This window comes from Macadamia integrifolia, chromosome 5 (assembly GCF_013358625.1).
Source record: "Macadamia integrifolia cultivar HAES 741 chromosome 5, SCU_Mint_v3, whole genome shotgun sequence".
In the NCBI taxonomy this organism is placed as follows: domain Eukaryota; kingdom Viridiplantae; phylum Streptophyta; class Magnoliopsida; order Proteales; family Proteaceae; genus Macadamia; species Macadamia integrifolia.
The window spans coordinates 24,556,032-24,623,251 of record NC_056561.1 but is presented as its reverse complement, the minus strand read 5'-3'; the positions used below and the strand labels follow the sequence as shown (position 1 = coordinate 24,623,251).

General features: G+C 37.0%; 3 protein-coding genes and 1 long non-coding RNA gene across 7 annotated transcripts; 2 read left to right on the top strand and 2 right to left on the bottom strand.

Annotated features, from left to right (window-relative positions):
• The first annotated feature begins 12,157 nt into the window (after window positions 1–12,157).
• LOC122078013 (probable WRKY transcription factor 3) lies at window positions 12,158–19,527 on the top strand. The gene is made up of 4 exons (XM_042643890.1): window positions 12,158–12,763; window positions 13,779–14,494; window positions 14,586–14,744; window positions 18,864–19,527. The coding sequence occupies exons 1-4, from the start codon at window positions 12,341–12,343 to the stop codon at window positions 19,123–19,125; spliced, it is 1,560 nt and encodes a 519-aa protein (XP_042499824.1). The 5' UTR covers window positions 12,158–12,340; the 3' UTR covers window positions 19,126–19,527.
• Window positions 19,528–35,112: 15,585 nt separating this feature from the next.
• Window positions 35,113–45,351, top strand: LOC122080228 (protein IMPAIRED IN BABA-INDUCED STERILITY 1-like). 2 transcript variants are annotated; one of them, XM_042647167.1, is made up of 9 exons: window positions 35,113–36,147; window positions 37,213–37,497; window positions 37,917–38,234; window positions 40,579–40,806; window positions 41,103–41,200; window positions 42,873–42,978; window positions 43,081–43,731; window positions 43,841–43,964; window positions 44,922–45,351. In XM_042647167.1, the coding sequence occupies exons 1-9, from the start codon at window positions 35,791–35,793 to the stop codon at window positions 44,939–44,941; spliced, it is 2,187 nt and encodes a 728-aa protein (XP_042503101.1). In that variant the 5' UTR covers window positions 35,113–35,790; the 3' UTR covers window positions 44,942–45,351. The 2 variants fall into 2 exon arrangements, with proteins under 2 accessions (XP_042503101.1, XP_042503100.1); XM_042647166.1 differs by having other exon boundaries at window positions 35,115–36,147; window positions 43,832–43,964.
• Window positions 45,352–49,552: 4,201 nt separating this feature from the next.
• On the bottom strand, window positions 49,553–51,766 carry LOC122079085. Of its 2 annotated transcripts, none has more exons than XR_006140267.1 (2): window positions 51,002–51,766; window positions 49,553–49,810 (listed from the first exon to the last, which is right to left on the bottom strand). It is a non-coding gene; the product is annotated as an uncharacterized LOC122079085 (long non-coding RNA). The 2 variants fall into 2 exon arrangements; XR_006140266.1 differs by having other exon boundaries at window positions 49,553–49,791.
• Window positions 51,767–52,371: 605 nt separating this feature from the next.
• On the bottom strand, window positions 52,372–60,018 carry LOC122078348. Of its 2 annotated transcripts, none has more exons than XM_042644302.1 (11): window positions 59,675–60,018; window positions 58,985–59,134; window positions 57,617–57,961; window positions 57,012–57,095; window positions 55,142–55,639; window positions 54,761–54,896; window positions 54,490–54,652; window positions 54,217–54,345; window positions 53,729–53,923; window positions 53,203–53,325; window positions 52,372–52,783 (listed from the first exon to the last, which is right to left on the bottom strand). In XM_042644302.1, the coding sequence occupies exons 3-11, from the start codon at window positions 57,894–57,896 to the stop codon at window positions 52,673–52,675; spliced, it is 1,719 nt and encodes a 572-aa protein (XP_042500236.1). In that variant the 5' UTR covers window positions 57,897–57,961; window positions 58,985–59,134; window positions 59,675–60,018; the 3' UTR covers window positions 52,372–52,672. The 2 variants fall into 2 exon arrangements, with proteins under 2 accessions (XP_042500236.1, XP_042500237.1); XM_042644303.1 differs by having other exon boundaries at window positions 58,985–59,046.
• Window positions 60,019–67,220: the final 7,202 nt, after the last annotated feature.

The following is a 67,220-nucleotide window of genomic DNA, read 5'->3' as shown; positions in this document are numbered from 1 at the left end:
GGTGGGTCCCACAGTCGAGTTTCCTGAAGAGGACTGGTGGACCCTTGAGGAGTTAGAGCACGGCACTGACTGCTCGTGCGAGAGCTGTGCTGCGGGACAGCAGTTCTGAGGCCAAGCTGAGCTCCAGTTTTGAGGCCGTGCTGAGCTCCACTTCTGAGGCCGAGCTGAGCTCTTCTATGTGATGCCGAGCTGGGCTCAACCCTTGATGCCGAGCTGAGCTTTAGCCTTGAAACCGAGCCGAGCCGTGTACTTTGATTGTTTTGGTGGATTTCCTTATGTACTTGATATTTGAATTTTATTCTTTTTGTGTAAATATCATGCCTTCGGGCCCAAATGTATATAATTATTGTATCACCATCCGAGTATCAAGTATTATGGGGTTATTACAGGTAAAACTTAGTCTTCCGCTGATCTGATGAGTATATATTAGTTGTGTGTATGCTGTGGTGGAATACAGTATCTGATGATCCTGGCAAGTTTGGGTTAACCGGTGTTAACTCGGTCACTGGCCCGATCAGTGTGAACGGGGTGTGACACTATATGTGACACAGTGTCTCATGTGTCAGAGGGTCAAGGCGGGGCGGCATCGACCATATGGCACTATTTAGCCATTCCCAATACCAGAGTGGAAGCGGGACATGATTACCATGGACTTTGTCACTGGGCTACCTCGTACACCTAAGGGGATGGATGCAATCTGGGTGATAGTTGACAAGCTTACTAAGACTACTCATTTCATTCCAATTAAGACTACCTACTCCATGGACAAGTTAGCACAACTTTACATGGAAGATATAGTTCATTTGCATGGGGTGCCAGTGAGTATTGTATCAGACAGAGACCCAAGGTTTAAATCCAAATCTAGAAGAGTCTCCAGCATACCATGGGAACATAGGTGAACCTAAGCGCTGCTTAATTTCCACCCACAGACCGACGGGCAATCGGAACGAACTATACAAATACTAGAAGATATACTCAGGGCTTGTGTAATGGAAATGAGTGGCAGTTGGGAGGAAAACATATCTCTTATGGAGTTCGCCTATAATAATAGTTATCAAGCCACCATTGGAGTAACTCCATATGGGCCATTGTATGGAAGGAGGTGCAGAACTCCCTTATCTTGGGATGATGTGGGAGAAAGCCAAATGCTTGGGCCAAAAATGATACATATGACATGTGATAAGGTTGATGTCATTTGGGAGAAGATTTAGGCGGCTCAATCACGTCAAAAGAATTATGCGGACAACCGTAAAAAAGACATTGAATTCTAAGCGGGGGAAAATGTATTTCTTAAAATCTCTCCTACAAGGGTTTACACAGGTTCCACAAGAAAGGCAAGTTGTGTCCAAGATATATTGGCCTGTTTGAGATATGAAGATGGGTTGACTCAGTAGCATATATGTTGGCCCTTCCGCCTTCACTTAGCAATATTCACAATGTATTCCACGTTTCAATGTTGAAACAATATGTCCATGATCTATCGCATGTACTAGTTATGGAACTAGAATATTTGGAGGTTGATATGACTTATGAAGAACAACCTACTGAAATCCTAAATCGAATGATAAAAACCCTCTGTAATCACTCCATTGTTCTTGTAAAGGTACGATGGGCTAATCACTCACTTGAGGAGGTATCCTGGGAGAAAGAAGATGAAATCCAGGCTAAATACCCTCATCTTTTCAGACTACCAGGTAACTTTAGTTTCAAAGATAAAATTTCTAAAAGGGGGGGTAAATGTAGAGCATTGCTCCCTAAACCTGGTTTACTAACCAGTTGGTTTGGTTTGGTCGTACAGGGTTTGAACCGACAAATGTGGATGCAAGTACCCTATGGTGTATGATAGCAAGGGTGACGTCAAATGTGGGGTGAGGATAAGATTGAACCGGTGCCCGATGTGGTTCGTACGCCTAAGCCGTGCCCTTGCAAGTATCATAATGCCATGTACGAGTAGGGAAGGTATGTTATTGTATTGGATAATGAGAACTTGGTCCACGATGAGTGACAGAAGTGAGATACGCGTTAAGAACCCATTTTCCACCAAAATACAGCAAGGTTGGCCTTATGGCCAATTGGTGGGTAGTCACTGGTGGGTGTGACCCCTTAGTGTGACCCACCTGTATGAAAATGTGGGCCCCAGCAAGCCTAACTTGGGTGAGCATGCGTATTTTGGGTTTTCTGTCGTAATGAAGTCTTATGTGCCCGATAATGTCGACTATTTCGCCCAGTATCATGATTTAATGTATTTTGGACCATAGAAGGACAAAACCAAACGGACCTTAGTAGAATTTATAACCCAGGGTATAAATAACATTTACTCCTCCCTCTCTCCCATTTATGATTTTAGTAAGAGTTTGGTGGAGAGGAGTAAAGAAGAGGGAGAAAGGAGGGAAGAGAAGAGAAGGAAGAGGGAAGAAGTGTTCCCCTTATTTCTGAGGCCGTATCTTGCCTTTTCTTCGCTAGAATAGTGATCAACATCTTGAGATCTACGTATTGAGGTAAGAAACGTCATAAACCCTTGGAATATGATGAAACCCTCTTGTGTGTGGTCAAATCAAAGAGTTAATATAAACCTTATGTGATTCTTTGAAGGTTTAAAGGAAGGAAAACCCAGATTTGAAAGCATTTTAGTGACATTTTGAGTTGGGGAAAGAGGATCCTAAGTATTTTAAGGTTTGATGAGCACATTTATGTTTGAAATCTAGGATAGTAAAACATGCATTTTACATATTTAGAATGGAGCTACCTTGGGTTTTACTCTCTTTTTGCAGGTTTTATATTTTCAAGGCTTTAAGGATTATCGAGCGCTATATCTTCAATTTTACACGTAAAGAGGTCCTATTTCTTTTCATGGTTATGAAGAAGATGAAATTCTGAGTAAGATGGACGTGTTCAATTAAAAGTACACATTCGTTTGGTCACTTGTACAAATGATTATTCTTTTCAGGCCAGAAAAAGAATAATGGATCAGAACTGAACCGATATGCAGAACCAGCCCGTTTGCAATTGTCCCAGAGGTACAAGGAATACTCCAAATGCCAACAAGGATCGATGGACCACATCCTTAAGTGATTAAAGATTTGTTTTTGGTAACAACAACTACCTAACGTAGTTGGTGAGCTATGGTGTACAAAATTCCCTTGCTCACCAAGAGGTCTCAAGTTCGAATCTCATGGTTGTTTTTTTTTAGAGAATTTTGTTGAAGATTTTCTGCTTTTCACTCACTTAAAGCACTAAGGGCATGGAGGGAATTTCCACATCAAATTAGAAGCAAGCAAAATCGTGGAAGGGTTCCTGCCCAAGAAGAGAAGAAAGAAAAAGGAAAGAAAAAAAAAAGAGGAGAAATAAAGATTGTCCAAATCTTCTCTCTCCTCCACATCATCACCCACCAAAAGACTGTCCAAATCACATAAAGCAAGAAGAAAATCGTCCCTTGGAGGGAGAAAAAGAAGAAAAATAAATTAGAAAAAAAAAAAGGAAAGAAAATAAGCAAACAAATTATAGGAAATTTCTTAAAGTTTATTTCTCTCTTCTCTCTCCTCCACCTTAGCACTTTTGGTCTCAAAAGATCTCACAATCAATTGTGGGTTTCTCCCTTTTAGGAAAGAAAAATTTGATACCCTACCTCCCCATTCCCTATAAATACAACTCATGTAAGAGGAGGAGAAACAATTCATTCTTCTTCTAGTTTTTTTTAGTTGCTCTCTCTTTAGTTTTAGTTCTTCTTTATCTTTTCTTCAATCACTTTTGTAATAGTTTTTTTTTTATTTCAATTAATGCAAGCACTCTTTTATTTTTATTTAGCCCTTTTATGTTTATGATTTATGCAATTGAGTTGTAATTTTTTAAGTTATAGTTTTAGACTTAGATCTAGGTGACAAGATCACGAGCCGTGGAGTAATTTTTTTTTCAAGTTCAAGCATTGATTCAAGTAAGTAGGCTCCTTTAGTAGTCTTCTCTCGCCCCTCTCATTCCCTCTTCTGACTACCCTTTCTTTCTTAATTTAGGATTTTTATTTTCAATCGTTACATTATTGCTATCCCTTTCCCCCAAGTTTCATGGCTAGTGTATGTGTTGGTTTTGCCCCTCCTAACCATAGAACCATCAATTTATTGCTTTTGTTTTAATTGTCTCCCTTTCCCTAAAGCCAAGTAGAGTAACCCTTGTAAGAGTGACTCTCTGGTCAAGTAGGGAAGCTCATATTATGATGCATCCCTCGGGCTAAGTAAAGAAACCTACTTGTGAGTCTCTCTCTAGCTTTATCCCCTTTCTTTTACTTTATTTTTATTTCAGTATTTTTTTCTTTTATTTATTTTATTTATTTATTTTTTAATTGTGTGGGTTGTTTATTTTCAGTTATTTATTTATTTAATTTTAATTGCGTGGCTTGCGTCTTTAAATTCTTAGATGACGAATGGTTAGGACGTTATTTTAGATACATACGTTTAGGACGGTAATTAGAATTAGATCACAACTATTAATCGGTTCACTTTCGCATTATTAAAAGAGATAAAAAAATAAAGTGGCTGCTCTTCCTGTGTTCGACCGGTAGCTACACTGATCCGTACGCTTGCGGTTACATTTTAAATCGCAAACAGGGTTTCTTGAGCTAAGGTATGATTTTGTTCCCAAAACCTTGACGTGAACTGAGATCTATGATATGTTCAGGTGGATGAAGCCTTAAATGTGTGGGAAATCTGTTGGGAACAACCCCTTTGGATTCTCAAGAGGTGGGATGAAGAAGAGAAGGACAGCGGAACCCGCTACACACTGGTGGGTAGCACCGGCGGGTACACCCATAGGATTGTCGGCTGACCCTCTCCGACAACCCTATGGGTGTATCGCGGGATAGAGAATGCATCTCGTACCCGGGGCATACGCACACTGTAGTTGTGAGTAGCATGTAACCTATGACTTTGTAATGTTGCATAGGTGGATAAACCTAAAATGAATCTCATGCATGTAGTATCATTTGAGCAATTGCTTATGTGAGTCTTTCTTTCCATTTACGGAGCTAGTGAGCTCATCCCTCGTGTACACACATTTTTAGATGATTTTATAGATTTCTCGATAGAGGAACAAATGCCAAGGTCCACTGACTAACCTCCAGTGGGGGATTGGTGGGTCCCAGAAGGATTTGATCACGGAATCGGATGCCCGTGCGAGAGTTGTGTTACAAGACAACAGTAGTTAATACCGAACAGAGTTCTCCTTTTTTATTCTTTTGGCATATTTTTCTTTTTGTGCTCTCAATAATTAAATTATTATTTCTTCTGTAAATATCATGCCTACGGGCCCACATGTAAATATACTATGTATAAAAATTTGCGTATCAAGAGTAAGTGAAGAAATTTACAGATATATATATATATATATGACAAGACTTCCACTGAATTACATTATTATATTTTTGTGTTATATGTGGCTTGCTGTGTTATGGTTACTGTATCAGATGATCCTGGTGATTTTGGATTAGCTAGAGGGAACCCGGTCACCGATCCAGTTCTATGTGAACGAGGCGCGACAGAGGTGATGGGGCTATGATGGAGATTGAATTTGGGGTGGGGCTGGGCGGGGGTAGGGGAGGCTTTGGAGGTGCTTTCTCATGACGGTGGCTAATTGCGGGGTGGACATGCTGATGGAAGAAGGGGAGGTAGAGGGTAAAAATGTCAAAAAACAAAATGGTTGAGTGAGGAACACTGTATTGGATAGTTTTGTAAACCCAAACTCAATATTATATAATTATAGAGTTAAAGAACGCTTCCTCCTATAGTGTACCCTATGGCCACACACGTGGAGTGGAGATGGGGCATGGATGTCTTTTCACAGCCTGATTCTACTTCCGCATGTGTGTGGGCATAGGGCACATTAGACGGTAGCGTTCTTTTTCCCATAATTTTATTAAACAAAATAGTAAATAGATCATTTGATAAAAGGGAAACTCACTTTTGTGTATTTTATAATTTTCTCGTAATTATACGAGGAGTTCCCATGATCAGACCATAAAATCAGAGATTCTATGGTCCTATATATGTACCACTTACATTGAGACAAAGTTAATTATGATCCAAAGGATTAAAGATGAGGACAAACCCATGAAGGCTTGGAGTCAATTTGATTCTTGAAGGAACATGTACGCATACTTAAATGGGCCTGTCCCCATACAAAAAATAAAATAAAAATTGTAATTTTGTAATGAAATCAGCTGGAATGACATGCAGGCCTGTGAGTGAGCACAACCCTTTACATATATACTTGGAAAAGTGCCATTGTTGACGATAGGGTTCAAAAATCACAATAGACTAAGGGTCCATCTAATAACGTTTCAAGAAACACGTTTCTACCGTTTTTGTGTCCAAAAATGGCAGAAACGGAACAAAAAGCGTTTGATAAAACTGTTTCGTTTCATTTGTTTTCAGAAATAGAAATATAAATTTCTACTTATTTATGGTTCAAGAAACGACCCAGATGAAACAAACAGAACTTATTTCGCCGTTTCTAGAAACGACTCGTGGCCATTCTTTCGTTGGTTACTATCAACGTTCAAAAACATGACTAATCCAAATACCTTCAATTTTATTTTTTTTCTAAAAATGAAAATTTATGCTTCTATTATTTCTTGAAACAGAAACGACAAAAAATCATCAAATGGACTCTAAAACAAATGAATTGTACGAAAACGTGGGAGAATTCTTGACCTCTGAAGGCCTAAGATGTAATAAAAATGTTAAAACAATACTTGGATAGGATTCTGTCTTCTCTGTCAACTGATTTGTCACCTTTCTATGGTCCCTTGAAGCATACGCCACTTAAGGTCAAGTCTCTCTCTCTCTCTCTTTCATAAAAAAAAGTCTCTCTCTCATTCCTTTCGAAAAGTGGGCTAGGTGCTTTGCACGAACTAGAGATAAGTAATCACCAACCAAAGCACTGTTTCTATAATATTTAAAAACCCAAAAGACACGCAGAAGAAATATTTACCATTCAGAGAATCAGGATAGGATAAATAATATATTTTTTTTCTAAATAGAATAAAAAAGAGGTTAGGTATATCACTTATTTTCCTAAAACTAGCAATTCAACCAATGAAATGATGAGGATGACGGAGACATAGAAACTTATCCAAGAGTAAAAGAAAAGAAATAGACATATATGTAAGTATACCGACAACATACCTGGCCCTTTTCCATATAATAAATAATAAAATTTTCAATAATGTTATCACGTTAGTTAATGAGTGGGTGAGGATGAAAACCAAGGTTGGGTCAGCAGAAGCATCCACAGATCTAAACAACTAATCAAAGGAGGAGGCCGCCGCCAAGGAGGGGTGGCGCTCGGTGTATTTATAATGTATGAGTTGTCATTGTGGGGTCGTCTTTTGGTTGTCTCTGCCTGCGTTCACCGTTCACCGTTCACCGGTCACCGTTCACTGTCAATGATAATGATGAGTACAATTAATAAAGCTTACAAAGATGGGAGACATTCATGCATATATTTATGATATTTTTCTTGAAGACTCCCCCCTATTCCTCAAGTGATGATCTTCAAATTAAATCCATCTCATATTTGGGAACCCGTACGTAGCATGAATTCATGATCATCATTTGCTTCTTGTAGTCTCATTTGGAGGTGCCATTCTTATGGGGTAAAGTTTCTGCATGCAATCCTACTTAAAAAAAAGGGAACCTATCACTCTCTCACATGATTTTTTTATTTTTTATTTTTTCCTTCTACCATGACTGTACCACAAAAAAAAAAACTATATGCGACCCATCAAAACCATACCATTCACTGTGCCACCAATACTGTGGCATGGAAGATATCACCCCCGCCCAAAAAAAAAAATTATTCTTAATACTCAGGATGATTAGTGGATTTTCCTGCATCGGATTGATATCAGCCAAGATCATTTCGGATTCTTGATTAATATGATGTCAATTTGCTGGTATCACCCAAGGTTAAAAGGTAATAAAAATTGATTTATTTTTAAGAAAAGGGGTACAGACATCCAATCCAACTCAATCCAAGGCGATCTAGTATAGTATTGGATCAATATTGGTTAAAACCAATTCCAATCCGAGAACCGAGATTACCAACCTTCCTCCCCCCACCCCAATTGAAGTTATGAGTAACCATTCCCAGTATCCTAATCGGACCGTACTTTTTTTTTATTCAAATCGAAAGATAGGGAAAAGGACTCTATCCAGGAATATGGCACCCCAGACTTAGGAGGGGCAAAATGAGCAGCCCACCCCAATGAAAGATAGAAATCCCACCCTGTTGATGCTTCCTTGTGGTGGTGTAGGGCCCCCATGCTTCTGGACAGGAAACTCCCCCCAAAATATATGACGTAAATAATAACTTCATAGTCCAATCACATCTTAGAAAAATAACTTTCTATTCTCCATCCACGGTGTTTTACATGTTCCAAATGTTTATGATTCAGAAATGGCTGTGAAGCAAACCATTATATGAATGGCTTACAACATGTCTGGTGAAAGGTTGACAGTTTAAGATTTTTTTTTTTTCAACAAATATAGAAGAAAGGATAGGACCGATATATTTGGCTGCAAGGGAAATTTAGAGGAAGGTGAAGTGAAATTTAAAAAATTAAAAAAGAAACTTTGTAATCATCATCCTAAGTGATTGTTTATATAAATTACTTAATTTTTTTTTACCATATTTAGTAATAATACATCTTATATGTAGTTTTTATTTTACATTTCATAATATATATATATATATATATATAACACAAAGAATTTTACATGCAAAAGTAAAATGAAATTTAGTAATTAAATAAAAAAATGAAATAATTTTAAATTAATTATATGATCACATGAGATAAATAACTACAAAATTTACTTTTTAAATTTGAAAATTTTACTTCTATATTCCCTTGACTTCCCCTTACAACCAAAAGGAGACATAATGATTTATAATCAACAATAATTAATAATGCTAGTATGAGAAGGATGGAGACATACGCGGGTATTCAAGTATGGTTGGCTTTGGAATTTTATTCACATATTTGGTGGTTCATTTTCAAATGATTAAATCCTTTTTATATGGATGGTGGCACTTCCACTATCACGTCCAATGCCAAATGCCAATCATTGAGTTCTTGCTTTTGAGACTCAGAGAAAATTTGAGGATTTGATTTAGTCAGGAGAAACAATTTTCATCTGATGTTTCCGTTGTTACATCAATTTCTTTCTTTCTTTCTTTCCACTTTTGGATTAGTTCATTAATAAATCTTTGAGAATTTCATTTTATGATCTTATTGCTATCGTCTTGGTTTTTTTTCTGCAGTAAGGCACGAATCACAACCCTTACTTCTTGATAATTCATTTTTATAATTATTCAACAACATAAACTACTTCTAATGCTTCTCCCAAAAGAATAAGGGGAAATGAATCCTGTCCAGGGTTCTCTTGCCCTTATTTTATATAGCATGCCTTCTTCCAACTAGGAATTTACGAATGGTGTCATCGACAAAACTTTTAATAGCATAATGAATAAATCTAGGTATAGAAAATATACAGTGTGGAATATATTCAGATATAATTTGGTGCATGAAATTGAAAAATTCATTGATTTCCGAAAACTAAATTTCTTGATATGTATTTCTAAGGTAATTCCTTGATGATCCCTTGCCCTATAATTACCCAAACTCCCCCTATCAAGAATTTCTTTTTGATTTTTTGGAAGTCCAAACTTCTGCTTTGCTTTCTCCTCTGATACTTTAGAATTTCTACACCCTTTCACTGACCCTCCATCGTGATCTCCAACAGCCCCATTCCACATGCATCTCCTCCCTTCTACTTCACCTTTTGCATTTGTCTCCTTGACGCCCGTTGTATATCCCCCATCTCCCTTGCCCTTTGCATTTGTCTCCCTACTCCACACCCATTGCATCCCCACTCCCACTCCATGGCTTATCCTCTAGAAACTAGTGGAACCATATTCAAGAAGCTCTTCTAGTAGATCCCATTCTTCTCTCTCTCTCTCTCTCTCTCTCTCTCTCTTTTGTGCTTCTTAAACCTCTTATTTATAGAGAGAAGAATCAAATTTGAGCTTTATGTTTGATAGCATAAAATTAAGTCAGTAAACAAATGGTCGACATGTGGCACGAGATAGTATACTGACTAACGTAGATGGAAATCAAAGAATCCCATGCGGAAAGGAATATCCATAGATCACGAAATCCAAAGGAGATCTCACCTTTCCCCTATTAGCATACTCATACTTAGACTCAAATCTCCTTAAGTAAGGAAACTGACACAACCCCTCAAAGGGAGGAGAATCTACACGCCTAAAGATAGAAATCCACTAGGGTATGATCTCTTAACCGACCCCAACCGTCCAAACAGGGAAACAATCTCTTAGCAGGACTCTACTCCATCATGTTCTATAATAGAGAGGGGGGAGTCAAGGTAAAGGACAATAACACACAGAGTCATGCACACTATTACTTTCTCCCTACCTCATGACTACCGTCGCACGAATTTCTGACTTGGGCATCAGAGAGTTTCCCGAAGTCTGCTCTAGGTCTCTCTTACCTCTTATTTAACTGTGTAGAGCAAACATCCCATCATCAATTGTTTTCCAGTCGCAACAATATCCCTAGTTAAAAATCATGTTTCTCTCTCTCTCTCTCTTCTCTTAAATCTCTCATTTATAGAGAGACATCAAATTTGAGTTTTATGTCCTTAGTTAAAAATCACTTAGGGGGATTGCCTAATAACTTTTCTGAGAAAAAAACAGAAGAAGAAATTCCCTAATGAATCTTTTATAACCATAAAATCATACGTGAAAGTTTTTGTTGGTGACCTTTCAATTTTTCAAGGGTAATGCAGATGTAGAGGGAGAGTGGATGGGGATGTAAAGGGCGGGGGAAGGGAGAGATATGCAGAGGGTAGGGGAGAGGTAGAGATAGAGATAAAGAGGCGCAAGGGTGAAACGAGGGCGATGGGAAGAGGAGAGAGAGATGTAAGGGTGAAGCGGGAGGCGGCAGTGAGAAGGCTTGAGGGGGAATAGGTTCCCTATGACGCCACTGTACTATTTCCTAGCATAGGGTTTTTTTGCGTATTTTTCTTTCCTACCTTGACCATATAGACTCCATATGGATTTTAACATTCTTTTCATTGCCATTGACGTGGCATGGGAAATTCCCACCACACTTGCATGTATAGAAATCTTTCCCTTCAATAGTTTTAAAACATCACTTGACAAATCTTCCGAGGTTGATTTTTTCGGAATAGAAAATAAGTTTGAATAAGGGAAAATGCTGGGTATATCGCCAGATTTGTCTCTCTCCTCTTTTCCTTGGAAAAAAAAGTTCTCTACGCCTCTTTTATCCCAATCTTCTTATTGATTGAACTAGAAAAATCGAGGACATACCTAACCTCCTCCCTTTAAATAATTATAAGATAAACATTGGGGAAGTGACAAGAATTTTCCCTACAAAATATGAAGTAGGATTTCGTTATAATTGAACCCTTTTACTTGCATGTGATATCCATCCAATTGTCTTGTTCCTGCCTCCTATCTCTTACTGGTGAATTCTCTAAGGCAATGATATCTGGTGGGACTCCACCCTTAAATCTATTATGAGAATGTGTGATAGACCTTGATTGTCCTCCCTCTCCCCAATCTCCATTCAAGGGCCCCACACCATTGGGGGGGTTTCTATTCTGGAATGATCTCCAAAGTGGGTGCAAAGTTAACGTGGTTCCACCTTCTCCCCTAGTAGGTTCTAATACACCAGTTAGATTCATCTGGATTCTGGACAATCCAAACATTTCCCAAATCAGCAAATGTTTTCCCTAAAGAGCACTTCACTTGTCACAATAGAATCATTAAACTGTATTAATTAATTAAAGTAACAGTTGTAATTAATCTACACCATTTTTCCCCTACCCTAGCGGCTCACGGAATCATTTCCCCAAGTCGCGTATCGGAGGGGTAAGGGAGTTAACGGAAGACTTCTGGATTCTAATCGTGTCCGCATTTCATTTTAGTTTTAATTTGGAGAGGAATTTAGTTACGATTTGTCATTTTAAATTATCTTTTATACCGAAATTAAAAATTAAAAATAAAAAGCCAAAAAGCCAAAAAGCCAAAAACCTTTTATTATTATTATTGGTTTGGTACTTTACGCGCCTTTGGAGTCGTGGACTTCTCTGTTTTTGGATTTGCCACTTATTTCCAGATCTGCTGAATCAAAACGAAGGTGAAAAGATCATCGAGAGGGAAAACCAGGAAGATTTTTCTTGAAAAAAGCTCTTCTGAATCCATCAATGGCGGCTTAAGAGTAAGGACAAGCAGACAATCATCAGAAATGGCTCAAAAGGAAGGGGGAGTTTCAAGAACAACTGCTCCTCCACGTCCTACGTTATCTCTGCCGCCACGTTCTTCTTTCGAGAATATCTTCATCGGAGGAGCTGGTGCTAGTCCTGGTCCTATGACGCTTGTTTCTAATTTCTTCTCTGATAATGATCCTGAGTCGGATGTCCGGTCGTTTTCTCAGCTTCTCGCTGGGGCTATGGGTTCGCCGGTGGCGGTTACGGGGTTCAGACCAAGCTTGTTGACGGAGAATTCTTCCAAGGGAAGGGATACGGGTGATGGAGTTGAAAGAGATTCTCGTCTTAAGCAGAGTAATCCGTTAAGTTTGGTGGTTGCTCCGTCCAATTTTTTTACAGTTCCACCTGGTTTAAGCCCTGCTACCTTGCTTGATTCACCTGGGTTCTTCTCTCCTGGTCAGGTAATGAATAAGTACAAAGTTTTAAGTTCAACCCATTACTTATCTCTGTTTCTATTGTTCTTCGTTTGACTCAGTTACCCTTCCCGTTGCATAGAGAGAGATCTCTGTTTCTATTGTTCTGTGTTGGACTCAGTTAGCCTTCCTGTGGCATAGAGATTTCATCTTTTTTGCTTCGATGTTTGGATTTAGAAGTCATATTTTTTCCTTCTTTTGATGTTCAGAGTCTGCGATTTCATTTCGAAAGTCAGATTTTTATTTCCTTGATGTTTGGACTTTGTGGGCAGGAGGATGCTAAGGTTGGTTTGGAAGTGAAGTGCTGGGTTCCGATGACATTTTCATTGCATAATGGGGAATTTCTTTCTATGAACTGTTATGGCCTTGAGTACTGCCTTTCTGAATCAAATTCTATGCGTTATTTCAGAGACTGTGTTGTTTGGGATTGGGCTTTAATTAAATGGAACTATAGCTCTCATGTGACATTTTAGATGGAATATTCATTGATGCTTGACAATTCATGCGGGCCTGAATTTTCCGTGGAAACTATTTATGTTAGAACTGAGGATTTTCTCATGGTAAGCCCAATCCATGTGTGTTGGGGGTTTTGTTATTTCTCGAATTTGAACTTGATAGTAGATGGTATTAGCATTTTGTAAGCGACTATTTCTTGAAACTACGATGTAATTCATACTATGCACTGTTGGTGTTATGTTTGTATAATTGGAATTTTTTTTGGTTATATCTTGTTCATGTAGTATAAAATAATATATATATATATATATATATATGTTTGAGGCTCCAATGTGATTCATTTGATCTTCATTTCTTAAGCTGTTGATGGTTTGAAAATCCTATGCTTTATCAATTGTTGTTACTCAAATATCTCCAAAATTTATCCTCATGGTCATCGTCACCATTCTATAATACCTCTTTTATTATACCACATTAATATCTAGAAAGCAATGCTTGCAAGTGGTATCAGGCGTTCATTTTTTATTTTTTGGTGAATGTTCTGTAGGGGCCCTTTGGAATCTCCCACCAACAGGCCCTGGCGCACGTAACAGCGCAGGCTGCTCAGTCCCAATCTCAGATGCACCGCCAAGTTGAATATGCATCATCTCTATCAGCAGCTCCTACAGCTTCAATGGCACAACATCCATCCTTTCCTTCTGATGCAACTACACATGAACATGCACCCGTATCTTCAGATTCCAAAAGCAACGTAATGGAATCATCAGACTTGTCTCATTCTGATCAGAGATCCCAACCTCTTACTGTTGATAAGCCTGCTGATGATGGCTACAATTGGCGGAAATATGGGCAGAAGCAGGTGAAGGGCAGTGAATATCCTCGGAGCTACTATAAATGTACTTTCCCCAATTGTCCAGTCAAGAAAAAGGTTGAGCGTTCACTTGATGGCCAAGTAACTGAGATTATCTACAAGGGTCAGCACAACCATCAGCGACCTCAATCGAACAAGCGAGGGAAAGAAAGTGGAAATCAAAATGGAAACTTACACTTTCAGGGGAATCCTGAAGTTGGTTCTCAGTTTCAATCTGGGGGCTTAAGCAGATCAAGTGAGACTTTACCTGCTTCTTCAGTCTTTAGGAGAGATCAGGAATCTAGCCAAGTCACACAAGAACAATTATCTGAATCAAGTGATGGGGAAGAAATGGGTGATGCTGAAACAAGAGCACATGAAGGGGATGAGGTTGAACCTGATCCTAAGAGACGGTAATTTTGCTTCTGAAGACATTCACCTTTCATGCTTAACGATTCTTTAGTTTTATTGCATTTCTAACAAAACCGTGCTCTTACTGGTTAGGCACACAGAGGTACAAATTTCAGAGCCACCTTCTTCACAGAGGACAGTTTCAGAACCCAGGATTATTGTGCAGACAACCAGTGAAGTAGATCTTTTGGATGATGGCTATCGGTGGCGGAAGTATGGACAGAAAGTGGTCAAAGGGAATCCTCACCCAAGGTTGTATTTTGTTTCTTTCTGGATAACTATGGAAAGTAGGAATTTGTTTCTGCTATATTACATACTTTTTGTTGGCATAGTCTGTTTCTTGTTTAGGTTTTGTTTATCAGTGGAAATACCTTTCAAATGGATTGAAGAATTTCTTTCCTTAAATCCTTTCCTCATGCTTGATGTTAGAAAGTGTGAAGTGCTAAAATAAATATCTTGTTCCCAGCAACTTAAGAAACCACTGTAGATTGTGGTAAAGATTAATCTTTTCAAATTGGTCTGTTGCAGTAAGCAATTATTACAGTTGTACCATTTGACGAGAAAGGAAGGAGAAGGAATGTTTGTGGAGAAAATATAATTTTCCCACCTTATAAATATGTTCTAATATTGTTTGTTTTACAAAATTTTGATGAAATGGATTTTAAAAGTTTTCTTTTAGAGTCATGGCTTTTTGACTGATTCTTTTATTTTCTTACCATTTGAGCAAGAGTTTGATGGAGAATGTCATAAAGATAGCTAGACCTACAATTTAAACAGTGAAATCTATATAAGCCATTTAATCAATAGCTTTTGAAAAAAATATAAACAATAAAGCCCTATATGGCACAAAAATTCAAGCAAATCTTAAGATCTTCCTCTCTCTCTCTCTCTCTCTCTCTCTGGTGCTGATCCTTCTTTCATTTGGGGCCCCTTTCTTATAGTTTACTTAATTTTATTTAATGCAGTAGAATGACATAGGAAAATAAAAAATAAAAAAATAAAAAAAAAATAAAAAAATAAAAAAATAAACTATCTAGATCTTATCTTTCCCAAATCCTATCTATAAGATCAGGTGGAAGGGAATACTTTTTTTTTCATTTCTTCTTTTTTTCTTGTCAAATGGACAGGGTTAATCATGACTTAAGACATAGAAACCCAAAAAGGAAGAAAATGTGAATGTAAATTAAATTATAGGGAAATATTAATTTGGCCAAGATGAGAAACAGTTGAATGGGCAGAATTTGGTACCTTATGGGTGCTACATCTATTGAAGTTATAAATGTCAAATAACTGAGTGAACATGAGTGCACAGGAAGAGCTATTATCACATAATTCTGTGGAGAGAGCATTTATCTCACAGATTTTTGGAATTATGTTTGAAAATGATTTACTTTTCTTTATCAGATCTCTAGGCTAGAAACTTAGGGTTTTGGATTGAACAGCCTGAAAGGATGTTTCAGTTATTATGAGCAATATACTGATGGATTAGAGCTCCCACTTTAAAATAATTGCTGCTGGGCACCTAATGTTAGGTTCATACACAGAGGATAGGAGTATGAGTAGTTAGTTATCTAAGTTGGCTAAGGAGAATTTAGCACTTACTGATTTTCTCTTGCTGGGCTATATTGTTTTCTCTTTCGCTAAATTTTGGTAGAATTTAGCTGAGGGACTGCTCTTCTCTTTGTGTCGGAGTGGTAAGGACATAGTTGGTTCCTTTGGTTGAGTGTTGGACCTGTTACACTTCTTTTCTCAGGGTTCTTTTCATAATCCAAGCTGAATGTGATAGCTCTCTTGATACATATGTTGGAGAATGCCTGTGCTTCTCAGGTTTAAAACATCTCTAACTCTGCTAGTGCTTTTGCACTGCTGGTCTTAAGCCAAGACAAATGAGGTGGACATGTTAATCAGCATTCAGAGAAAGGTGGCTTCTGTACTTGATTTGTGTAGGAAACCCCAAGTTGTTGGGATAAGGCTATAGTGAGTTAGAGATGAGTTGGGTTGCTAGGTACTTGATGTCCTTGCTATTCCAGTGGCTTCTGTACTAATCATTGGAGCTTGTTATTTAGTATGTTTGTAAAGCTTCCATGTATCTTCTAATTTCAGCTCCTAAGTATGTCATATTGGTGGTGGTCACTAAATCATGCAAAATCTTATTGAATCTCAAATCAAATGAAATGTTTTTGTTCGGTTTCATATTTTAGTCAAGGCATTTGAATTAATTTTGAGAATCGCATTTGAATTAATGTTGGATTCTCAATTTTAGCTATTTTCTTACTTTGAGTTGTTTCAGAAACATAGATTCTCTCTGGAGATTATTCTGTTTACGTTTTTAGGCTGATTTTTTTTTGGGGCCAAAACTTGATTATTTTATATAATGATTTTGTGAATCTGAGTTGATTTTTATTACTCACAGAGAAATCTAGTCTGTGATAAGATTTCAGTTTTCTGTGACTGCACTGTTGTTCGATCAAGGAGATCCTTGGTTGCTTGCATTTCCTGATATTCTATTATCTTTAAAGAGTCATAACTGGTCAATTGTTGTTTTCTTGTTGAAATTATTATTGTTTTCTTTCCTCGTACTTCATTTGAACTGGTATTCTTCACGACCTAAACACTCTAATGAACCAAGTAGAATTTAAATGTCCAAATCTGACATTTTTCCTGTCTCACCTATAACTACCTCGTTGAGTCTATTAATATTTTTTATTTGTCACAGATAGATGTCCATTTTTGCATGTTGCCATTGCAAAATCCCTGGTGTCAAGTTAAAAAAATAAATAAATAAACAAATAAAGAGGTAAGCTTCTATACATAAGTCAAAAAACACCTTGAAGAATTGTCAGATGAACTCATGTTACCCAATTGAGAAACATAGAACTATTGCATATTTTCACTGTTACCAATTCTCATGCGATGAAATAAATCCTAGTACCTCAAACATGTTGCACCAACTAGCCATGATAACGCTTCACAGATTAGTTGATTCATCTCAAGCACATGTGGCACCAACATTCATTCATCAAATTTTTGCCCTCTTTTCTATTCCTCATTTAACCTACCTAGCCCCTCAATGTTTATTGATATTCCTGAGAAAGAGTAAACAAGTTTCTCTTCTTTTGTTTATTGATAGCCAGTTAACCCCATTGTCTAACTCCACGACAATATGGTAATCAGATAAATTGGATTTTGTCATCCACATCCTAATTTGTGTTGTCATACATGAAAGTCAAAAGCAATTGCTGGCTATGAAAATCAATCATGCCCTGGTTATGTTTCTCTAGTCTTTTGCTTATGCTTCCACATTTGTGCCAAAATGAGTAGTATTCCTTCCACATATCCTTTATGTCCTTTTGGCAATGTGAGGACTGGTTTTGGTCTCCCTTTGTAAAATGTTACTTCTGTTTTGACATGGAAATAGGAAAAATCTCTTCATGTCAATATAAAAAGGAAAAAGTTATCATTTCTTCATTTTTCATTTTAAAAACACTTGACTTCTTGTAAAATAAAGCTAGATGTTAAACTTTATGGATGCTTCTGCCCTATCAGGTCCTTCAATATTTTCTGGCTCTAATCTGTCTCTGCACCTTAAGTCTCTGACATAAATTCGCCCTTTGTTTGCTTCTTCCTTGTTTAGTGATTTATATATAATTATAATCAAATTCAATATTTTATGTTTCAAATTTGTTAACTGATTTAGTTAAGGAGTAGATTTCTTCGGGAATTTGCTTGTTTTGATGACCCTATAAATGTAGTTAAAGATATTTCAAAATTAGTCCCTAGTTTGTATTATTTAACAACTGCAAGCTTGGTGCACTTGCTTTGAAAGATTTCTCTGTAATATTACCTCCTTATGTGAATACATCTCTTGCAAATGCCCCTCTAAGAAAAAAAAAAAAAATTTTTTTTTTTTTTGGGGAGGGGGAGGGGGATGCTTGAGGTAATGCATGTTCTTATTGAAGTGTTTTTTATCATTTTTGTTGATCTTGAGGTGGCTGGTGTTGAGTTTAAAATCACGAATACAAGGCATTGGCTGGGGTTTGTGATTATAAATGTTAAGATTTTCAACTTAGCCTATTTTGTATTAATTTAACAACGCAAGCTTGGTGCACTTGTTTGAAACTTATAGTAATATTATTATGTAGAATAATATCTTGCAATGTTCTCAAAAAAAAAATGCGCAGGGGGTGGGGGGGGGACGCATGCTTTCTTGATTGAAGTATGTGCTAATGCGTGTTCTCTTTATTGAAGTATGTTTTTTATTCATTTTTGTTGATCTTGAGGTGTTGTGTTGAGTTTAAAATCACGAGATGTGATTATAATGATATTTGGCAATGCATATTCCTAATACATCTATTTGATTGTTCGTTTCAGGAGTTATTATAAATGTACAAATGCAGGATGTAATGTGCGCAAGCATGTGGAGAGGGCTTCAACAGACCCTAAAGCTGTCATAACTACGTATGAAGGGAAACATAATCACAATGTGCCAGCAGCTAAAAACAGCAGTCACAACACTGCCAACAATAACTTCCCACAGTTAAGACCACCAACTGCTGTGACTGAGAAACATTCCTTGCTTAGAACGGATATTGGAAACAATGAACAACAACCTGTAGCACTTCAACGGTTATAAGAATAACAAATGACAGTTTTTTGGTCCTTCTGACAAGAACGAAGGTTTAGCACACAGTGGTCAGAAAAAATTACGTACTGTTTAGTAGGTGCACGGTGGTTGCAAGTTTCCTCTGTTGGGATTTCATGTAACAAATTTCAGGTTAGAGGTTCTCGTGGTTTCTAAACCAACCAAGGAGAGAAGCAAACAATGTGAAAGGGAAGCAATCAGTTGAAGTCTGGGTGGGAAAAACCTAGATTGAGTGCTGAATATTGCAAAGCATGTAAACTAGTTGTAATCATGTTAATTATATCAGAATGAGTGATGATTTGATGACACGTTGTAGGTATTTTCCTTTTGCAATTCTGTTCTTTTGTACATTCTTTTGTACATGGGAATTCAGAAGTGATTTTTTATATTGCCTCACATTTGGAAAATGGCTATTTCAGTTGTAGTCATCTTTCTGGGTTGTCTGGACTCTTTACTACTTTCCTTATCCTTACTGCCATAACTGTAGTTGCTTAGGCAATCTTGAATCTTATGATGTAAAGGCAATTTATCGTTTTAGTTTAGTAACAGATCTACTACCTTTTCTTAAGGCTATTTTTTTTTTAACTTTGATATATTGTGAAGCTTTATTGACTAAACTTGCTTGGCTTCTCTTAACAAATCTTTCTTCCATTTTGGCTGTACCAATTACTTTCCTTCTTGTACTCTTTTGGATGATTGAATTCTACGTAAGAGGGGTTCTTGGACATGGAACATTGTCGGTTCTTTTGATCCTGAAAATTTTTGTTTGTATTCACATAAAGAATGGTTTAATCCATGTGTCTTTGGGGTGCCATCTTTTACTGTTCCACTTCTTGTGTTGTTGCTAATGAATACTTTATGGCTGCTGATTTATTGTGTGGCTGTCATTGGAATATTAATCTTATGGAGAGGATTTTCTAAAAGGCAATGTGGCTTCTGCATTAGACGACCAATGGGAGCTTAAATGGAAGCATTAACAGTTGCAGAATTTCCACCTTCCATGTGCGGTAGGGTGATCATTTGACCCTCCTATGTGTCTTGGCTTAGAGACCACATTGTGTTTTCGGGTTCTTGGTTCTGATTCCCTTATCTTATTAACGTCTTCTTTCCTAACTACATTGCCTTTTTTTTTTCGGGTAGAATTCCCAACTACATTGCTTCAGCTATTGTAAATGATGAGAATAATTTTTTTTGTCCCTTTACTAAATCTGATATTAACTACAAGAGTCATCTCCTTAAAACTTGAAACTTGTTTGAACACCAATGGGATGATGGTGATCTCTACTAGTGAAATAAATGGTGGATGTTTTTTTTTTTTTTTTTTTTTTTTGGATGCTATCTCAATCTAGCTTACCCACAAAAACACATATGGCAAAGTAGCTATTTGAGAATTTATTATGTTGTTTTTGTAAGCCCTAGTGTGAATCTGACCTTTTTTTTTTTTTTTTTTTTTTTTTTTTAAATGTCCTTTTCTAAAAGAATTTGGACTGCTAGGGTATTGGGTGCTTGCTCTTTTCATGGTTCTATTTTCATCTTCTTCTCTCAATTCCTCTTCTGGTATGAAATGTAATTCATTTGTGCCTCTTTTCATTCCTCTCTACTACATTTGGGATTCATAGGAATCAATTTACCTCTATGGTGCATAAGAAATGGGCCTAGTTCTTTTCTTGAATCTCTACATATTTATGGTAAATTAAAAATGAGTCGAGCTAGATTTTCTTCACCAGTGGCAAAGATGGAATATTTTTAATATGGAAGAAGAGTAATTTCGATCATTTACAGTCAAGGTCTTAGTTTGCAGTATCAAGTTTGGTATCAGTCAGCGTCAATCGGAATTGGCTAAAATTTTGAAAAAGACCACCCTTTTAGCCAATACAAATTGGTATCAATCAAGCCTGATATGGATCAATCAATACTTATCCTTAAACCCGTGTACACTGTATAGCAAGAGGTAGGAGTTAATTATGACACAAGAGTTCAGTCATAGGATTAGAGCTCACTTGTGACGTGGCTTTTAAGGAATTCTTCCTTCTCTAGGTGAGGAAAACTTGATTCATAGAAAATAAAGATTTTATCAATTATTAGACTGTCTTAACTCTATGTGATCACTTTAGAATTGCCATAACTCTTTTTTTTTTTGGTTATTACATTTCAAGGAACTGTCTAAGGGGACTTTACTCATGCATACTAGAGGCTGCAACCAGTACGTTATGGACTGGATCCACAACGTCAAAACTTTGACAAACCTATTAGGTGCTACTTTTGGTTACAGCCCGCCCCCACCCGCCCCCCCCCCCCCCCCCCCAAAAAAAAAAAAGGTAAGGAGTGGGTAAACTACACCTTTGGCACCTAAAGCTTAAAAAATGATACGAGTTGCCTCAAATTTTAAAAGTGGCATTTAGGATACCTTGCGAGTTGATTTTGTTCATAAATCAGATATATTTTCAAATTTACCCCTTTCCTTATCCTCTATCTCCACCTCCTCAACACCTTCTGCCTCTACTCCAATTTTCAGCCACTACCGTCATCCCCATTTCCTTTGCAACTCTCACCCCCTCTCACCACTCTCTGCAACCCTTCCACCCCCTCCCCACCCAATCCTGCAACCCCATTTGGCCCAACCCAACCCGACCCAACCCAACCCAACCCACTATCAAATCCACAAGAAATTGCTTCCTTGAATGACAAAGGCGATCAACTCACCGCTCACCCTAAATGAAGAAAAATGTCAAACTAAATTCCCAACAATTAGAGGAATGAAACTCAACAAGTAATGGTTGAATAATCTTAAGAGCGAAACTCGGCAATTGAGACTAAAGAATCAAACGTAACAGAGCTTAAGAACATAACACTCATTTGACGACTGGTAGTAGGTCTGACTACATGGCATCCTATGGTCAAATAGACTAGTAAACTAGTTCTAATTATTGTTCTTTTTTTTTATAAGAAAAAAAAATTGAGCAATTAGATGGGTTAGGGGTGATTCAGATGGATAACTACGTGGGCTTCAGATGGGTTTAGTTAGGCTAGGTTTGCTAAATTATATATATATATATATATACACTCAGGGTGTCCGGATCTTTACCTCGACTAGTCTCTGGGGTCACTATGATACAACTTACATTGGACCGGGTCAGTCCAAGACAGAAATTCTCGTACGATGGCCTTGAGAAGTTAAGTGCAGCGGTGAAGGTTTGAAATTATAAAGTTTCAGACAGTATACCTAAATGAAACCCTTTCATTTATCCATTTCTTTGGTTTGGATTTTTTTTTGGGTTGAGTGGGGGAGGGGGAGTACTCGGTTCGGTTTGGTTTGGTTTAGATGGATCAGGCTGAGAATCGAGATGTAGATAGAATTATAAACCATTAGTGAATGTTAGCTATGAGAATGAAACTCTCATGAGGTAAGTGTTGGTAATGCTACACATAATTTTGATGACAAACATACCACATCCTTATTGTGATGGTCTAAGTGGTTACTCAACAATCTTGTAAACATTGTTGGAAGAACAAATCCTTCAATGAAAATTAAAATATTACATTTTCACATCTTAAGCCTGAATTCACTATTCCTTGGTATGTTGGTTCAATATAATTACATCTTAATAAGATAAAGTGTAACAATGTTTGATCATATGATTTCTAAATATTATCATATCTTATTGAAAACAATAGGTCGAGGCACACAATAGAAAAAAATGAGATATTGGAGTAAACTAATAAAATTCTCAATTAGTTACGATGCAGTGTACAAGCCGAAACATATATTCATCAAAGTCAGAAGGTATCTCATTTTCAGTGATTTATGCATAATTGTAATCAAATTCAATATTTGATATTTCAAATTTATTGATCGATTCAATTAACCATAGTAATTTTCTTCATGTTCTTTCATTTTTGTTGTTCTTGAGGTGTTGTGTTGAGTTTAAAATCACAACATATACAAATAATGATATTTAACAACACACATTCCTGATACATGTGGTTGTTCTCTCTAGGAGTTATTATAAATTTACAGATGAAGGATGTAATGTGGAGAATCATGTAGAGAGGGCTTCAACAGATCCTACAACTATCAAACGACCTATTAAGGGAAAGAAAATCATGACGTGCCAACAGCTAAAATATTAGTCACAATACATTTGTTAGTAACTTGCCACAATTAAGATCACAAACTGTTATAATTGAGAAACATCCCTTGTATTAAATGAACATTGGAAACAACGAACTATACAACCTATAGCAACTTTTATGCTTAAAAGAATATCAAAGTTTGTTTGTTCCTTGTGACAAGAATGAAGATATAGAACATAGTGGTGAGGGAAATTCACTTGCTATCAAGCAATTGCAAGGTGGTTCCAAGTTTTTTTTATGGGATTCTGTGTAGCAAGTTTAAAGTTCGAGAATTTGGTGGACTCTGAACTAGATTGAGTTCTGATTATTGCAGAGCATGTAAATCAGTTATGTTTGTGTTTAATAGTTTCGTATTGATTTGATGATACATGTTGTAGATACTTATGCAATTTTGTTTCTTTGTACATTCATTTGTATATGAGAATTCAGAAATGATGTTTTATATTGGTTGTTTCAACTTTGTACTACTCTCTATCGTTATTGTGATAACCGTAGTTGGTCGTGTGAATAGTCTTGAAAATGTAAATCTTGATTCTTTTGATGTAGAGGCAATTTATCATTTAGGTTTAGTCGCCCATCTCCTACCTTTTAAAGGCTACATAAAATGTATACTGATTGGGAATTAAAATTCGTTGACGTGATAGTTAATAACCTACAAATTACATAAGACTTGAGACCATAGACAATCATTATATCATCTCAGTTGATCCACAACTTATGTTGTCTCCTAAGGTTGCTTTTGATCTTTTCCCTCTTTAGACATGTATGATGTTAATATAAGGAAGTAACATGTCAATCCCATAAATCGTTGTAGCCTACATTACTGTAATATTATGTAATTTTCAGTGTGACTTTAAGTCGATGTTTGTTAATCATTTTCTAACCACCTTGATGGGAGATGGTTACTATGATTGTTATTAAGTTATACGGGGGTTCATCAGTTTCGATTTATTGGATTACAACGCACAATCAATGTTGGTTTGAGAGGTAGAAAAAAAAAAAAAAAAACTCAATATTTCTCTGAGTTATCAACATTACTCTCTTTCAATGTTAAGAATGAAGGTGTGAAAACGATTTGGATCGTCCCACTAGTAGGGTCAAGCATTCAAACAATCATCAATAGAGGGGCTGTAGATGATTACCTAAGTTCACCTCCAAGTGGACTTACTCTTTAATCGTGAAGTTCACTTTCCACAATAGCTTGTTGGCTCTCTGTAGTGTTCCCGTAGTGACAGAGTGAAGATTCATTCTTCAAGAGAATATGAAGTAGGAATCTCCTCTTCGGTTATTGTATTTCACATAGAGAGGGAGAGAGTGAGAGCGAGCATTCTCTTATGATACGAGAGTCCCCCCTACTTTATCCCTAATAAAAAGATTTTTATCTTTATCGGATGGGTGGGCAATTACCATTTTAAAAGTGGGTGGGATCAAATCCCTACAATTTTTTACCCTCTCATGTTCAAACCTAGTCAATATGGTGGGCCCACCTTTTTTTGTTGACATGTTATCATCAACAATCTCCCACTAATTGGACATCAAAAATAGTGGAATCAGAATCCATATCTTTATGACATTAGATCAAATATAATATGTATAGATTCTAAATTAACGTATAACCTTTCAAAAATATATGTCAACTTGAATGTACTGTCGTAGAAAGTGAATCTAACACGTGAAGGGGTAGGACCCCATTGTGATATAACCTATCATGTAATGTATCAAATAGTACATTCTAAATGTAATATTTACCAATATGTACATGATAAGTAAATGTAACTATAACCCCCAATTTAAGTGGATAAATTACGTATCAATCATCCACTAAACAATATCACATGGCACAATATAGGGCATGTATAAAATTATTGTCAAGTCCCCAATGCACCGAAACTCATATTTCAGAGATTCTATAATTTTGTTTGGACCACAAAAAAACATTTTACATTTTTCTGAAAATAAATAAATAATAAATATATTAATTTTCTAAATATTTTATCAAAATGCCTTCGGATCTAAATTTTGTCCAATCAAATATAGACTTTCTCTCTTCTTGATATTCTCCCCGAGGGCAGTAGATTCCATATTGGGCATCTCTTTCGAATACGATTAAACATTGTGAAACCAATGCACTGATATATAGTCAAAGAGACATCAACCATTGGTGCACCAAAAACTCATAATGTGCAATCGCATCCATAAGGACCCCTCAGGTCAAAGGACCGATCGTATACTATTGACGAGAATTTTATTTTCATTAACCAATAGTAACCCACATGAAAAATTCTCATATGATTCAGTTCAATGTACACATAATATCTACACTCACACTTATGCTCTAGAATCACCATTCTTAGATACATACAGTGTGATGACCATATAAATAGGATGTCCAATCATATTCTTAGTTCATGAACAATTTTGAGTTTGAAAAACTCATTGACAATATGGGCTCAATATTATATCATGATAAATAAGAAATTAAATAACTTAATTCAATTAATAGAGTTTGATGAATACATATCTAACTTTCATGTACATCATAGCTAATTTCTCATAAACTTCACACCCATGTTCCTAACTTGTTTTTCAAAAACTTGTCAGGGGATTAGATATATTCTGATCAAAATTGACCTTAGCTATGGCTATATCACCATGTTGAATGATCTCTCGAATTAAATGATACTTTCGATCCACGAGCTTGTTTTTCTAATGAGCCATTGGTTCCTTTGCTTGTGCTGTGGCTTCTTAGTTGTCACAGTACAACGGAATGGGAGCTCGACGAGCTTAAGGACCCCTAGGTCAGTCAAGAATTTCTTGAGCCAAACCCCTTCTTTGGCTGCTTCACTAGCTGCCAGGTACTCAGGTTCAGTTGTGAATTCGGTTGTTGATTTCTGTTTGGCACTTTTCCAAATTATAGCCCCACCGCCCATTATATAAACCATACCAGAGGTGGACTTTCTATCATCTTTGTTAGTCTGTAAAATTTGAGTCTATACAACCTATAACTGACAACTGGTTACAACCATAGACCAGGAAGTAATCCTTGGTCCTCCTCAAGTACTTGAGGATACATTTGATAGAAGTCCAATGTTCCTGACTTGGATTGAATTGATACTGGCTCACAATCCCTACCGTATGACAAATATCTGGTCTAGTACATAACATGGCATACATGAGACTTCCTACTACCGAAGCGTAAGGAATTCTCTTCATAGCCTCAATATCCTCATAAGTTTGAGGGAACTGAGACTTGGATAAAGTGACTCAATGTCTAAAAGGAACATCTCCCTTCTTGGAATCTATCATGCTAAACTTTCCCAGTATTTTATCAATATAAGTGGATTGTTATAAGCCCAACATCTTGTTCTTATGATCTCTCACAAGTTTAATTCCAAGGATAAAATTGGCTTCACCAAGGTCTTTCATTGAGAATGTTTTGGACAATCTCACCTTTACAGATGAAAGTATACATACATCATTCCCAATAAGTAAAATATCATCCACATACAAAACCAGGAAACAAATGCCGCTCCCATTAACCTTTTTATAAATGCATAGCTCATCAATGTTTTGTTCAAACTCAAACTTTTTGATGGTTTGATGAAAACATACGTTCCAGCTCCTGGAATCCTGTTTGAGACCATAGATAGATCTCAAAAGCTTGCACAGTTTGTTTTCTTCTCCTGGGGAAGCAAACCCTTCTGGGACTTTGACGTGGAGGTGCCTCTCGACCTCGGCTGGGGTGTCTGGGCCAGCTCTGTCGGGCACGATTTGGTCATGTCTACCACTGATCTTCCCTATCTTTTTGCTGGGGAGTCTTCTCCACGTGCATGGTCATTTTCCTGCCTCCCAACAAACTGCCTCAGGTACCCATTTCATATGAGCTCTTCTACAGCATTCATGAGTTCTCGGAAACCCTTAGTCGAATGACTATAATCTCAATGATATTCACAAAACCTTTGTTGATCTCGACTCTCTGGAGGTGTCTTTATCTTTTTTGGGGGTTTCATTTTTTCCCGTTCTTCAGCATTAATGTTCATCAAGATGCGGGATCTCGAGCTATTCAGGGGGATGTGCTCGCCATAGCCCTTTCCTCCTCCTCCCCGATTATACTTGTCATCTCTCCTTTTATCACCGTGTTGGAAATTTCTTTTTCTATCTCTGGGGGAGGGGGGATTTGCACTTTGTTGGTTCACTATGAGCTTCTCTGCTTTATTGTATCTGCAAATTTTCTCTTTTAACTGAGCAAGGGTCTTGGGTTCTAATTTGGAGAGGGAGAACCTCAACCGTTCATCCTATACTCCGCTCCTCAAAGCCGAAAACTCGGTGGTCAGGTCAAGGTCTCTAACCTCTAGCTTTTCCAAGTTGAACCTATGGACAAATTGCTGGAGAGTCTTGCTGGGTCGCTACTTCACATTCATAAGGTTTGACTAAATTTTGTGGCGTACTTTGCTTCTCCTGAAGTAATCTAAGAACCCTCTGCTGAGTTGCTTGAAATCACGTATCAACCCAGGCTCTAGACATGAGAACCAAGTTGTAGTAGGGCCTTGAAGGGCCAAGAATACCCTGCATAGGAGGCCTCTGAGGCTCCCTGAACAGTCATGATCGATCGGTATGTGTGCAAATGCTCCCAAGGGTCTTTGGTTCCATTATAGAGTTGGAATGAGGGCATTTTGAAGTTTGCCGGTAATGGTATTCGCATGATTTCTTTAGAAAGAGGGTTTTCTCCAAATTCCACTTCCCTCTCTCTATCACCCCCCATCATTTTATCAACCTTTGTCCGTAGCTCCCTGAACTTTTGCTCCAGGGCCATTTCCGACAGATGGCCTTGACCATGGGATACTTCTTCTGGGCTAGGTTGCCTGTTTCTCGATTTCTGGCGGGACCTCACTGGCTTGGCATCGCCTCCTTCCTCTCTAGGGGTGAATGCACTTCACTGCTCTTCCCATAGTGATTACTATGACTATAATAATCTGGGCTGTCAACTCTTCCTCGATCTTCTTGTTTGGGTGGGGGTTGCACTCCCCTACCCTACCCTCTCGGGGAGGGTTAACATGACTACCTCGACTTGGGTTCCTTTCTGAAGAGCTAGATCGATTGGGGTGGATTTTCTTCGGGTTCTCCTTCTCAAGGTCCTGTGACCAGGCTTCCTTATCTGGGGTCATTTGCCAAAGTTCTTGGACGCTTCCCAGATCACTTCTCAAACCGCTGCACCTGCTCTTGCAACTCGTCAAACTGTTCTGCAGTCATTGGTGGATTTGTGGCCATATGCAAGCCCGAACGGGCTTTCCCCGGGATGTTTGCAGCATCATCCATGGTTGGGTCCTGCTCGATTTCTCCCACAACCTTTTAGTATTTTCTTGTGGCTTCAGGTCCAGCAGTTGTCTCCTTTCTCCGAGTAGGTCCTGGTAGTTTTGGTCTTTCTTCTTTCCTCAGTCACGCTGAGAGTACCGAAATGGCTTGTTGTAAGGTTCCCACGGATGACATCCTATGGTCAAATAAATTAGTAAAATAGTTACCTTTAAAAAAAAAAAAAAGAGTGAGCAATTAGATGGGTTTGGGGATGTTCAGATGGATAACTACGTGAGGTTTGGGTTGGGTTTGTTAGATTACAAAGCTTCATACCGCATACCTAAACTAAGGGCCCGTTTGATAATGTTTCTGTTGTTTCTGTTTCAAGAAACAACAGAAACGTAAATTTTTGTTTCTAGAAACGTAAACGGAATTGAAGGTGTTTGATAAGTCATGTTTTTGGAAGTCGATAGTAACCAGTGAAAGAATGGCCACGAGTCGTTTCCAGAAATGGCAAAACAAGTTCTACTTGTTTCACTGTGGGTTGTTTCTTGAACCATAAATAGGTAGAAATTTCAATTTCTATTTCTGAAAACAGGTGAAACGAAACAGTTTTATCAAACGCTTTTTGTTCTGTTTGTCCAAACGGGCCCTAAGCTCATTATTTATCCACTTCCTAGGTTCGGATTTTTTTGGTTTGGTAAGTTTAGATGGAGTAGGTTGAGAATTGACGCATTGGTGTTGGTAATGCCACACATAATTCTGATAATTAGCATACCAGATCCTTATTATGATAGTCAAAGTGGTTACTGAACCATCATATAAACATTGTTGAAAGAGCAAAACATTCAACAGAAATTAAAGTATAAGAATTTTGACATTTTAAGCCTGAATTCAGTCTTTCTTTCTATGTTGGTTCAATATAATTACATCTTAATTTAAAGAACTGTAAAAATATTTGAACAGATAAAATTGTAAACTAATAAAATTCTCAATTAGTTGGGATGCAGTTTGCAAATCAAAACATGTATTTCCCTTTGCTGCATCTTCCTTGTTTGGTAATTTATACATGGTTGTAATCAAATTCAATAGCTGATGTTTCAAATTTGTTTACCGATTTAGTTGACCATAGTAGTTTTCTTTCAGGCATATAATGGCTTTGATGATTTTGTTAAAGATATTTCAAAGGTTGCCAGCCCCTTGAAAAGTATGGGCTAATGCATTCTCTGAAGTATGTTTTCTTACTCATTTCTGTTGATCTTTAGGTGTTGTTTTGAATTTAAAATTACAAAATATACTAATAATTAAATGATATTTGGCAATGCATAATCCTGATACATCTTATTGTTATCTGATTGTTTATTCAGAAGTAATTATAAATTTACAAATGTAGGATGTAATAATTTGCGCAATCAATGTGGGGAGGGTGGCTGAGAAACATCCCTTGTTTAAAACAGAACAGTAGCACTTCTAAGGTTATAAGAATGGCAACTCGCTTAGTTAATTTTTTGGTACTTCATTGCTTTCAGTGAAAGTTGAATGATTCTCGTTTAACCCTGAACAACAACTGTCCAGTGCAGTTGGTAAGATGTGGTGTGCCAAAATCCCATGCTCACTAGGAGGTCTCGAGTTCAAGTCTCCTGGCTATTACCTACTTCCCTCCCTACCTATCAAAAAAATAATAATAATAATAATTCAATCCCATTATGACCCAGTCCATGCGGTTGTGGGGTCAGTATGGACCTGAGGTCAGGGAAATTTACTTCTTGTCAAGTAATTGTTGGGTGGTTGCAAGTTTACTTTTATGAGATAAGAAGTCTTTGTGAAATTTACTTCTTGTCAAGTAGTTGTTGGGTGGTTGCAAGTTTACTTTCATGAGATAAGAAGTCTTCTTTTGTAGGATTTAGTATGAATTTATATTCCCTTTTCCCCTCCTTTAGGGCTTTCATGACATTGCACGAAAAAAAAAATTATGAATTTGTATGGAACAAATTTTCCTAGCAAGAAATTTCATGTTGCTTATAATCGTATGTATTGAAATAGCCCTTCTAATTGGAGTGGGATTTCATTTCGACGCCTGTGATTATAGACCAACAAGGAAATTTTGTCCAAGTTGTATGCAAAAGTGAATCAACATGGAGTCAGGTATACACATTATTAAGGTGTTCACTGTGCTTTCTTACAATGTTTTTGTGTAAGTACTGTTGTTTTCTATTCTTTTGGTTCCAAAAACTCTGTAATGTGTTTGAATAAAACTTCAACATTAGCCTACATTCTTAGAATGTACATCTTCCAAGCAATGAATATATAATTAAGTGCTTGGATCTGTGGGACTCATTAGGACCCAGCATTTAATTGAATCTTAATTAAGATTGAAGATACATGAATGAGGCTAACGTTCAACCAGCAATGCTTTTATATTATTCACTCATTTGAAGATGTCAGATTGTGGATGAAGTTTATGTGAGTTCATACCAAACAATGGATTTTCGGTTCAAGACCTGACTAATTTCCAACTAACAATCAACCACTTATATGATTCTGATTCAAACCATTCCAGATCAATGGAAATCAATCGGACTCATTAGGAACTGGCCGGCACAGAATCGATCAGAATAGATCGAATTGGAGCGAGTCGATTCCGCCAATTTCGATTTCGAATTTTAAAACCATGTTCCCTCCACATTGGATATACTCATATGCTTGAATCCTCTCATCTGTGGAGCCAATGTCGGTACCAAACCATAGGGGACCATGCAAAGAGGTGGACTTATGTAAGGCCATTGGTACCCTTATCTCCTCACATTTATGTGCCGTCCATCCCTAAGGTCCCATATTTGAATTTCGAGGTTTTGTACTGTCTATTGCATTATTTCTGCTAAAACTTAGCAAATGAATGGATGGTGACATAGAAGATAAAATGTCAACAAATAACAACTGATAAGTTCAGCATCTTGAATAAATGAATTGCTGGTTGCTTTGATCTGTTTGTATAAGAATAAGAGTACAATAGCAACAAAGGAAAGAAAAAAAAAATTCTCTAATTTTTAATGGAATCGACATATTTTCTGTATTTTTCTGTGATCTGAATCGAATTAATTCGCTTCCAATTCGATTGCAAAGTGTGAAATTAAATCGGTTTAGTTTGAATTTGGGTTCACCAAGAGAACCACCGGTTGAAACGAAGCTGAAATATTAATTTAGGAGCATTCAATTTCCCGTTATTTTTATTAAAAGATTGGCATGAAATAGAACATTCTACCCCAACAAAAAGGTGAAATGGAATAAGGATGTCCGAACTATTATTATAAGTTGTGTTAGAGCGAACTACCCAAAGCATCCTTAGTATTAAAATAATAATAAAAATGCAAAGTAAGATCATAGTTATCTAATTCGGACGGAAAAGTATTCGGAATAATTTGTTTTATTAATTCAATGATTCAATCAAAATACCGGTAAAAAAATTGGAGATAATATAAGTCGGGTTTGGATTCAGATTCGGGAATCATTCATTTACAAAAATAAAAAACTAAAAAAAAAATTGGATTATTTTTAATATATGTAATACTTGTCTCATATTATCTACCAAAAAAAAAAAAAAAATTACATTTTTGCAATTGATCCAAAATAAAAGAAATAATATCATGATAAATTATAGAATCAATCACATTAATTTGGTTTTCAAATTTCACTTTACTTTGCATCCAAAATCCTTTGCAATAGAAAATATAAAATAAAAATTACATGTAAATTATATCATTACTAAATATGATAAAAAAAAATTAAACAAATTGGATTACATGGAGTAATGATTACAAAAGTTTCTTTTTTAAGTTCGAAATTATGTAATGACCATTGAAGTAACATATAAATTTTTCATGTGAAAATATTTTCAAATGAATAAAGGTTTTACATAAAAACTAACAAGGCCTTTGAAAATGTAATTTTATCAAAAGTGAAAAGGAAAAATAAAATAAAATAAAATCAGCATGGATAATATTCATTGACTACACTGTAAATTAGTTATTGAGTGACTAGATTCGTCTCAAAATCCTGAAATTGTGTTTTTAACCCAAGAAAAGAGAATCAAGAAATAATGTTTCATGTTTGTAATGAACATTGAAGTAACATCCACTTCTCTTAAGGTCTTCAATGATCCTCCCGGATGGCTAAGACTAATCACTTCCAGTCATTAATCCTTGAATTATTATTTTCTTATCAAAGACAAATGTTAACATAAAGATCCATGCAAGCCAAGGCTTCTTCTGTTCACATCATCACTATAATATGGCCCCTTCATTTAATATGGTATTTCTAAATCCAGCTGACTCCTGCACTAGTGTACGCAACATGGTGGGCAGCTGCAGGAGTAATCAATTGATGTCAAGCTTTATTTTGTTCATTACTTTAGAAAAAAAATATATATATATATATATATATGTATGTCCTTAAGAGAGTGTCCTTTTTAGTGCCTACCTATACTTCAAATGAACTTAATGAAGCACAATTATTGCCGGCCACTCCTCATATTCTATTGTTGATCCCCCTCCCTTTTATCTATCTCACATTTTACTTTGTCAATGGAGATATTGTTGGGGAAAAAAAAAGATGAATGACACCTCAATAGATGTATTAAGAACTTCACAACAACGACTATTTAGCGTAGTTGATGAGTTGTGGTGTGCAAAAATCTCATGCTCACCCTCCCTAATTGTTCAACAATTAAATTATAACTCTCTCTCTAGAGATGTTTGTGAAAAACTAGATGTTTTATTTGCCCCTCAAAAGTTAGGTATTGGGAACCTCGTCCTATAAAAACAGAATCATAAATTGGAAAATAGAATCCAATCTCCTTTCCTAAGGGCCCACATCATCCATTCTATTACCTTCTATTCAAACTCTGACACACATCTCTTTTACCCTTACACTTCTCACTGTGAAACTTCTATCTCACTCTATTACTCTTTGCATCCCCTAACTTGATCAAACCAACAACTGCAAGGAGATCAACAGCTCCCTCGAGCAACAATTACACAAGGGAAATTTAAGAGAGAGAGAGAGAGAGAGAGAGGGGGTGTTTTATGTACAGGTTGGCCTTCTCTCCTCTCATGCTATTATATAAACCTCTAAGATGTAGAATGCTTATTTTCCAAGTAAAACAAGAAGTAAGAACCCATTGGGAGATACTTGGGTTTTCCTTGTGTGAATAACTTTATTTCTTAAATAATGATATTAATTCACGGAAGAAACATTAATATAAAAAAAAGTTAAGAGAGAAAGACTGTTGTCCATCTAGTTTTACCATACCCACACACCACTCCTATTTTTAGGGGTATGTCAAAAAACACTCCAGCCCCACTAAAATTAGGGTTGTGTCTGGGCATGGGGAATGCTGAACAGACAACGTCCCTCCTCCTAAATTCAAATTAAGCCCCTAAGTTAATGGTTTCATTATGATTTAATATCACCACTTTACAATATCATATAATGGACTTACAAGTAACCCTAGGGGGTAGCGTAGTTGGTGAGCAACAAACTTGGTATGAGCCGTAAACTCGGACGTCCTAAGTTCGATTCCCACTAGGCACACCTTGGGCCACTCACACGGGGTGTTTAGTGCTCTTCACAACTTTCAGTGAAAGTCCACCACAATCTTAACCATCAATTGGGCAAAAAAACAAATTTCAAAACCTTTGGAAATAGAATAGTATTTTTAAAATTCTTTTATATCCTATTTACAAAGCATGTCAGTAGCTCTCTTTTGATATTCATCCTATAAGGGGAGTTGGTACCTTGTTGAAAATCTCTTTTTCTCTCAAAGTAAATATCATTGATCCAGTGACAATAATTCATTCAAGATTTTTTAATGGATCCAGTTATATACACCACATAACTCGCAATTATGTCTAGAATCACCATTGCCTTGAACATGTAGTATGATAGTCATATGAAGATAATGGTCAGTTCTGTCCCTAACTGCACAGATAAACATACATCCAATATATCATGCAAATTAATCAATATTAAACTATGTAAGTTGAATTTGATGAACACCAAATTCAACAGATATGGTATCATAATTGGAATTTGAATCTATTAGGTGGTTTTGGTTTTGGTAGAGAATTCTATCACAATAGATCAGAGAGATCTTCAGTAACAATTAGTCAGAGAAAAATTGAGCTGAAATCCCACATGCTTGTTTACCCCTTCAAACCTATAACTAGATTCCTTTTCCAAAAAATGTGGATAGGTCTCATTGATAAAGAGAACCTTTTTCCTAATATCTCCCCTAATCCTAAGAACAGCACAATAGCATCAATTCCCCCTGGTTCTTCAACATAGCTTAATGGTGTATTGTGGTTTTGGTTCACCTAAAAATTAAAAATAAATACAGAGGCATATTAATAAGTTGGTTAGTTGGACTGAACGGAAATGGAGAGAGTGTGTACTCTCTACTTTTGAGAGAGAGAGAGAGAGAGAGAGAGAGAGAGAAAGAGAGAATTTGACAGTTTCTCCCTTTTATCTTGTATACTCTGTACTGTATATAGTCTGTTGTTCCCACTTTTCAGTCTCATTGCCAGCATTCATTAATCCATTCCACCGTTTTTCTGTTTTTGACTTGTGCTTTTTATGTATCCCATCGTTTAGTCTTCTCTCATCCCAAATATCTCTCTCATTCACAAATTTTCAATAATTCAAAGTCTATTGTCTTTCTTCTGGAAATGAACCCATTGCTCAATTGCCAACCAGACATATATATAAGCAAATGGGATTTATGGATTTAAAGAAAGAAAGAAAGAAAGAAAGAAAGAAAGAAACAGAGAAAACAAACTTTCAAACGTAGTAGGGATTCAGACCATCACGGTTTTTCACTGGCGTTGATCTCGGCCTGTTTGTTACGAATCATTAAATTCCTCAGTACTCCATTCCTCCGCGAATTCCGTTTGGTGAGAGAACAAAGAAAGAGGTAGAGACAAAGAGAGAGGAAGAATAGAAAAACGACACTTGGCAACTCTCATCCCAAATTTTTTATCTTTTTTTTACTTTACGTTTTTCCCCCTACCTCTTCTTCTTCTTCTTCTTCTTCTTCTTCTTCTTCTGATTTCTGCAACTCTCATTTTCGTCTAATCTTAGCTTTAAGTTCCCCTTCCCCTTCTATGACCCATTGCCCGATCTGGGTCGTTCTGGTTTGATCCAATTCAATCGAATGCCTCCGAGTTTTATTCATTAATGGGGTGCTTTTCGTCGAAGCAGGCGGTCTCTATAAAGCCTGCTCTCGATTCCTCGGGGTCGTTGCGGGACAATGGGTCTGTGATTTTATCTTCTTCTCGGCGAAACCGAGCCGGGTTAGAGTCTGAGAAGAAGAAGATTGATACGGGGGATGGCGGTGACGAATTAGGCGAGTCAAAGAGTGGAATCTCGAAGGGTGTGGAATCTTCCTTCAGCTTGAGGTTGGAGAGTTTGCAGAAGTATGTGGAAGGAGAACAGGTTGCTGCTGGGTGGCCCTGTTGGCTTAGTGCCGTTGCTAAAGAAGCAATTCAGGGATGGGTACCTCTCAGAGCGGATTCTTTCGAGAAGTTGGAGAAGGTAGATTTCAATTCAATGGAGATTCCAATTTTTATTACTAAAATTAAATGGAGTCACATTCTTTTGAGGATTAGTTCTTGGTATATCTTGGGTTTTCTTTATTCCCTGCCATTCCATTACTTTTTACAAAATTATGAAAAGATAATGCTTCTCTAGCTGTGTAAGATTAAGGTAAGTAATAATGCAGGTTTTTATGGTTCACCCATTTATTCTATGTGCCTCTCATTTATTTATTTTCCTAAAAAAATCCATTTTTAATTTAGATTTTTCTGTAAAAAAAATTTACATGGATATTTCATCTGTAGTTATTCTATAGTGTAATCATAGTGTGAATTACTACTCACCAACCTTTGTTAAAGCTATGTGATATAACACAGCAGCTCCAGGAATGGTAATTCCTTCTTCCTCTACCAGATGCTTTGTTTTGTTCTTGGTTCTATTGGAATATTAAATTACCTGTTTGGGCTATAAAGTTATGACAAACTTTGTACTACTTTTTTTTTTGTCTTAGCTGCTTTCTTTCATGGGGAAACAATATTTGGTAGGCTGTTCTGCTGTGAGTTGATTTAGGATTTAAAGATTGTCTACTAGATGTGGGAAGCAAAAACTCCATGGACTGCATGGGACAGTTTTCTTATTTCATTAATTTCATTAGTTATCTTATAGAATGAACAAATATTCACAATGATTTAGTGCTTTTATCTGAGAGTTCTGTCCCTTGCATCTCCATCCAAGTATTATAAATTGAGTATCTTCGTTGTGCATGTTAAAGTAATAACTTTCTTTTTAACAGCTAGATGGTCTTTTTTATTTTATTTTATTGTAATGGCTTCTGCTATCCACCAAAATTCTTTTTTTTACCAGACACTGTTACATAAATATGTTGATTATCATTTTGCTAACCTGTTAACTTTCCTTCTGAATTTGGGCTTCTACTCTTAACCTTTTTATTTTTTATTTTATTTTTATTTTTTATATTCCCATGGAAAAAAAAATTAGTACAATTAATATAGACACAGAATCTCCTTTCATAACATGTGACTAGTTTAAATATCTTGCATGTAGATTGGCCAAGGTACATACAGCAGTGTGTTCCGAGCACGTGAACTTGACACTGGGAAAATAGTTGCTCTGAAGAAAGTGCGATTTGACAATTTTGAGCCCGAGAGTGTAAGGTTTATGGCACGAGAAATAATGATTCTTCGCAGACTGGACCATCCAAACATAGTGAAATTGGAAGGATTGATTACATCTCGATTATCATGCAGTATATACCTTGTATTTGAGTATATGGAACATGATCTGGCTGGACTGTCATCTTGTCCAGATATCAAGTTCAGCGAGTCTCAGGTTTGTTGGTACTGGTTCTGTACATTAGCTCAATTGAAATATATATGTATTGGGTCTTAGAACAGTTAGGTAGATTAGGATCAGAATACCACAAGGAACTCTTTGTGTTTCTGGCACACAGTTGTCGTACAAGCTCATAGATCTTGACCATCCAATCAATAGTTTACTGTTGTTGGATACTTGGTTTAGAGATCACACTATGCTGAAGGTCCTTTACCATCCAATTTGATTTAGTTGTCAATGAAGTCAAGGCATTTCCATGAGAGTACCTTATTGGAGGGGTTTTAGTTCACAGTTGAGTACGTACTATGTCTAGAGAATCTGGAACATGGTATTCTATGAAAAAGTACATATCATCGGTCTTTTAGTTCTGTTATTTTTCTTTTGCATTAAAAATTTGATTTGTCTATATTCCGTAGGTGAAGTGCTATATGCGCCAGTTATTTTCTGGACTGGAGCACTGCCACTCACGTGGTATAATGCATCGAGATGTCAAGGGATCCAACCTTCTAGTTAATAACGAAGGAATTGTGAAGATTGCAGATTTTGGCCTTGCAAATTTCTGTAGCTCAAGGCACAGGCAACCGCTAACCAGCCGAGTTGTGACCTTGTGGTACCGCCCTCCAGAACTCTTACTTGGATCCACTAATTATGGAGCGTCAGTGGATCTGTGGAGTGTTGGTTGTGTTTTTGCAGAACTTCTCATTGGGAAGCCTATCCTTCAGGGGAGGACTGAGGTAAAAACATATTATCATTGTAAGCCATTTTCCTATCAGAAATTATTTCTCTTTCATACATAAAATTACATGTCTTATAACCATATTCAGTTATTTTAAGAGGAAGGAGGAGGTACAGGACTATGAAGAAAGAAATTTGGTATACATGTGATGATTTCTTCATCTATATGCAAATTTGCTCATCCAGGAAATTACATGAAAGGAAGTGAGGAACTTAGAACTGAAGATCAGAGTTACCTGTTAATAAATTATTCCTTCCAGCTGTTCGAAATAAGAAATTGATCAGATATACCAGATAGGTCGATCTTAGATCTTCTGGGTGAGACAAATTAAGTCTAAAAAATCAATCTCTGTTTTTGCACCGGTTGTGCTTCAGTCCCTCTATTTAGTGTCCATATAGTCTTTTAAGAAACACTTGGATTCCTTCAATATAGAAATAATAATTTTAATAGACCTTGTCCTTGTGAACTGGATTCTTCATCTTGTGTGATGGAAACCTGTTTCTATTTGGCTTGGCAAAAGGTGTAGGCACAGTATGGTTCAGATCCACAATATCCTGCCCACTTTTAAAGTTCCAATTTTTTAATAATTTGATCATGTTTTGGGCACAGTGAACTTTGATTGTTTAGTTGATGTATAGGTTTCAGAAATCCAGAAATATCCACAACCACCATGAAGTAAAGAACCAGAATTCAGGAAGAAATTAATAATATGCAAACTAGATTCTTATCTGGACAGAAAGTTGGTTGAAGGTCACTCTTGTAGGTAGGAATGACTCCTCAAAATCTGACTGAGATCTAATGCTTAGATCTAGGGTCATAGGGTTATCCTATTGACAGTAGGATTCTTGAATTTAGGGTTCCATCACAGCAACGAAATCAGAGTTTTAAAGGTCCAGACCAGCAATTAACAAAGGAACAGAATAGAAATCATATATCAGTAATAGAAGCAGAAGATCAATCTGAAACAATAAACAAAATCTGACCTTTAATAGGCTGAAACTGAGAACCCAACCTGAAGTAGGATTCTAAGAAAACAACAATCAAACTGAAATTTGACACCGTAGATCAGTAAATCATGAAGTGTGGTTACTGTATGTATGATCAGGTTTGAAATATATGGAGTATTGATGGAGAAAATCTCATATCTGGAATAAAATAAAGGGACAAAGAACCCTGCCCGCTTGTGTGGGTCTACGCCCAGACAGGGGGCTCAAAAAAACTGCTTTGCTTCCCTGACCCATGCGCTGAAGATGCTTCCGCGTGCCCTCCCATCGGCCGGCACGCTGGCACAGTGGCTGCGGAAGTGGGCAGAGTTCTCTCACCTTAAAATAAAATAGGAAAGAAAGAACAGAAAAATTGACCGGATCAGTTGATTGGAGTTAAGTGTAAGAAATAGAAATCAAGAATCCACCTGATTGCTTTGCTGAATCCACACCACAAGGCACATCTGAATCCAAAGATGCAACACTAAGAAATCCACTAAACCAGCCTGGAATGCATAGATCAATTTAGCTGAAAGCTTCTTCTTCATTCAATATTCGTGTCTGGACTCTGGAGCTGTAGTCCCTTACAAAATTATATGAATTTCTCAAAAATGGACTCAAAACTAAAAAAAGAAAGGTCTAAACCAATCCTGAATAAATAAGGTAACATAAACTGATTAGCAAACTGAAATAATAAAAGAAATTCACCCTAATAAGGACTCTGATTAAACTAATAATGTACATCCTGTATTTTTACTTCCTACCCATATTTTTAGGCCTATTAAAGTGGCCCACTATAATGAATACCCATTGGACCAAAGGCCCAACATGATAAAACATAATCCAATGCTTATTTCAGTGGAAATAAGCCCACTTCTGTGTTTTATTTGCATTGTTTGTTACCACAAAAAGTTTTGGTAGCTCATATTTTAAAATTGGAGGATGTAATAAAACATGGATTATGAACCAATACCACTAGAATATAGTACTTCAAAAATCATTTGAATATGAATCTGATTTGGAAGTTCTTCTTTGTCTTAATGTAAGTTCATTATCTTATTCTCATCTTTGAGCATTTTCCCTAAGATAGAATGCATTTAGATGGGTAGAAGTAGCTTACTTGAAAAGGTTTGTAATTATTCTTCAATGGAGGAGAAATGCCCATGAGAAGTAGGTTAAGTCATATTATGGCATATCCAGGAAAAATACCTACAGATGGGTTTAAGTGGTATAAAGGATAACTTTTAATCATTTAAGAAGGGAAAAAAAGAAAAGGATTTAAACTTTTTTTCTATCTTTTTCAGTTTTTACTTCTTCACTGATTGAAGTTCTAATGGAACAATTTTTTCCCATCTCCAGGTTGAACAATTGCACAAAATATTCAAGCTCTGTGGTTCTCCACCGGATGAATATTGGAAAAAGTCTAAACTTCCCCATGCAACCATATTTAAACCCCAGCATCCTTATGAAAGTTGTCTCCAAGCTACCCTTAAAGACTTCCCCACAACTGTTGTGAATCTGATAGAAAATCTTCTTGCTGTCGAACCATATAAACGTGTTACTGCCTCGTCTGCTCTTGCTTCTGAGGTAATTCATGCAGAAAGCTGTTTATATATTATTCTGTAATCTTAAGTTGCAGTGATCCACTGAACCATCTTAGTGGTAAAATCAATAAAAAAAAGAAAAGGTGTGCAGCATTGATGTTACACAGAAAATTGTGTGTAAAACTTTCCTTATGACCATTTCAAACTATCTAATGATCAGTCTCTTGATGTTCACCTCTCTTCCTTTTAGACTTTAGAATTCATTCTGTTTTGAAGATCCAGTCTGCCACATAAAAGTTGTTTTTTTCTGATCAAACGTCTTTGACTTACCATCCTCAGTATTTCACAACAAAGCCTTATGCATGCGATCCATCAAGCTTGCCAAAATACCCACCAAACAAAGAGATTGATGCGAAAAGTCGTGAGGATATGCGTAGGTATGCTCTTTCTCTGCAGTTCCCTTTTGTTATGATTTGTATCCTGGTCAATTATGATCCATGCCAAGCTTTAGAACACTGAATAAAAACTCAGCCATGCTGTGCTTGTGTCTTGATTGAATTGGTTTCAGTGGTTTGGGTCAAACCTCAAGACTTGGTACCATTGTAATAAAGAAGACTTTCGTTTTGGTGATATCAAATGCATGTATTGTGTATATTCTGTTAAATTCTTTGTCCATGTGGTTTCGGTGCATGTATCATGGTATTGGACTCGTCAAGTCATATCTTTGTCAGCCAATTTATTGCACCAACCTATGAACTACAAGGCGGTTCACCTGAATCCACTCTGGATTCAATCTGCAAGTTGAGGAATTAAGCAAATCAAATGAAAGTATGGTATCCATATGAAGAGAGTCTTTATCTTTGGCATGGATAAAATGGGTGTACTAAATTAATCAGAATCACATGTACATGTCCCAGATTACTGAAAAAAATGAATTAGCTTTATAAACTGTGAGACTTGATGTTTGAAACTTACGAATATTTCTGAATTGAATATAGAAAACTAGAGTCTGCAACCAGCAAATGGTAAACTATAGATCAAGGATGAACTGAGTCGATTTGTGAACCAGGATTATTGAAAAAAAAAAAAAACAGTTTCAATGCTGTTGCCTGTTGGTCTGTAGGGGTGCAACAGGGCCGGGTTGGGCTAGGGTTTTAAGAAACCCTAGCCCAACCCTGAGTCCCCTTAACTGGGCCCAAACCCGCCTTGAGCCTGACTCAGGGCCACAAAACTTCAACCCTGACCCTACCCTTCAGGGTTCAGCCCAACCCTTACCCGCCCTAATTGGCCCTGATTTTTCAGGGTCGGGCCGGGATGACCTTGACCCTGACCCTGCAAAATATGAAATAACTTAAAAATAAAAATATTCATAATAAAGAGGAGATAAAAAAATACAAAGTTACAAATTTTTTGGTAAAAAAACTTACGTTTTTTTTTTGGTAAAAAAATCAAGGGAGAACGGTGAGAAGATATATTAGGAGTTTTGAGGTGTTAATGACTCAATGTCAAACAATATATAAAACTAGGTTAACATCAAGGTCACAACCAGGGTCAACATCAAAGGCAAAAATCAAGGCTAGGTTCAGGGCGGGGTTGGGCGGGCCAAAGACATCAACCCTTACCCGCCCTGACCCTGACTCAGGGTCAGAAATTTCAGGGTCAGGCCGGCCCTCAAGGCCAAAATTTTTGGGTCGGTACTTGTTCGGGATCAGGGCGAGCCAAGGGCGGATTCAGGCCGTCAGGGCCAAACTTGCACCCCTAGTTGGTCTATTGGGACCAGCAAACCTCGCCTTTGCTCCTTTAGCTACTGTGCTTCTTCATTTCTATGTCTAGAAGACTCAATTGGCACTAATTGTTTTCAAAATCGATGACGAGTTATCACAGCTGAATAACAGTTCGAGTTCATGAACATGCGTTCCAGTAAAATGAATGGCAAGAAAAACTTAATTTGGTTCCTATTCAATATTTTTAATTTATAAATCTACAATTTTCATCGACAGTTTGCTCTGTTGGAATCTCCAACTTCATCAATAAATTCTTGTTATTCAACCCCAACACACCCCCCCCCCCCAAAAAAAAATGATACTTGATGCACTATTGTCTTTTCAGGAAAAAGGCTGGTGGAAGAGTACGTGGGTCTGAAGGAAAAAGAAAACCAACAAGAATAAGCAAAGCTTTGCGAGAAACAAATTTTAATAGATTGGCGCCCGTGCAGGTCTCTCTCTCTCTCTCTCTCTCTCTCTCTCTCTCTCTCTCTCTCTCATATGGGGCCAGGAACCTCCTTCTCATGGATTGGTTTAAACTTCTCTCTTCACAGGAGCTGCAGGGAAATAAACTAGGTGCCCATAAAAGTAATAGAAATATTGCACATGTTCCTAAGGAAGACAAAGATGCTAAATTGTGTGCAGATCTCCCAAAGCCATCAATTCATACTATGCAAGAGCCTTCCCACATAAAGAATGCATCTCAAGGGGATGTTCCTTTCTCAGGCCCACTACATGGAGATGCTAGATTATGTGCAGATCAATCAAGAACATCGAATAATATGGCACAAGAGCCCTCCCACATAAAGAATGCGTCTCAAGGTGATTTTCCTTTCTCGGGCCCATTACATATGGCATCATTAAGTAGCTTTGTTTGGGCAAAAAGGCAGAAGGAGTATGCAGAATCAACAAGATCACACAATCGGTCTAGCTCAAGAGGTCAAATTTCAAATGCATTAGAACCATCAGAGGGACTGAAAGATACTTCAAACTCAGGAAGGCAAGAAAATGGGGATGTTTTACATGAGGATCGCACAGATTTTAAAGGCAATGATTCACATGAGATGTCCAGGCATGCTTTGCAGAAACAGTGGAGCCAGTTTGACAATCCAGATTCTTTTGATGCATCTGATGCCTATTTCTCTCAGGAATTATCGGCATCACTTTATCTGAAGGAAGAATTGGCAGATAAGAAAAACAATCGGGTAAGACCAACAATCAATATTTTAACTGATTAGAGCAACATCTCTTTGTCTGCAACTCTTGGGCTAAAGGTTCAATTCTTTCCTCATTTAAAATTTTCAGTACATTCAGGATCGAGGGGACAGAGTTGATTTGTCTGGCCCCTTGTTGTCTCAATCAAATGGAGTTGAAGAACTCTTAGAACGGAATGAGCGCCATATCCGTCAAGCGGCCCGGAGGTCTTGGTTCCAAAGAGGTAAACTAAACTTCCATATAAGATATCAATTTTCTGTGTGCTGCCATTTTATCCGTCAAGCAGTCCTCTGGCTCTTTTGGTCCCCTTGTGTCCCTTGAGCATGCTACTGTAGTGCAAACCCAATGACCCTGTCCATATGGTCAAAGGATGCCACTTTAAGGTAGAGGTGGACCCATTGTAAATGTGGCCAGTGGGATGATAATCCCATAGGCGCCTGGGATCAGCAGTTCTATCATGTAGATATCGAAGGACCTATCATCCATGATTTGGTGCTGCCCATTATTTTCTCACCGTTCTATTTTTGGTGAAGCAAGAAGCCACATAGGCTTGATTTGCAAAGCCTATTTTGTTATGTTTGGAAAGAGTATTAAAGGTTTCTCCAAAAATGCAACCTTTTTGTTTAGGTAAAAGTTTCAAACAAAATTGGTTTGTGGGGGCTGCTGTTCAGCTGCAACATGGAAGAATGATGCTGCATTTCTGACTTTGGATATCCAAGAAATGGTCTAAATAGGCTGCATGTCAAGTTTCATTCTCAAATTCTACCATTTACCCTCTCATCTACTCCCATGTATGTCCATGCACTCCTTGTAGTCCCGTGCACCATATTTTTTCGCGTTTTGTTTTTCCACGTGGCTAATTCTGATTGGGCTGAAACTTGACATGTGAGCAGGAGCCATGGATCTAACCTGTCCATAAAATTTCAGTCCCACATGATCTGCCTTGTGCACATCTAGATGCCCCCTCACCTTTTTTTGCCTGTGGGTTGCCATCCCACCCGCTCTGCTCGTTTTAAAAAGTTCTGTAATGTTTCCCAGTCTCTGGGACCTATATTCTTAAGGTATTCTGCTCACACAGATTTGCCTTGGGCTTCAATGTTTAGCACGCTCAACTTCATTGACATATCAAATGTGTCGGTGCCAATTTTTGGTGATGATACTAATGAGTTTCCAATGGCAGGGAAGAAACTAGGGAAGTAGCTGTGTGGGTTTGTCTTCAAGCATTTCACGAGAAGACATTGGCTGAAATAAGGTTAATTATGGAGAAAAAGAATGCTGAGGTCATGATGGCTCCAATTTAACAGGTTTGTCTCCCCTCAACAGGCTTGATACGGCATCATTGGTAAACTGGGCAAAGCATACATTGATAAAGAGTTCCCTAGGTTAGGTAGGGGATCCCAGGACATGGACAAACGATGAATCATAGCTGCATAAAGTGCCAGATGCAGTGGAGGTGGCTAGAACCAATGTTCAAAGTTACAGCTTTAGGTAGAAGGTTGAGGTAGGGTAAAAAACATATCTTGGCCAATATTATGTGTATATGCATGAGGAATGATTCAAAAGCTTCTCAATACTATCAATGAAAGAGGTTCCAGACCCATTTTTTCTCATTTTTCATTTTTCTCTCGTAGTGTAACATAAGCCTCTTAAAACAATCTGGTTCCTCTGGTACTGATTTTATTCTTCAAATCTCCAATTTTGAACCTGAATGCTGCCTGACAAATGCATTAATTCATCCCTTATGGCACAGTGCTCTTCATTTATTTTTCATTTTTTGGTAACTTATGGTGCTACATTCAACAGTGCATCCCAAGTGCACTAGCATTTTCAGATGATATTCATCATTTTTTTCAAAACTCACTACATCATATCATAGCAACTTGGGTTTGGAAGAAAATGGTATGGCGTCCATAATCCGTTTGGATAAAATTATTTTCTTGCCCTGCCAAGTGAGCATAGTCAGCACTGTAATTGTGGATATGTTTTCCTCACCCTCAACTCATGCTTCTTCAGAGCTGTTGGATTCTGCTACATAGCATGAAAAAGTTTAGAGTCTACAGGTTAGACAAAGGCCACAGTATAAGTAGATATTTCTCCACTAGCTGGGTGGAAGACATTTTTCTGTTTGATACATCAAATGAATGAAAGATAGAAGTAATGGCAATTTTGGTTTATTTGTTTTTTGGTTAAGTAAGGTACATAGTATCTAAATTGCTTTAGAGGAAAGGGAATCTATATTGACAGCCTGTGGTCTCATAGATTGTCATTCTAAGTGCTGGATAGATGGGGAATTCCAGGGTCAGTTACATGTTCTATTTGTCTCTATGTATGAAACAAAATTTTAAATTTTAAATAATTTTTACATCATTATTTTTTTAACACATGAAAGTGTTGGAATAGATTGAACAAGAGCATTTTACAAGATGATGGTGTAGAATATATCCATATAAGTTTGAGTATCAACCCATACCATGTGACAGGATAGTTGACAGTCTAGGTTCCTCATTCTTATGATTATGGTTTAATAATAATAAGGGAGAGAGAACTGTAACCAGTGTTGTTCAATGGGGGAGCACACATGAGCATCCATCAAAGAGCACACAGAGGGCAGGGGGCATTTCACAAGACCCCGTGAGAGGGCGTAGGTAACAGCACTAGTTACCTTTCTTTCTTCCTAGTAATAATAAACTTGAAAGAACTTTGCCGGATTGCCTCACGAAACGCTAGATAAAATTCTAGCGTTTTCTGCACACACACACAATGGTGTGGGTAGCGTGGTCATTTTCCGCGTTGTCTAGATGTTTCCTACGTCAGACAGGTGTAGAAATGCAACCCTAAAACTATGCAGAAGATAATGGAAAAACAGAACAAACAATGCACATGGATTTTACGAGGTTCAGCAAGGTTGCCTACGTCCTCGGTGAGATGAGATCCTGCTTCACTATTAATGGAGAATAGGGTTACAGAGCTCGTCCTCACACCTTTCAGTATTGCTTGCATTACAGAGAAAGAAACCCTCGCTACAAATATATAGCGAAAAACCTTAATCCGGAAAGTACACAATTGCCCTCAAATAAATCGAGCGAGGGGCTGCGCCCCCCTACACCCCTTGCATAGCCTCCTGCCCCCTTGCAATCCCCACGGCCCACTAACCGGCTAGCGAGACCGTCGTCCTGCCTGTCGAGGCATTGCACCAGTACTCCCTGGATTAAACTGCGACAAAATACAAGACATCTTACACCAACAACTTGAAAGGTTTTTTTTCCCCTAATATAATAAAATTCTTATGATGCATTGTTCATTAGGTTTGATATGTTTAGGGGCAGTCTTTACCATTATTTCACATTTGAGAATACACATTAAAGTATAAAGTATGTATTTTAAAATAATATAACAAATATATGTATTATTTGCATATTATACATGAATTATCTATGTCCTTTCACCACAAGATCGGATTCTTAGTATCAATCAATTTCTTGGACGGTGTTTATTGCTGGACCAAATGGCCATTGAGATGGGGTGAATTAGTGATGACTAAAAACTTTGATCCCAACTTGTTCATTTCTCGACTCACTCATAGGTGTTGATTGGTGCTTTCTACTCACAGCCAATCATATACAACCTACGACAAACATATGGCTACCACCAGCCTCTCAACACATCATATCCACCATAAACACAAACCATCCCATAGAGCACCACATTCACAAATATCCACAAGCAATTGCAAACCATAAGGCGCACACCACAAGACAGATATTGGCGTGCTTCACCATGTACATGTCTACATCCACGGAGCAATGCCTCAATGGACTTTGTATATTCTTAACACACTACTTTTGTTCACTATAACGATCCAGGAGTTATAACCCCTGCTTCTACCCTTTCAACAATAATTCTAGGGCTACAATCCCAATTTACCCAACATACAACTAAGAGGGCACTACAGCTAGGAGCTACAACCCGTGTTATATGCCTACTGAACAACCCCAGTACAACATTAAATGGGTTCTAAGATTAGCCTTTTTCACTGCCGGAGTGTCACTTGGGTTACTTGAAGCTTCTCGCAATAACCAAATCCTAGGTTCTCTTCTCCTTCTCTCCACAATACACTTTTCTTCAACTTCTTGGCTTCCCTTCAACATGAGGAGAACTTTGAATCATGTTCTTGTGCAAGCCAAGTCTTCATTAAGCCTTCCTTATTAACCCATAAATGTCTTTTTTAGAGCACGCCACAAAACCTTCACTTAAATTCTTAGATTCAACAATGAAACATCAAGGATTTGGGGATATTTGGGTTCAACCTGATGGGAGCTTCCTCTCCTTTGTTCCATCTTCTCCTCTCTTCTTGTTTTATAAGAGCTTATGAATAGTCCTAAAATCCACTTAAGAAGCTCAACACAACACCCACAACTAAGCTTGGTTCAATCACCTAGTTTGAACTGTTTCCGTCTAACAAAAACTGACCTTTCCTCAGTCCAGATGGCAACAATGACCTGTCCTCACAGTAGCTCTACGCAATCACCGTGCATCCCATAGGTACTCAGATCTTCTCAATAGCCGACTCAGCTCTGAAGTCTGCTCAGCATCCCAAATCAACTATATAATTACTCAAGACTATCTACCAATGCCTATTGTCTGTAACTAATGACAATGGTTCTATTGGCTTCCAATTGTGCTAACTCTTCTCATCTTCAGATTGACCATCCACGCGCCTTCATCTCAGCTGAACTAAGTTCCTAACTGATTGTTTTGACAATAATAGTTGAATGTAAGTTATGCTTAACCTTTATGTCAATTCATATGAGATGTAGATGTTGGTGTACGATATCTTGTATTCTCTCGCAGTTTAATCCGAGGAGTACTGATGCAGGCCTCTTGACAGAACGACAATCTCTTTCTTTGTAAGCAATTGTGAGAGGTGTGAGGACAAGCGTTGTAACCCTATTCTCCGTTGACAGTGAAACAGTCACTGAGGAAGTAGGCAATCTTACCGAACCTCTTCAACCTGTGTGCATTACTTATTCTTGTTTTTCCATTACCTTCTAGATTGCTTTTAGGGTTGCATTTCTACAGTAGACCTATTTTGAGTTCCAATCAAGCAGCTAGGCTCAATAATTAGTTTTTCATCCCTCCCTTGTGAAAAGAATGGCTAAATAAGGAGCTAGATTTCTTAAACCCAACCCCCCCCCTCCAAAAAAAAAAAGGCCTAGGCTGATTCAATAAAATATATTTTAGGAAGTTCCTAGGTCTAAAACCTCAAAAATTATTTTACTGATAATGCAATAAAAAAAAAAATTAAGTAGAAAATGTTTTATGAAGCTTGTGGGTTAAAAGCAATGTAAGGATCGGATATCCATAACCCATGATGTACCATGCTGGGCTAGGGTAGAAAAACTAAGTATTCGTATTTCAAACAATGTGCTTTCTTTTCTGCCTTAATAGTAGTAGATCTACATGTTTTTGTTTCTTCTTCCTGATTTAAATTATTTAAATTTCTAGGGTTTGGAATTGAATCGGATGTTGATCCCATATTTGAATTCAGGTTTCTAAACCTTTGATCCAAGTTATAATCAAAATTGGGGTTGTTCAATTATTTAAATTGACTGCTTTCACTAATTGTATTCCAAAATTTGGAATTATGATCCGGGTTCTCTCTAATATGCCTTGGATTTCTAGAACATGCATACACTAAGATCTTCTTAAAAAAAATTTCTTTCCTTTTTCTTTTAAATAAAGAAAAGTCCCAGTCACTTGTCAAGTTTCAGTTTCCAGTTTCATTTTTTTTTTTTTCTTTCTGTTTTTTAAGAAAAGGAAAAACTTCATTTAATATACATTATTGTACGAAATGAAATTGTAAAATTGAAATCCTAGTACCACTTCGTCACTGGGCCTACAAAAAATAATAATGTTACACAAAAGCTTTAACACATCAAAAGGAGGGGGAGGGTCCAAGGCCATGAAGTGATATTGTAATCAGAAATTAGTTCCTCAAGATCTTTTGAATCGCTCCAAATCTCCCTGATTCTTCGTCTATCGCCCTTCACCTGCTTCATGAGGTATTTTCTGTCATCATATAATCAATACTTAATGAAACACAATTTCCTTTTGTGTATAATAAAAGTAGTTCATCCAAAAGTATTATTAGTTGCATAAGTAACTCCCACACAAATAAGGATTGGTGGGTCCACATTAGGAAAATTAAAAAAAAACTGACAGTAGCATTGGTTAAATTCACCTGGAAACATGGTTTCAAGTATCGGTCTGGGATCGGCCATATCGGTCATATTGGATTGGTATTGGCTGAGATCGAACCCTAACTCGATATCGATCTAGATCGATTATCCGGATCGTTACAAGGGTAAAATAGGAAAAATAATACTTTTTATAAAAATCAGGGATAAAATAGACCGATACCCACCAATCCGAATTGGTATCAGCCTTTGTCGATACCGATACCAATACCGTCCCCTAAATCCTTGCCTGGAGAGGTATAAGATAGCTTGTGCACTCCATTGCATCATAGGACCAAGAATCATGTGGGGATTGAATTATCTTGGTTTGTTTTTTGGTGAAATGGACTAATGTTTTATAAATAAAAATCCTGTGGCACTGTATTAGTGCCGTGAGGATGGCCATTGAGAGCACCACAGGGTCTATGCCCAAGTGCTTCCAGCCACCCAGATTCATACTGCACCAAAATGTGATTACTCAGATATTTGGACTGATTCTCAGCTGGTGATTGGTCTCTTCTCTAAGGACAGAGGCAACAAAATGGTCATAGGGGTTGTTTTGGGTCCTTGTGTGTGTATATAGATTGTTAATGGATGTTTGGAACTTTTATGCGGCTAGAAAATTGGACCGTATTATTTGATGAAGGCTTGGATAGAAACCTAGAATCAGTAGAATTAGGATAAAGGTTTTAAAGCGAAGCTTTATTTTTGGTTTTGTCTCAAGTATTACTGTGGATAGAGTCTACTGGGGGGCTAGGTTCTATGTTGCGAATCCCATTTAACTTAAGACTCCCCTGTTTCATTGGGCGTCTTTTTCCAATTACTCTCAGGACCATCTATTGTGTTTTGAATGCATCATATAGCCATTAAGTTGAAATAAGGCTGATTTTTTTTTTTTTTTTATTTCAAGACATGTTATCCCAAGTAATTTTAATTTTCTTTTTCTTATTAAAAAAAAAACACACACACACACAATGACAAAACCTGCTATCCAAATGGTCAAAATTTGAAAGAGGATGATTACCTTATGTAACAAGGTTGGCTCCATTTGATACAAACCAATTAAAGGAACGGGAAGGAAGTAACTTTCCAAACTAAAGAGAATTTTCTTATCATTTCTTCACATTACCACGTCACTTTATCTTGAACCAAAATTTCATGAATTTGTAAAATAAAACAACAATTACAAATAAAAAGAATATTATCATTAAATATAATAAAAATAAATAAATAACTTAATAAGTATAAAAATTTCATCATTAGCTTTGAAAACTTCCATTTTCCTTGCAACCAAACAGAGCCAAACGTATTACACTAACAAGGATTTGCGAAAACCGTACTTACCTCCTCAGAAAAATTACCAAACGTCTTAAAACTTAAAACCCAGAAAATCTGACCACAATCTGGGGAGAGAAATGTGAAGAAGATGATACATAGAAATTTTGAAAATTATCTAAAAAGAAACGAAGAAAAAGGGAGATGAAATAAGCCAAGGGAGAGTATTAAAAATAAGAGAAAAAAGAAGAAGAAGAAGAATATGTCGGGCGGTTCCATCGCTAAGCCTGCAAATCAGAGCAGCAAAGCGGCCACTGGAAGCCCAGATTGGTGATATGCGCCTATCGCACGATGCGTAATCGTACGCCACGAACTTTTTAACCTTTCTCGTGGAATACCACGCCACCCCTTCCCTCACGGGGGAAGCGCTCGGCCTAAGGCGACTCTTCTTTCTGGCGCTTCCGCTCTCTCCCTTATTTATATCTGCAAAAGAATGAAAACCCTAACCTGAACCCGTCACCCCATTTTACCACCATTCTTTCTCTTTTTTCACAATTGTATCCCCACTAAGTATCAATCGAGCCTATCGAGCCAAGTAAAATTGTGTAATCAGGCCTAACATTAGCTTTTTAAAGCCCAGGCCCACTAACTTCCCAGTCCATGAAACAAAGGCTAACGAAAAGGCTTTGTAGGGATATATTGATGGATTTAAGTAGGGGTGTCAAAATTGAACCACCCGAACCAGAACCGAAAACATTTACAATCCAGCCAAACCACATCATAGAAAAATGATCCGATTTTTATTTCATTGGTTCTCTTCCCAATTCGGTTTTTATTTGCACCAGAAAATCGACGGTTCTAAACCAAATAAGAACCGAAAAAATCAAATAGAAAATGATACCTCTCACTCGAACACTAGCCAACGAATCAATTGGAGTAAAATTGGACCGAATGCAAAACGATTCTGATTTTGATCGATTGCTATCCGGTTTGGTTTTAATTTCACCTTGTCAAAAAAATAAATTGAACCAAATAATTGAAATCTGACCGATTGACACCCTTAGATCTTAACATCTAATCAGCGGATCAAATCAATGATTGTCAATCCAACCAGTCAACTACCCTCCAAACTGATCCCTGCTCTGTCCACTTTGGTATTCTTCCTCATAATAATAGCATATATAACAGAGTTTATTAATTGTTGGGAATCACAATCATAGTAATAAAGCCGATAGATGTTAATAATAATCATAATATCAAGATTATGTGCTCATTCTTTCTACTTTTTCTCTTAACCATCCAATTCAAGCCGGCCCCAAGTGCAAGTCCAAATGTTTACAGAGATGGACTTTCTTAGCCCATTCCACCTAACATTGCGTGATGGCTTCTAATGCAATGACTGGCTCTTCGCTGTCCAAAATCAATCATCAATTGTCATAATTGTTGGTATCTGGCCATGATTTATAAAATCAATTTTGTTCAATCTCACACAGCACAGGACTTGCTCCGGAAGTTCCTCTGGTTTCTGGGCCTGTTACAGTGCAATGGGGTTAGTTTTGACCACAATCAGAAAGCTCAATTAAGTGCCTTAAGAATTAAAATGTTAGCTTGACTTCGGAGTTTGGACTATGGATAAAACTTAAATGAGAAGGTTTCTTTTAGAATCCACAAAACTTGTGAACTGAGATGTATTAAGCTAGGGAAATAATTATATGAACTATGAAGGACTATGAAGTCATACTTCAAAATCAAAAGGAATTAGGAAAGAGTAAGCAACAGCGTAAAAAATCAAAAGAGCGAAGATGGATAAAATAAACAATTAGATTTGAACTCATCCAAGCCACCTCCAGTTGGGAAGGTGGAAAATAAGTATATTACTATCAGTTCAGCTTAAATTATGAAGCTAAAGTTGCCCAAAAATGGGCAAACTTCATAAACTAGAACCAGTACCTGAATGGTTAAACCCAGATCAAGTATCCCATGCTTCAAACGTTCTCTAAACGATTCAATTCCCTTCCTTGATATGTAGCTGAAGCGATGTATATCCAGGTCTATCTCAAAGTAATTGGAACCCTGCATGGACAATAAATGGTTCAGGATTAATTTTATTAGTAAAAACCATCAAAAGCACAAGTAACAACATACTGAATATCCCCCTCCCTCCTTCAAAGAAAACTCAAAACTCTTGTCCCACAACAAAGAATTGGTATTAGTATTACAAACTCCCTTTTGTTACATGCAGACCATACTGAGCATCAGTCAAACAGGTGTCTTCAAGTTCCTTGTTTTCATGACACAAACATAAGAATTTGCATATTTTTAGTGCTGGATATTCAAGAAGTAACTTGCTTATCATCCACATTAATCTAATTATCAACACACATTTATTTATTTACTCATTTAATTTTAAGTTTGGTCATATACATTTATCATCTTGACATTAGCATGAGGAGGAAAACAAAGTTTTATTGGTTACCCTGTAGAAATTGTGCTGAGGGCGTGATAGTACTGGCTTGTCATTGTAAGCATTTAAGAGCTTCCTCTCAGTAGAGCTCAATTGAAGATCTTCTGGATTAACCATTCCAGCCAAGATTTTAAGTCTTTCTCTGAAAGGAACTGTGGAGTCCTTTGAAAACCCTTTAAACTTTTCCATTTCATCCTCAACAAATTTCTGTAGCATAAAAGCATATTATCAACCAATTGGAAACAATAAGAAACAAAATAAGATTAAATAGATAAACAGAAAGCAGTAAAGGCACACAAGAAGGAATGGCGATAGACACTACTAATTCAACTTGACAGTTATGATAACAGCTATTAACTCGAGCCAAAAGAATGATGCAAACACTAGCAATTTTCCACAAAATGGAAGCTAAGTTCCTTGTCTGAGTCTGACAGCTTGATTTGAACAGTAGGAAGTACAATCGCCAGTAGAGCAAACTGCAAGGGGGATGGGAAAGTTACCTTGATGCAATCCTGAAAATGAGGTGATACTTCTTTGTCAAAATTCTCTGAGACTTTGAAATATAATACAAGGCTCATCCCTTCCCCATCGCTGTCGCCAAGGAACATGGCAGCAGGATAAGTCGGTAGCTGTCACAAGAAAAAGGATATATGACGTGAAAACCCGCAGGATGTAGGACACTCCTAGTATATTGAATCTGCAGTTAGATTGGTACCACAACCAAAGAAATGAAGTAGGATGACAGAACAGATTAAATGACAATCAGAAAATACCTGAATATTAATAATGAGAAGTGCAGGTACTTTCTCATGTGTTTTCACAGGGGGAAGCTCAAGATGCTGGGCAATGTGATGTATCTTCTTTGAGCACACAAACAAGTCAACACCAATTGGGGTATAAGGACTACAGTTAGTAGCTGGGGATTTCCGCTTATCCCTGCATTGTATTTGCAAGTGATCATGATCAAAACAGGACCACCAGCAATTGATTACTGATGTATGAATTCTTGCTATGCGATCAAATGAAGCAAATCAAATAACAAACCTGAAATAGTTTTCTCCACGAATCTTGAAGACTGAAGGTGAGACATCAGACCAATGTCCTGGAGTTGGCTTCTCTCCTGTTGAAGAGGGAATCAAGAGTCCTGTTCTGGGACGATATAAGAATTTCTTTGAAGAACCTGCAAACACCAAATGCTTTCTGGTATCATTCCAAAATTCAAAATTACAATTTATCTAGAACTCTAAACTTGAAATCAGAGAGTCAAACTACAACATCAAACTTAAAACAACAACAGTCCAACCAAAAAGAATTTCAGAAATTGGTTACTCACTTTCTTTATTCTTTTATATCATGCCTACAGTTATATTTTCATGAAAGAAGTCACTCGTTTGCAGGCACTTATTGGAACTAGATAGTACTTACAGAATTCAATCATTTCATCTCCATCACAGGACTTCCTCTTAAAAGAGAGCCTGATAACTGTTGACTTCTTCTTTTGAGATTGGGCAACTGGACTTGCTGGAGGTTGATTCTTGTCATTGAAACTGAAAGTAGGAACCAAACGAGGCAAACAAGACTTCAAGTTATTTTCTTGAGATTTTTCTTCAGAGTCTTGTTTATCCTCCTTTAGACCATTAAAACTTCCATAAGGATCATCTAGTACTTTTTTCCTCTTCATGCAGACTTCATTGGCCTTCCCCAAGTAAGAGAGCTCATAACCTTGGGCACTTGCAACTGGAAATCCATCTGCTTCATTGTATTCCTCTTTGTTCACAGCTTTACCTCCGTCTATTTTCAGGTAACTTTCATAGAACCCTTCATATTTACACCCAGTATCAACATAACATGATGCAGACTCGTACTGAAGCACTTGGCTGTTTGAGATGTTCCCAACTACATTTCCCACAGAAGGGAAACAATCTGCAGAGAAAAATGAGGAAAAAATAACATTTGTCATTAATTACACACGTACACAGACCATTTAATTTGGTATCAGAATGTCACAAGGTATGTTCCATAAGGGCTCAGCCCACCTTCACAGGATCCTACCAGTGAGAACAACCAAATGTGAGTCAACTCTAGGGATGGCAATAGGGTGGATTAAGCCAAGGCCCTGCCCAGCCCCATATGTTAGTGCATGTTATAGTCCTCATCAGGTTAGAGTCATGTATCATTCTTGAAAATCTCTTGAGTCCAAGCCATCGTCACCTCATAAACCACTAAACTCCATGCATGTTTCATAAGGCAGCAAGGCAGGTTAGGACCATGGATCGAAATCTCGCCAACAGAATTTCAGTGTGTGTATGTGTGTTTTTTTTTTTTTTTTTGCCAAAGCTAAATTACATACGAAATAACATTTGTACAAAATTTTGGTATTTCGGCCGAAATTTCAGTATCGTTTCGGTATCTCGGTACATTCCATGTGTTATTATAAATACCATATCGCGGTCAAAATTTTGGTATTTCAGTCAAAATTTCAAATGTCTCGCCTGTCTCGGTGGTTTCGGTTTCATTTGTATATTTTGAAGGAAAAACACTCCAAGTCTCCAACAAACCTCTAATTAGCCACATCATCACACATTTTGACTTCCATTGGATTCCTACAAGATCTACACATTCAAAGCTTAGAAAAGGTAAAGTTCTTTCTCCAAAACCAGGTAAAATTTTCAGAACAGTTCGACGGTTGTTGCCAAACAAAGTTGCAACTCTAAAACAATGTCATGTCCTAATATTTTTGTATTTTATGTTTACTGACCTTAAAATAAGTTACCCACCAAGTTTCATGTCAAAAAAAGGCCGTTTGACCACCGAAACAAACAAAAAAAATACACCATTTCGGCCGAAATTTCGCCAAAACGAAATGAAACTTCAGTTTCTGAACCCACCGAAGCACCGAAATGAAACGAGATTTCGAAAAACCTTGGTTAGGACTAAGCAACATTCTAAGAGTGTTGAGTATGGAGATTGGTAAGACAGGCGCTCTTGCCAACCCAATATCGCAGCCCCCCCAAATATGTTTACCTTTTGTGAACCAATCAGTATATTTTCTGGAAGTTCACAACATGCAAAACATTGGGTGATTAGAATAATAGGATCATCCAATGCGGTTGTTTTTTAGTTCATTCAGTGTCATGCTTGTACTTTAGAGTGCACAAGTCCCTCCTCCACACCACACCACACCACACCACACCAAAGTCTTGCCATATGTGGACCATCCTTACAGTATTCTGGGACAGCTATCTAGGACTCTCTTCTAGTAAACTTGATTAGCAGAGAGAATAATTTGCTTTACCTCCATGCACACTAATGAAGTCATCATCAGAGTCTGATTCAAGAATACTGACAGAATCATACCATGCTTCTTCTTGGCATATCACTGCAAACACATAGACCCCTAAAGTGAGTCCTCAAGTGATCTAAAAGCATTGATAAGAAAAAATTTCTACATTGAGGATGAGGAAATGAATAGCAAAAATTTTAAATACATTCAGTAGGAAACTGTGATTCTCAAATTTGGTTATGGATAAGATTTCCAAATTTGGTTACGGATATAAACTTCCTCAAACCCCAAAAGATGGTTTAGGTAAAGGTGTCACATCCAATATTTTTTAGATGGTGCAATTTAATAGGGAAAAAAAAAAAGAGCAACCCGGAGCACAAGGCTCCTGCTACTGCAGGGTCTGGGGGCAAATGTCAGCCTTACCCCTGCTTTGCAGGAGAGGGTGTTCCCAAAGGTGCAATTTAATTGAAGATGGTGCAATTTAAGCATTCATATAAATATAAATAATGATAGGAACTATCAGAGAAAGGCGAAGATTTTTCCTTTTAGGGGGGGTAAAAAAGAAGAGAGTTTTGAATCATGGACAAGTAAGATTCACCAGAAGATGAGTGAAATACCATTTGCATCAATTTGACTGTGAAGCCACTGCAACTGGGTGAGATGGAATGTCATATTAGAAACCTCAGATCTTCTACATGTGGTTGTTGCACCCTTATCATAATCCACATGAACAAATTCACTGACAGAAATATCTGTTACACGATTTCCTGCATCACTAAGCCTTTTATTGGGTGCATCAGGGACAGAAGCAGAAATTTTTCCACGGCATTTGTTCAATCTGCGATGCTTCCTGCGGGGTCTAATTCTTTTTTTTTGTGTTGATACACAGCCACCCATTATGATTACTTAGTCTCTAAAACAAGAAATATGATCTTCATGAGATGCCAACAACCCTAGAAGATCTGCAACAGAGCATATAACATAAGAAAAACAAGGGACCAAATATGTGATTAGCACAAAAGAATATCAGAATGAAAATTTTCTAAATGCCAAAATAAAGCAGCCTTCAATCTGCCAAAATACATGGAAACCAAAATGCCTTAGGAAGGACATCATGACAATGAGATATAATTTGACAAAAAATCATGACAAGATCAATTTCATAGTCTAAAATATAACAGTGATTAGGACCCACTAACTCAGTTGTGTACCATTCATCAACCAAATAGAAGATCAAGTTCTGGCAATGAAATAGAGATTGGACTTAGGGCAATAACTAAGTTGCTCCCCAATACAAAGGATGCATTACTATTTTTCCACCAATTGGAGGAGAGGATCTCAGGTAATAACAAACCTCCAAATTAAAGATGTGAGATCATAAATGAAATTGTTGTAATCAACCAGAAGAATGGCAAACCAGAGTCAGAGAAATGTCCAGATGGGTTTACTTCCTGGCTAAATGATCATCAAGCTAGGACCACTCAAAAAGCAAGTCTCATCCCTGCCATTTTCACTGTATGTGCTGACATGGCATATGCAGCCACTGACAATCATATTAATTAAGGAATAAAATCGAAGTCCTTAACCGACCAGAAGTATTTCTAACAGTTTCCAGAAATATGTTCAAACAACATATACTCTAGAAATTATAACAATACAAACTATAGTTGAGAAGTCTTCCAAGACAATGAAAACCTTTCTTGTTCCATGTAAAGTTTAGTTGCTAATTGTATAAAAGCAGACAAGTGAAACAGCATCCAAATTAGCATGATGAATCATTACGTTCACCAGAGTTACTGGTGCTACAACATTACATTGGTTGCCCATTATAAAAGGAAATGCTCTGCCGAAAGCTTAAGAATGGAAAATAGAGCGTCATACAAGAACGAGGGGATCTATAGAAAAGCAAACCTGGCAGATTTAGTTGAGAAGATAATTTAAGAATGGAATTTAAACAAGAAAATTACCGCGGTCAATAGAAGTACCTCAAAGAAGAAAGTTAGCATTACAGATTCGAATCCAAGCGTCCGTGACCCAATATTCACTTCTGCAATATAGTTTAGGGAGAACTCAATAATCAGCAGAAGAGATGTCTAATGGGGCAAAAATCCTGAATCGCTGACCCGCATTTCAGCCTATAGGGAAGGGAAAAATAATTAAGGATCAAGTAAGAACTTGTGACTCTAACCTAAATTACGAGAACAGGAAATAAAATCCCTGATACTGCTTAGTAACAGGGAATAAGGAACCAGAATTGGTTCTTCAGCAATTCAAAAGGAAGAACCAAAAAAAAAAACCCAACTTTTGTGACTCAACTGCAACTTAATTCTCTTAAAAGGAAACTCGATTAATCTGCTTCCATTTTCAGAGAACCAACAGAGAAAAATATCACAAAAGCTAAATAGAAATAAGAAAAGGTCCGCATAAAATAAGCGTAGAAAGAATACAAAAGTCCAAACAGATTGAGAATAAAAACGTACGTCAAATTAAACAAACGACGAAGAACTGAAGGTTACCAATGAAGAATATGAGAAAACGAAATAGATTAAAAACAAGGGATAGGGGAATTACACAAACGCAAGAAATGTGATCGAAAAATATATATATAAAAATATAAAATATATATAAAACGATAAAACTTAGCAGATCGAGCAAGGAGAGAGAGAGGGAGAAACCTGATTAGAAACATGCGGAGCAGTTCAGCATCGACATCTTGACGAAGAAGAAGCTGTTATTGCAGAAGAGATCGGTCGGAGATCTTTCTCCTCCCTTCTGCAACAACAACAACAACAACAGCAACACAACAACAACAACAAAAACGGAGGTGGAGGAAGGAAACGAATCAACTCGAACAGGAATCAATGCCAACAATTATAATAACAATAACTAACAATATCAACCCGATACAAGACAAGACAGACAGATCAGAGCGAAGTCCACGTCGGATTAGATTTTTCGTTACGATTTTAAACAACCTCTCTCTCTCTCTCTCTCTCTCTCTCTTTTATTTTGTATTCTTCTCTTGAGCAGATCAGATAGGCTCGTCCTCGCTTTTTCCATCGAAATTTCGCGGGGAGTCCATGAGCCCTCATTGGTCTTTCCTCCACCTGTAATTTTTTATTTATTTTAATATCTCAAATGTTTTTCTCTCTCCCTAAACTGAGAGAGAAAAACTGTTCTTGCAAAGTCCAAAACTTTCAATTCGAGAAATTTTTCCTTCAAATTTTAGCAGGTCCAAAAATCCAATCTCGACCTTTACCCCGTTTCTACTTTTAATTATTAGTACGGAATTCTAAAAAACAAATTAAAAGGCGTGAGAACCGTTGAGAACATGGTTTCAAGTATATTAATTATATCGTATTAGTCTAGATTGAGACTGATTTCTCAATCCCCACCCTAATGGATGATCAATTATTTGTATTGTTTTAAGAGTAAAATAGTAAAAAAAAATTGATATTTTTTAGTCAAGACCTTTTTTTTTTTTGTTTTTTCAGGTAAATACCTTTATTTCTATATTAAATTAATGAAAGTAGTGACCATCTGTCATAATTTTACGGATCAAAACTAGTCTAGTGTAAAAGAGTACATGCCACAAAAATGATCAATTCCTCTATATGTGCTTTTGAACCATTCATGGTACTTAATTATAATTATAATTTTTTTTATCAAACAAATTTTTTTTTTTTTTTTTTTGGCTTGGGGGTGAGAAAAAACCCTGAGGATTTGGTGTTGTCTATGTCAGACACAAGTGCGCAAAAAAATCAATGCTACCCCCCACCCCGTCAATTGAAGATGGTTTTGCATTTCCTTTCATTGGCTTTTTCCATTGGTTTTTTTTTTTTTTTTTTTTTTTTTTAAAAAGGTTTCTACATTTATATGGGAGAGTGTGGCCCATATACCCAGACACATGGGGGTAGGGCTAATTGGCCGGCCCATCCTCATAAAAGGAAAATAACATTTATATAGATGCTTCCTCGTGCACTATCATTGACACTCATTCATGCGAAAGAATCGCCTTCTATAGGAAATAGTTTTCCTTCTTTTTAGTAGAAAAACCGATTTTCTTCATCAACAATGTGAAACTCTCTCTAAATCATAGTTTAAGGAATCAAATTAGTATCAACCCTGTACAATCTTGATTCTTAGCCAATACCATATCGCTATATCAATACAGTTGAAGGGTAGTAAGGTTTTGAAAAAAAAAAAATGATTTTTTTCATAGCAACTAAGGGTATTTCTATTCGATTCCAAATGATTCAGGCCTATCCAAATCAAGATTGAATAGTATTGGGCCTGTCTGATCATGAGACCCTTTTTTTTTATTTATTCTAGTATCTTAAATCATGTTTTAAATAAACAGTTTCCAAAAAATTAAAAATAAAAATTGAAGCATGCCTGATAAGGAATTCAAATGATTAGACGTTTTTATGGAGTAAATAATTCCATCTTGAGCCCTTAATTCGACTGCTCAACTTGATAAGGTTAGTAAATTCATGATAGGACATCAATGGAATAAAAGTTTGATCACTTCTGTTCTTCCTAATATTCTATCTTCTATGATCTATCAAATCTCTTTTTCCCTTTTTCTCTTGAGAATGAAAGATGGTGGTGCCATCTTTCAAAAAAAAAAAAAAGGGTTTTGCAGAACTAAGAACTTCTAATGGATGTTATAACAAGTTTACATGCTTATTTCATTTCTCTCAATGATGATGATTTTTTGAAAACATAAAATTCACCCCAAATTTAAATTGTTCTTTTGGAGATTGGCTCTTGATAGGATTCCTACAAAAGACTTCTTGCATAAATGGGTGGACTTAGATCTTGTATGTGATCTATGTTTCTATGAGTAGGAGAACATTCAGCATGTTTTCCTCACTTGCGAATTCTCAAGAAGAACCCAGGCAGCGAGTCCTTTGAGATTGAGATGAATGTCTACAAATTTTATCTATTTCAAACTTAATAATATATTTCTTCCACTTCTATAAGTTGAGGTTGAATGAGTTGAACCATTTCTTCAATATCTTTATTATTACTTGCTATTTTATTTGGATGCATAGGAATATGGTAACTTTTGGGTCTTCTAAGTCTAAACTCCATCTCATCTTGGACCAGGTATATTTCTAGATTAACGATGGACCTAAACAGAGGTCATTACTTACCCAGATAGATGATGTGTCACAGCTAAAAATTGGCCCCCTGTCTTATACCACTCAATCTCTAGATATTCCTTTTTTTCACAACATTGTCCTTGTTACCATCGTTGTGTTCTCTAAAAATCAGAATATGTTGGGCTGGGCAACTGCTATGTTCTCAAAAAATAGTTGCTTACTCATATTTGCTAATTATGTGATAGGAGAGGATATTGAAGAAATAACGCAGGAAATTCTCTATGGGTTAGATGAAGCTTCCAAGCGTGCATGGGAGGAAGTACAAGAGATTTGGAGTAATGTGCAGGGTCTTGAAAAACTACTGCATCCTAATAATTTGTTGATGTGGCCATGGTCCACAATTTCTCTTCGTCTTGAGTTAGAGAACCTTTTGTTCCAACCCACTTTTTTTTGTAAAGAATGTCAAGGACTGCCTCTAAATTTAGTTAGGCTTGTTGGCTATAAGGCTTTCACTAGGAAATTGTGATTCAAGACACTAACTATTTGCACAAAGTTGTAAATGACTTGTATTTTTTTTTTTATCCTTTTTGTTCCAACAAAAAAAAAAAAAAAAAATCGACCTGCCATGAGTTATTTGATTTTGCATCATTAGATTTGTGGAATTTTTTTTTTTTTTTTTTGATAAGATAGATTTGTGGAAGATGATATATTGAATTGATTGCTTTATTGAAAGACTAAAAAACGTACAATTATCCACTTGGAGGCTAGACTTGACCATTGTAGTTAAAATCTAATCTGTTACTTAAAGCTAACTCAGCTTCTTTATCTTCTTTATCCTAAGTTATCAGATCCAACCTCAACCTTAATTAAAAAGAAAAATACCACAATAATTTTGTCTTATCTCAATTAAATGAAGTCAGTTACATGGATTCTATTTCTTCTATCAATTATGTTCAAAGGCATACAAAATCCTAATCCTAAGCTATACATGTCCTTCCTCATTACTACTTCATCTATGACCATTTTAGTTCTACTTATCACCAAAAATAAATAAATAAATAAGCCTACCTCTGGCTCTTTTTGAATGTGGAACTTGTATCAGATCAAAACTTTTCCGATCTAATACAATGGATCGATTCCTACACAATATAGGGTATTCGAATCAAACAATATAATTCAAGTTTAGGGTAACCTCTTGAGTGCTGCGATCAAAGTACCTCGAGCAGTTTTCAGTACTTGAACACAAAACCCATAGGAAGTAGGAATCGACTTCTAATCAACACTGAGTCAAAAATACTATAAACTAATAATAAATTGTGCAATTTTTCTCTCTTCTAATGCTATATTTATAGCAAGGTCTGATTCCTTTCCCCTTTTGGATTGCTAGTGGCAAGTGATGCGGTCTTATTAGGTCATACACTAAAGTAATTAACACTATGACAATACCCAATCAGTTAAGTTAATTTCATATAAGTGCACTTTAGTCTTGGTAATAATCACAAAACCAGTAATTAATAGAAAATATTACGCGTAGATCCCTCCAATTTGCAATCTCTTATAATAGACCCCAGGGAATGGAATTAAATTACTGCCAACACCTGAATCTATTGAATAATTAGTATATAAGTATCATGATTAGTAATTAGACAACAAAACAATACGATTAAATATTTATAAAATATATTTATTAAAAATAATAATTTTAAAATTTATTTTGTTAACATTTTAATAGCAACCATCCAAAAGAAATATATATCCCGAATGGAATAATCCATAATGGCTGCGATTGCTATTCCATTAAGATGAAAATTCATTATATCCCCATTGGATGCGATTGCAACTCCATCATAATGGGTGTGGTTACTGCATGAAAATATATCCCTAATGGGTGTGATTGTTGCTCCATTAGGATGAAAATCCATTAAATCCCTGATGGATGCAATTCTTGTTCAGTCAGGGACGAAATTATATCCTAGATGGATGTGATTGTTACTTTATTAGGATGAAAATTCATTATATCCCTAATGAATGTGATTGTTGTTCCATCGGGCTGAAAAATATCCCTAACAGAGCGATTATTGCTTCATTATTATGAATCTATTATATCCTTGATGGATGTGATTGTTGCTCCATCGAGGATAAATATATCCCTAATGGATGTGATTACTGCTCCATTAGGATGAAAATCCATATATATATATATATATATATACATTCCCCTAATGAATGTGATTGCTACTTGTAGGCACCTAATTTTGCCACCCGCCTTGAAAATAATGATAAACAGGGAATGATCAAGCTTCATGCTCTACATCGGAAGAGAATCTAGGCATTTCATGATAATTCGGACCCAACAGCAACTTGAAACCCTATTAAACCGAAAAATTGACAGCAACTCGAATCCCTACTCCAACCCAAAAATCGACAGTAACCCGAAACCCTAATCTGGCCCGGACCTTTTTTGTACCCAATCTTGTGGTACGTGATATTAGCATGTCATATGCTGAAGAATCGATTCTAAGTACTCTCTGATGGTGTGGGAATGGCATGAATAAGGATTGTCGGAACACCCCAGGCTTGCTATAGGAAAAAAAATCCTTCCTGCAAATTTCAATTTTAATGAGCAAAAAATGAGCTCAAAACCCACGCCTTTCGATAGCACTCAGTTATATGATTATGACGATATGTCGCATGTGAAAATCGGACCATCGGATCTCTTGGAATCACTCTCGAAAGTCAAAACAGGGCATACTGGACTAGTTTTTGCCCAAGGTTCTTCCCGGGCCTACAGTTTCCCCTTAGGGTTTTTACCCATTTTAGCCCAGATCCATGAAATACTGCCTTTTGGGTGGCAGACCGGCAAAAAAATATTCCCTTTTTGGCAGGTCTATCAAAATCCAAGTTGAGGGGTCCAAAAGCCTATAAATAGCACCCTCTATTGCCATTTAAGAGTGTGAAAAGAATATGAGAGAGACCCCCCACCTACCTCATGATTGCCTGCCCTTTCCCTTGTGAGAGAGCCAAGTGTGGAGAGAATGTTCCATTTCCTAATCATTAACCCCCTTGCCATTTTTAATATGTTCCTTCACCCAAGCATTAGCCATTTCCATTTTTAGCCTACTCCTTCATTCTAATCATGGCTGGCCTAGGAGAAAGGTCTTAACCTGACGTCTGATCCAAGGCTGAAACTCTGCCCGATTGGGTCTGGATTTTTTACTTCAACACATCGAAGTTCTGCTGAAATTTTTGAAAATTCTCAAGAAGTATGTCAGATTTTTGATGTGTCGTCGAAGGCCTAGATTCTCCAAAGAAGAGGAGCAAGCAGCCAAGATTATTTCCACCTGGGAGCCTTCACCAGGATTATGTACATATCAATAGAGGCCCACCCCTCTTGACCCGAAACAAAGGTCAGGTATAATTTCTTAACAGAGTAGACGTAACATAGACATTTTACTTAATATAGCATTTGTATAATGTTGTACATTAAATATTTAGTCATGCATGTGGTTTAGGATATATTATAGGGAATATTCATATTTAAGCATCTGATTCTTACCTTAATCTCTGGATCAGACCGAGCCTATCTCGGGATAGGAATGGGCCCACACCCTGAGTCCTAGGCCCTAATCCTTGATGACAAATCCAATTTTTATGATTCTCAATCCCCGAATTGGCCATTATTTATTGAACTAACATTAAAATAAAAATAAACACCACATCCTTTGAAAAAAAAAAGAAGGGGAGGGAAAGGGTCCATTACCCTTGTAGTGGCGACTCCATTGGGGATTTGTCAAACTTCCAACACTAGATGCTACCGTTAAATACAAGAATATTCCATTTTGATATATTTGTTTGAAGACATGTTTGGCTAACTCATGTTTGTAATTATATGTACTAACCGCATCATGCATCATGCTCGAAATGAAATCATGTGACGAGGATACTTCCTGCCATACCAGCACCCTCAGGGAATAGGGAAGGTGTTGCTTATGGCACTTTTTATGAGAGTCAAATTTTTTCTCTTGCTTAATTCCAACCTGCGATCAAGTTTCAATAGGCACTTCCTGTAGTAAGTCCCTTATGCATTTACAGTGAGTGTGGTCTTCCTCCTCCAGAAACCCTTATTTTATAAGGCTTGTTGGAACCCCTCATATGCTGGCCCAAAATGGAACAGTTGACTGCCTTCCATGTCAACTTGGTCCAAGCATTGGGACATTCAACTGTTATAAATCAGGGTGTTACATTCAACCTGATCGAAATTGGACCAAACCGATCGATTGACACTCTTACTTCCATACATGTTTAGTCACAATATATTGTTAAAATGAAACTAGATCTAGATCTAGGGTTAGTGTGGCCAATGCCCCATCAAGGGGCCAATGAAAACACGTACATGACATCAACGTGGACTTTTTTTGTTATGAGAGCAGAGTGGTAATTTGGTGCAGGTTTGTATTGCCTTCCCTTCTTATGTGAAATTATGATAACTATGGTTAGGAATCCTTTCTTAAGGGTACAATATTAATTTTGAAGACAAAGATACCAATACTTCCCCTTCGAGGATATGGAAGGGGCTATATATGTCAATGGAAAACTTTTGCTTCATCATAAGTAAAGGAAATCAACGATCAACAAAGTTGGCCCTCTTATTGTATAAAATCGTTCATACCTTGGGGTTCCGAGGGAGATTAAGTTAGGGAATCTCTTCACCATGGGTGAAGGGAAATTCGGTCCTACGTCCACTAATTAAACAATAGTAGATTTTTTTTTTTGGTAGCAATAGAAGTATCTTTCCTTACTAGGTTAGTACGAAATATTTACATATAAAAAATATAGGAAAATTTACATCCACGTCCCCTCGTGTTTGCCTTTTTTACGTCCTCCTCTCCCTTTGAATTTTGTTTATTATATTAAAACCCACAAATCTAACACAATGAGGGTCTTTTGAGGGTCAGTCTGTTAAGTGGATATATTTTTCATTGAATACCTATTGCCTTATTGGTTCAACATACCAACGTTTGAAACACAACTCTTAGGCGATTGTCTCTCCAAACTAGCAAAAGTTCTCTTTTTATCAGCAAAACACAGATGTGTAATCATTGGATTAGTACAC

Excerpts from the sequence above, each read along its gene's own strand:
- LOC122078013 (XM_042643890.1), top strand. The coding sequence starts at position 12,341 with ATGGCTCAAAAGGAAGGGGGAGTTTCAAGAACAACTGCTCCTCCACGT. Across the intron at positions 12,764-13,778 it reads GGTTCTTCTCTCCTGGTCAG|GGGCCCTTTGGAATCTCCCA; the intron begins GTAATGAATAAG and ends AATGTTCTGTAG. Across the intron at positions 14,745-18,863 it reads AAAGGGAATCCTCACCCAAG|GAGTTATTATAAATGTACAA; the intron begins GTTGTATTTTGT and ends TGTTCGTTTCAG.
- LOC122080228 (XM_042647166.1), top strand. The coding sequence starts at position 35,791 with ATGGGGTGCTTTTCGTCGAAGCAGGCGGTCTCTATAAAGCCTGCTCTC. Across the intron at positions 37,498-37,916 it reads TCAAGTTCAGCGAGTCTCAG|GTGAAGTGCTATATGCGCCA; the intron begins GTTTGTTGGTAC and ends TATATTCCGTAG. Across the intron at positions 42,979-43,080 it reads ATAGATTGGCGCCCGTGCAG|GAGCTGCAGGGAAATAAACT; the intron begins GTCTCTCTCTCT and ends CTCTCTTCACAG.
- LOC122078348 (XM_042644302.1), bottom strand. The coding sequence starts at position 57,896 with ATGGGTGGCTGTGTATCAACACAAAAAAAAAGAATTAGACCCCGCAGG. Across the intron at positions 55,640-57,011 it reads CTTCATTAGTGTGCATGGAG|ATTGTTTCCCTTCTGTGGGA; the intron begins GTAAAGCAAATT and ends TTTTCTCTGCAG. Across the intron at positions 54,346-54,489 it reads TTCTCATTATTAATATTCAG|CTACCGACTTATCCTGCTGC; the intron begins GTATTTTCTGAT and ends TTCTTGTGACAG.